A 65,566-nucleotide genomic window follows, 5' to 3' on the forward strand; every position below is an offset into this window, starting at 1 on the left:
ATTATATTATATATTTATATACCTGATTAACAACCTCATCTTAACACCACTAACAAATTAATTCCATTTATCCTTGTCCACTCTAACCATTTCAAACTAATGGAGTAGTTTAACAGTTTTGGAAAAACTTGAAACACCAGTTCATTTAAGAGTTTTGTTCTCAAACAAGTCAGCTGGAGACATTAAAGGTTTAACTGGAAACTGTTTTTCAAGCGCCAGCTAAGCAGCTAGCTGGCTGCAGATGATAATCTGGTTGTAACAGAAAGACTTCCAGCCTGTAATCAGATTTTTATATTTCTGTTTGATACAATATGTTAACCACTGAGTTTTAGAGGTGTTGGTAGGGTCAGTTTCCCCTGCTTGCAGTCTTTATGCTAAGCTAGACTAAGTATGTCCTGACATCGAGCTGACTGGTTGCAGCAACGCCACAGTTTAAAGTCATTAAAGGGCATAAATTACTAAAATGAGGGAACAAATGAATTATATGGAATTTGAGCATGAGGACATTTATTATCAATCTGATGAAACGTTTGACTCCTCATCGTCTACCCTGCCTCTGTAAAGACACCAAAACTTGTCACTGAATGAGTACCTATACACTCACAGCAGTATCACAACACTGAAACACTGAAACCCTGGATCAGCTCTTAACTCTGACAGAAAGTGGAAACTCTGATCCACATTTGGCATCATTGTCTACTGTCAGAAAAACAGAAGTTATGATAATAGATATGTAATTTAGCTTGGATACTAGTGTGCGTGTAAACGTACTCAGATAATTGTTTAAGCTTATCTGATGAGGACAACACATGCTCATCTGTTTGACATGCAGTAACAAACACTGTAATCAGCTGAAAGAAAATAAACAGCATCATGAACAGAGCAAAAACTGCTGAAGGTGAAGAAAGGTGACATGACCACCACAAAAAATGGAAAAAAGAGGCTGTGAAAGTGCTCAGAAAAGATGAGGGAGCAACACTCGCTCGTGACAGACCAAGAGGTACCTTCTCCTCAGGAAGCTGGATCGCTGGGTGGACATCCTGGTTTGGATCACGGTAACACCACCTCTCAGGATTAAGACCTAAGGGAATCTCTTCTTCTCGGTAATGAAATGTGAAAGTTCCTTGGGTTGGATTGAGGTGGACGGGCTCTCCATTTGAAACAGGTGAGGAGTCTTTGTGGTGAAAGACAGACGAGAGATCTTCACTGATGTACGACGGACTAAAACACATCTCGTACGCTGTCTCGTCGTTGCCTACGCCGTCAGGTGGCATCCCCACATGACTCTGAAAAGTCTCACACTCTTCTTCAACTGACGAAGTTGCATCTTGGTCATCAAAACTTTCACTAACACCTCCCTGGCTTGTGTTAAACTCATCACCATATGAGTCTGAATGATGAAAGTCGGGGTCACATACCATCTCCTCCTCGTGGCTTGCAGTGTCGTCCAAAACCTCTGAATTCAGCGTAAAACTCAGGTTTCCTGGTGCTTCAGATGATTCAGACTCCATTTGGATAGTTTGGGGCTAATAACCAAATCAAAAGATTCACTTTTGAATTTATACAGGTGTTCAGAGTATTTAAGAGTTGTACAAGTAAAAGAATAAGTGCCACAAAGTAAGAATTCGGTGTCAGTGAGTGGTCAACACAAAGCTGATGGGTAAAAACATCAAGAGAAGGATGGAAGAAATAGAAAAGACTCGACTGTGGGATGGAAAAAGGAGTTTAGGTGAGATTCACTGTCTTTCAGCCAAAACCTTAAGACCATTTGAACCACAGACTTTTTCCAAAATACATCAGTAATAATTGTAAGTTCGCGAGGACAGGCAGTCTTTCCGGTCTTTAGTCATCCATGGTTGGTCCAATGTTAGGATGCTACTCTGAATGTAAATATAAATATTTTATGGACTAAACTTTGTTTAAAACTCAGTAGAATGTAAAATATTTTGAGATTCTTCCTTAACAAATTTCTTTTGAAAACCATTTTATGCAGTGTTTTATTTAACCATGGTGGATGGTTTATTTCCAGCAACAACTGGATTTGTCTCAAAGATAATATGGGACCTTTTTGTTTCAAATTTTTACTGTATATTCACTAATGTGTTTCTAAGGAGGATACAATACAACTGGGCTGTAACTGGGGTAGAAAATGTTCTGATACATTCAGATACGTACAGTTTAAATTTCTGGGAAACAAAAAGTCAAAGCAGATCTGGGTTGAAAAACAGTGGGATCATGTGATGGACATGTTTGTCATTCTTCCTTCCACCTTCGTTTTCATTATCACCACGACAACATTGGTGATGAGTGTCGGTTGCCATGGAAACTCTACGATCATCATCACCGTGCTGCCCCTGAATGTTGGTTAGTCACATTTAAAACAGTGAGACAATACAGACACCGGAGTTTTCTTCTGTTGAGGTACGAGAGGATTCACACGCAGACAAGACCACCGGAGTGTTGTTTAGAAAAAATACGAAAAACATATAAAACCTGAGCAATAAAATGTTGGATCACTCGAGACATTTTGGAACAGACGCAACCACGAGCAATATGTTCAACAGAAAGAAGGACGGTTTAAAGAATTTCTATTTTCTCACTGTTTCTAAAACTAATTTAAAATTAAATGTAAAATATAAAAATATGTGTGTGTATGTGATTTGACTGAGAAGAGGGGTGGTAATATTTGATGCAAATTACAGACTAAAAACAGCAGCTAAGAAATAAACTTTGAAATACTTTGGGCATTGTAGGAAAACTGAGGGTCTTTAAAAAGTGTGGTCTGACACTGTCCGTCCTCCATGTTTCTCACATTGCTCGATGGACTCGTTGACCACCAGATGACAGTATGGATCCGCTCCTCTCCCAACCCCGAGTGGCCCTCCCTTACCTCTTTGACCCCAGTGACCTGCTGCTCCCAGCGCTGCTCCTGGCCCAGCTGGGTGACGGTGCTTATGCCAGTCACGGTAGTCATGGTGGTGTAGCTGGCCTCAGCCCTGTAGTCTCCCTGCTTCCAGGGCGGCAGGACGTCGGCACCAACGGCAACCTGTTTGCGCGCGGTGATGGGGGACTTGACCGGCCTGATGGGGAGACTGAGAGTCTTGAAGTGGGAGAGGCAGGCCTGGAGACGGGGGAGGGAGGTCAGGTTATAGGCCTGCAGGGGGCCAACCTCCGATAACGCCATCACCCCCGCTCACTCGTCTTAACTTCACTAAACTGACTCTTCAGAATAAAATGCATCCCCTGAAACTTGACTGTCAATTCTCAGATATCAGCTGTTACATATGGTGGTCCTAAGGTACAAAACCCAAAAACAAATTCCTGAAATAACATTGTGTTTCCAGTTTCATTGTTGTGTTTTGCTCCTCAGGAACACCATAGCTATGAGAATATCATTCAATAAATGAAACTCTGCACGACCATTAAAGGCTCCACCCACCTGACAGGTGTGGGCGTGGGTGCTTTCACGTGTCTGACAGGTGACGGCGACTGTTGGCGTCCTCCGGTCACCTTGGCGACCAGCGAGGGCTGTGTTGGGGACTTGGACGTGGGTTTGGGAGGGACTCTGGGTGGAGTCTTGTGAGCCAGCTGCTGAGTCAGCTCAGCACCCTCCACCTGCATTTCCATCATGGCGGTGGCCTGGAAACTGGCCTCCATCCTCTGAGGGACAAAGGAGAGAGAGAAGGTGAGGTGCCAGCTCTCATCTAGAAACTTATTAACTCAATATTCAGCAGCTGAGAGTTTGTGGAGTCTTTCTTACCTTTTCCACTCTGGTCTGACGAGTCTGTGAAATCTGAGAGGTTGAAATCACTGTCTTAGTTTTCTTTGCTGGAACGGCTTCTTCACCTGTACACACACACAGAGGTGTAGTTTAGTGGGTGAAATGGACAATATGCAAGTTAAGGAGCTTTGGAGCAGTTAAATTTTTTCTCTTTCAACAGAACTAGGCCACAAGCTACCTGAAAACTTCCTGTTTCTAATTCTGTTTCCAAAGCCACCAGAATTTTCTTTTAAAATCTAGCAACATTTTTCTGTCTTCCAATTTGACAAAAACACACCTGAGAAAATAAAGCTTTGACACATTTTTTTAAAAACAGTTTTTCTGTTTTGGTAAATGTGGCTTGAAATGTATTGGCAATAAGCTTGGCCCTGTCTCTACCAGAGTCTAGCTAAAACCAGCATTTAAAATGCTCCGTTAAATATTAATTTAATTTACTTGATAACACAGTCACAAATGCCCGATAGTCCTCACCCTGAACCAGCAGTTCAGCAGTGGAAGTGGCCCGTCCGCTGCTGTTGGTGGCAGTCACAGAATATGTCCCAGAATCCTCTGGGAAGGCCTCAGCGATCAGCAGACTGTACAGGTCTCCCTCCTGGAGGATCCTGAAGTCGGCTGAGCTCTGGATCTCGGCTCCCTCTCTGTAAAACTTCACCACGGGTGTGGGGATACCTGTGACTCGGACATCCAGCCTCACCTGGCTGCCCTGTCGCACTGAGGAGCTCTGCAGTCTCTGAAGGAAGCTGGGAGGCGCCGTCTCCGCTGGAAAGGAAAGTGTTGATAGATTTAAACTAAAGCTAAAGAGCCTGTTTTGTTTTATATAGTTAAGTCTCAGATACCAAGTACCAGAATACTATGTTTCTACACTGATGACTCCTCACCTGTAACCAGGAGTTTAAGTTTACCCGCGGTCTCACCTGTAACCAGGAGTTTAAGTCTACCTGCGGTCTCACCTGTAACGAGGAGTTCAGCGGTGCTTGTGGCTTGTCCAGCGCCGTTGGTGGCTCTGACGGAAAATCTTCCGCTGTGTGCGGCGGTCACAGCGGGGATCCTCAGAACAGCGCGGCCGTCGCTGAACGAGATCTGAACGCCGGGCAGAGCGGCGGCGGAAAGAACCTGGCCATCACGGAACCAGCTCACCTCAGGAACTGGAGAACCTGCAGAGGAGAGGGGAACCAGACCGACTGTAGTTTGTTTCTATTCAACTGTCAGACTTGAAATTTTCTTTGGATAAAAGTAAAATTTAATTTTTCAGATTAATTATACTATATATAGATTAATTTAAAACAAAGGAGTTAAAGCTACTTGATTTATGAAATCTCTCATTTCAAAAAAGATTCCATTTCAGAATCACAATTTTCAAGCAAGTCAGAATTTGTTGAAAAATATCTGATTTAAATTTTAATCTCAGGATAAAAAACCTTGACATTTAAATAAAAGAAGACAAAAAAGAAAAATCAAACCTGTATTAAATTTGAATCTCTGATTCAAAAAATGTTGAAATGATGTAATCTAATATGAAAAACTGGATTAAAATGAAAGGTTTAAGAGAAAAGTAAAAAAATATTTTTTAAATAAGAAATTAAAAAATAAGATTGAATTCAAGCATTCAACAAAAAAATAATAATCCAAACCTCAGATTAAAATTTTACTCTCAAGTTAGGAAAAAATGTAATATCTGAAAGAAACCTAAGAAATCACAAATTAAATAAAGAGTTTTTAAAATCCAATGTTAAAAAAACATAAGAAATCTCAACGTAAAGGAAAATCTCGAAATCACAATTCAAGTTTTGATCTTGGAGGAAAAATTTGAGTTTAAATGATAAAATGATGATAAAGTTTTTAATTTTAGGATGTAAAATTATAAATTCAAAGTCAAATGCTTGGTTTGGTTTAAAGTGAAACCGCTGCCTGGAGGAAAACCTGAGGTGAAGTGAGATTTACTAAACTAAAACATGTAAAACCATTTAATCACTTCACAAAATGACAGTTTTATTTTGAAGTCCTGAGACACATCAGATGTTTCTTACCACTAATTTGAGCCTCGAACGTCGCAGCACTACCCTCCAGTGCCACAACGCTCTGTAGCGGCTGTGTGAATGTTGGCGCCTGTGTTGACATGTTGGTCGGCACCCTGCGACAGAAAAACAGAGACAAATAAAGTCACCAAAAGTTTGTTAATGTGGTGTTTCATCTGATTGCAGCAGGGGGAATGTCTTGTTTCCTTTCCTTCCTCCTTCAGTCGAGGAAACACAGGAGCAGCCTTTAGGTAAGGAGACACTGACATCCCATAATTCCTCTCTCCACAAATAGACACCTGCATCTGTCACAGCTCAGATTACTGCATCCCAAAGCTTCATGGGAGCTGTAGATATTGATGCCAACAGAATTATCCTGGCTTTAACTTTAGTTTTTACTGCCTGTGACACACAGTTCATTATTATCATCATTATAATGAAGAATCCTTAACTAGTAAAGTCGACTGATCCGAGCTCAGAGACTCTGAAACTTCTGCTTGTCATATAAAAAAACTTTGAGAGTTGGTTTTCAAATGGACTTCTGAATCACTAAATTACTAAAGACTGGAATATACTTTAATTGACTCCTCCAGTTCTTCAATGAGTCTCTTCCATAATGTTCCCAACTTTTACCCCAACACCACTGGACCCCACACTCCCCATAATGTGTGCTTAAAATAAACAGAATCTAAACAAAGGAGATTAGAGTATGGAAAAATAAAATGTTTTTCGCTGAGCTGAAGTGAAACAAACTGACACAATTAACAGACATGACATCAGACATCTGCTCTTTGACTGGAGCTTTCTTAATGACCTCCCTTTCTTCTGTGGTGGTTTAATAGCAGTGTCTGGAGAATCAGCTCCAGCAGCTGTTTATCTCCAGCCTCCTCAGGTGCAGCACTTGCATCCCCAGCAGACACATGACATATTTCAGGATGTTGGTGGGACAGTTTGAGGTCCTGCTGAGGATGCAGAGGATCCTTTGACCCAGCCTCTGGCAGTCTGTGATTGGTCTTTATTCATGGTGAGAAAGCTCATCACTACATCGTTTTTCACTGCTTGATATTCATGTACTGTGCAAAAGTCACAAAAGCACAACAGCAGCAGTTTGAAAAAACATACTGATGTGCGAATTAAGCGCACAAACAACCCCACCCCCAGTCTGTAAAGATCTTGAGAAGGACAAGTGTCTTGTTTTCCCGTTTTGATTTGTGTCCATAACATATGGAGTACACCCCCTTGTGTTCAATGCAAGGAAATGCATGTCGTTGAAGAATAATAGAATCCCCAATGTAAACATGAATTTTGTCTCTTTTTCACTGTCCAGTGAGGAGGCTGGTCTGCCTCGTATGAATCTCTATGCATGCACAACTAGCATGCTATCAATGTTGACTAAATATGCCATCAAAAAGTTACCCAATTCATTTTTATGCTAATTTCCAATGGCACCCAGTGCCTGACTGAAATCTGCTGTAAAAGTTCCAGTCATCCAACAAACTGGGCAAATTCTAGACAGAAAACCAAAACAGAAAGAGGAGACCATGGAGGTTCCCGTGGGACTTTTGTCTGGCTCACATACAATCACAGAGCTATGTAGAAACGAGGTATAACCAGGACCAGGATCTGGAGCAGTAAACTGACTACATGTAACACCACCAGACCTCAACAACAGACTGATGAGCTCAAAGAGTCATAACCACAGGAAAAATGTCATATTCAAACTGTGTTTTTATAGTGTCAATGCTCCAAAAACTGGAAGACGACTCAAGACTCTACAACCTTTTTACTGTGAATAGTTTCTGTGTCTTCATCTTGACCAAATTCAGACATCTGATCAGAAAACATTTACAGACAACAAAAGACAAGTTTGGTGTAAAATTGAAACAAGTTCTCATCAACCTGTGCAACATGAATATTTGACTCTTTTAATCAGTTTGTTGTAATTTGTGCTGAGTGTCTCCTGCAGCTTCATACAGCACAGAGGTTAGAGTTTCAGAGAAGTGAGACGGGGGTGAGACGGGGGTGAGACAGGTGAGACGGCCCAGGAGCTATAAATGTCAGGGGGGTGGAGCTGGTTGGAGGGCAGATGATGCTGACAGACGGCAGCAGCTGGAGGTCAGCCGCATGTAAAAGTCATCAGAGGAAAAAGAAGAGGAAAAGTAAAAAAGTGCAGCAGGTGAAGCCTGAAGGAGAAACTGCTCCATCAACACAAAGTTTTCAGATGTGAATCCGTTTCCAAAGTGATAAAGCAAAATAAAATCACAAAAAACATGAAACAAGACATAAAAAGATGAGAAACGACAGTCAGAAGAAAAATAGAGAATGAAGCAGAAGGTGAGAAAAAGATGGAAATATCAGAATAAAATGAAACAACAGAAGAAAAAATAAAAACATGAAAATGTGTTAAAGCTGCTGATAACCTGCCGATAATCAATAACCGACCATTTCCTCAGATGTGTAGATGTGACCTCGGTGTGACCTCGACATGAACATGTACTCGGGTCTTTCTCTGACCCCTCTGGGTTCTGGTTCAGATGAGGAGTTAAATTTAAACTCAGTAGGTTTTTTTTTTACTTACCTTTTTCATAAAATAACTTTTTACTCATTAAAAGAAAAGTAAATTATTGTGAATCAAAGTAAATTAAAACAAATATATATAATATTTCCCGTTAATGTAATAATAAACCTACACTCAAAAAAGCACAAACACAAATATTTGTAGTTTTGATTTAAAATGTAGTATTGCAGCTAATAAGAAACTGCTGCTGCAGTCTCATATGTATTTACATTTTATAGATACATTTGAATTTGAATGTCAAATATTTTGGGGTCTGTGGAGGTGGAGGTGTGAGGAGGCAAACAAGAAGACTTTTACAACTTTGTCACAGCTGCTTTTTTTTTTAACATTATAAAGAGAGAAGAAAGTTTTCTGATAAAAAAAATACAAATAAACTTCAGTTCATTTGTTTTTTAAAAACTCCTCATTCTAAATGTTTTAATATAAATGTTTAGAGAGACATATCACATCGTAAAACTGTCTATAAAAAGGTTTCTACTGCAGGTGTGAACGGGGCAGGGGAGGAGGTTTACGGGCTGTAAACTATGTTTACCCCCCAACACTGAAACCCCCCCACTGTCAGTTTAACCAACAGTGTAATTACACTGAACTGATTTCAGGGTAAAGTTCTGCTGATGATAAACTAACATTTTATAAAACAAAATGTTACCTTCTTTAATTATCTGTTAATTAACTAATTAACCTGTTTCTTTAATATTTATTGTGTCATCTTATGATCTTATAACTTTCTTTTGTAGTTTTTTTTAACGTCACTTAATTTAAATCACTGCACATTATTTTTAATTGATACAGAGACTGATCGCAGAGATTTCAGACTTAACATAAAAAATTTTAAAATATAAAAAATAAAGACTTTGTAAATAATGTTATACTAATCACCATAAACCTCAAAAATAAATTGTACATAAGAGCATTTCATTTTTTTGTTTACTTTATTTAAAACATTAAAACATTTATTTTAGTTTAATATTTTCTCGCTCAGTTGATTGATCCGAATTAATTGATCATTCTGACTTGTCATATACTCTTCATATGAAAACTGAACTGATATTTACCGTTTTTCTTTTTCCTCTGTGACGGTCAACTGAACGTTTTTTTGGGGTTTTTGAAACTTAAATAAATGAACTGATCAGGCAAATAATTATTCATCGATTAATCAACAACTGAGCAAAACAGTTATCAGATCAACTGATAATTGATAAAGTTGTGTACAGAGACTGAAGCTGCAGCTCAGTTTATCAGCTGTTAATGTGTCTCTGACAACAGCAGCTGCTTCAGTTACTGAGGCCAATACTACAGTACTTCAGGTACTAAGGCCAGTACTGCAGTAATATTCCACTGCAGTATTAACATTTAACTTTCTACTTTCCTCCTCTGTGTTTATCTGACAGGAGAGAAAAAGTTTCAACTCTTACTTTGAAAAGCTGCCAGGCTTTACCTGAGTAGTGATATAATGAGTGATCTGATTCATGATTAGATAACTGAATAAATGAGAGAATGACAGGATGTTTACATCATGTCATGATTTTAAAAAACTGTAAATGATCCATCAACTGATCTGAGAGCAGGGAAACCCGTGGGACTGGTTCCCTCCCCCAACCCTGACTGTAGCAACAGTACTACTGCAGTATTTGAGTACTTCCTCTACTTCTGATACTACAGCTTAACTATGAACTTAACTACAAAATGACTTAAGTTTGTATTTTCACTGAGTCTGTCTCCTTGTGTTTTAAATGTCCCTGTAAAGCATATTGGTCAATGTTTTCTTTTTACGAGGGGCTCTATAAATAAATTAACTTCAGCATTTGGTAACATGAAACTAAATCAGTTTTTACTGTGCAGTGAAAAAATGGCTCCAATCACAAAGAAGCAAATTTTGAATAATTTAACTTGGTTCAAATCTTAACACACATAGAAAAATTATGACAAAAATATTGAAGAAATTATAAGAACAGGTTGAAAACAGCGACAGAAAAAACAATTCCTACATTTGTGTAAATCTTTAAGATGTTTGAAGACAGAAATTTGAAGAAATATTCATTTATGACGATGTGTTACATCAAAAGCAGTGAACAGCAGTTTTATTTTTACAGCTGAAATCATAAATTATCCACTATATTTACTGTAAACCGTATCATATGACACAGGCTATTCTTAAACTCTACAAAAGCTCTTTCATAGGAAAAACAAACATTTAGAAAAGTGAAGATTTATAAACAAAATCTGCTTCTTCTTCTTAAGATAAATTTTGAATTAATCCAAGATTATTTCTTTTTTTTTTTGTCTCTTTCTTGAGTTTTACAAAAAAAACACATGCTGTTTAAATCTACTTTATTGTGACCTTGATGCTTGATTATCCATATTATTTAAAACATTTACTGAAATATCTGATCAGACGACAAAATTAATACCGGACAATGTTTTAATGATGGTGTCCGAAAGATAAAGTGAAGACAGCTTTTTAAAAACTACAAATTATATGTTTGAAGATTTAAGGATAGAAATGTGAAACTTCAAGAAATCTTCAACTCAAGTCCTGAATTCTTAGTTTCTTAAAATAACTTTTAGAAAATATCTATCCATGTATGAGAAACTTTTAGTTTGTAATAATAATGTATGAGAAACTAAAAGTTTGTAAGAATTTTCACAGGTCAGATGTTGTTTTATGAAGCTGGTGATCAATAGGCCAAAGCAGTTGGTGATTTATCTGATTGTTCCTGGTTTCTGAATGTGACATTAAACGCCTCGTCAGGACAGCTGGTTTCTTTTTTCAGCGCTGTCAGCTGATTTGAGGGGAAGGCATCCAGTTTCTCAGTTTCTCACTGCAGTTGACAAGCTGATCAACACCAATCATATCAACAGTTCTTTCAATCAACGATCAATACATAGCTTTAAATCAGTAAACTGGAAAGTTGGAACAAACCAGTAACACTCAGCTGATATTTACAGACTGGAATCTAAGCGACAGATATGGCAGTAGCCAAAAATACACCGACCCCCCCCTCTCTAACCCCCCGCCCTGACCCCAGGCAGTTTGATTGACAGCCACCATGTGGCACATAGCTGGAGGTGCAAGTGATAGCCCTGCTGCTGATTCCCTTAAAAAGCCATCAGCCGCCCAGCTGACAGTCCACTCTCATGCTATCAGCGGCTATTCTTGGCTTTTCTCAGATCACTGCACAGTTTGCTGCACGCGGCCGCATCCAACTGCACCAAAAAACACACCAAACGCACACTAAAACACCCACAGGCAAAGGCAGCTCAACAAATACACGAATCCTGACCTCTTTCGGTCTCATTCCAGTCCCAATAAACCACATGAGTCAGCACAGACAGGGGGGTGATTGCAGGACAAATGGGGACACAAGGTGGTGGGGTTACTCACTTGTATCCACAAGAGTGCCTCGGATTGATGGGACGGAGCCCCGCTGACTCTGACAAGCACCGGTCTCCTTATCCAGAAAGGTTTTTCCAGAAAAAATCCAAGGTGAGAACGGTCGAGCCTCGAAATATTCCCCCCCCTTGAAAAAAAAACAAAACTACACAGTGAGAGGCCGTGTAGTTTTGCTTTCCCTCCTCGCAATCCCTCCACCCGAGGCGAGGCTGGGAATGCTCCAACTGCTCAGGAGGGCCCAGATGGTGGTTTAGGTTTTTATACCAGGGGGGACCACCTGCATCATCACCCAACCGACGCTCCCCATTGGCCGCTCAGGACCCTCAGGGGGGCATGATGGGACATGGCAGCCATTTATGCAACCTCCACCCTGTGGGTCGCCCCCGTCCGTGTTGATCTGGCTTTGATTGGGATCGATCGGTGACTGTTGGACGGCAGCGGATTAAAATCTCACATCTGAGCATCTGGTTGGTTAAATGAGTTAAAGAGCTGCAGTTTATCTGTGTGGAAGTGACAACAGTCCCTGAGTCATTAAATAGCTGCTGACCAAAAGGAGGCAGAGGCTGTCCCTGTCAGTCAAAACCACAACCCCCCCACCACCTCCACCACTTCACAAAAACCAGCCGGCCGTTACAACACACCAACAAACTGTGTTTACACAACTCATGTCCTGTGTTTCATTTATTAAACTGCTCTCAGTCTGATTCCTGCTGCCTCACTGTGACTTCATTCACTCGTCTGTTTAACCCTCTGAGCTCAGACTGAGCGTCCTGCAGCTCCGTCGTGGTTTGGTAACAGGGTTTGGTAACAGCCATCGCTCAGCTGTCAATCATCCATCACCCATCCCTCCACCAGGAATCTGAGGAAACTCAGGAAGTTGGATAACTCACTGTTTCCAAACCACCGACTGTGAGCAGGTCTGACACTGCCTGAATCCACATGGAGCTGCTGAAATAATAATATATCAGTTTAATTCACACCGTACCTTTAAAGTTACAGAGTACGTGTCAGTAAAACAAGAGATTCAAAAACTAAATAAAATGAGCAAATACATGACAACAAACTCTTTACACACCAGAAAGTAGAAATGCTGTGCACAGCCCTGAGTACAGTCTGCAAGGACTCACTTCACCCTCAAACAAGAGACTCCTGCTGTGATAATATTCCTGTAGTCCAACCTGAAGTTAGCATCAGCCTGGTTCCAGAAAATAAACTGTGAGCAGCTAAAGTTTCTGATCCTTCAGGTTTAGTTGATCAGATCATCTTCACAGATGAACACCACTGTTCTGATGTTTGAAGTAAGAAGCTAATGTTAGGCTATAAACCAACTACACCACGGTCACATGACGTCAACGTCTCCACCACTAAGCTTCCAACTGGTCATTTCATTTAGCTCTGAGCTCTTCTACAAAAGCCTTTCTTCTTAGAAAGTTAGTGAGAGTTTGAAAGAGCGTGAGTAGAAACACAACGAGGCTGTAAAGGTGGACTGGTGAGTAGATGGGTTTTCATGTTAACGTCCCCGACAACCTCTGTAGTCTCATTTAGACACTCGTTAGCAACCGCCTTTTTTAAGACACGGAAAAGCTTCAAACATCAGGAGTGGGGGATTTACTGACCTATTTTATGTCGGAGAATAAAACCTGAAAATGTCTTGAGCTTGTGTTAAAACTGCAGACCTTATTTAAAGGAGCTTAGCAAGGTATCTATCTCAAGTCTAAACTCGTGTCCTCTCTCACCGATATGTCTTTATGAGTTTTAGGAGAAAAGTATGAGAAACAAACAGACAAATCAAAATGAGACTGAAGTGATATTTTCCTGGCTAAAGAAGAGCAAAGTTTGAGCAGTAAATTTTCCTCTGGACGAGCTCTTTATTTGCTCTGTCTGAGCTTGAGAGGCTTGAACTGACTCTAACAGAAGGATGAGAACAGATTCAGTTCATAAAGTTCTCTGATATCTCAACCTGAGATCAAGAGGAGGCACAAAGGTTGTGGAAATCTGGGAATGAAACATTTCTGAGAGCTTTTCCTTAATGATCTCATCCTCTGGGAAGGCAGGGCGTTCTGTACGTCATCTCTGACTTAACTGTAGCTGCTGATGTGATGACAGAATACAAAGATTGTTCTCTCATCAGAAACAGATTTACCTGTGTTCATGTTGTCCAGGTGCTGGACTGTGGACTCTCTCCTGAAACCTGTCACAGTGACTTTAATACTGAAGACGGCTTCATGTGGACATGACTCTGAAAACACACAGGAATAATGGAAATGATCAAAACCACCACAGACTGAAAACCAGCACAAACAGACCCAAGACCAGCACAAGCAGAGTCAAGACCACAACAGAGACTCGAGACCAACACAGACAGACTCAAAACCACCACAAACACTCAGAACCACCACAGAGACTTAAAACCAACACAGACAGACTCAAGACCACCACAGAGACTCAAGACCAGCACAGACCGACTCAAAACCACCAGAGACTCAAGACCAACACAAACAGACTCAAAACCACCACAGAGACTCAAGACCAAGACAAACAGACTCAAGACCACCACAGAGACTCAAGACCAGCACAGACAGACTCAAAACCACCAGAGACTCAAGACCAACACAGACAGAAAAAATAAATAAGTGGACCTCGCTTTAACATGAAATTAAACAAACTGAACTGAAAGAAAATCATTACAGAAAGTCTGCCACTGGGTGGATAAATGTTAGCTAGCTCTGTAATTCACTCAGCTATCTTTCATTATCGTGGACAACCACAGTCTGATAAAGTGGCTTGAACACACAGCGACCGTGGGTCACATGACACGGGACTATAGGTAGTCCGTTTGTAATCTTGTATTTACCTGTGTCGCTCGTCAGAGGATTCAGCTTCCTGTTCCGGTTTGTTGACAGAATCAAAGAACCATCGCGTTAGGAAAAGATGTTGCGGTGACGACAAGATGTTTCACTCCACCCACCGACACACACACACACACACACACACACACACAGAGAGAGAGAGAGAGAGAGAGAGAGAGAGAGAGAGAGAGAGAGAGAGAGAGAGAAAGATGTCTGTGATTAGCTGACAGTCTATTATCTTGGTGATGTACAGTATCTTTGTAGCTCCACAGGACCGTTATTTGGGCGGTTTTATTTCAAACCAACACAAACAGACGTCACGATCTTAACGTCATGGAGTCAGACTGAGATCACAGACAGACAGTGAGACAGAAACTTCTGTTTTACCTCTGTATGTTCATTATATGTGACAACAGAAATAAACAAATAATAGCAGCAACTGCTAGTTGTGTAATGTCTAAAAGTTAGCAGCTAACTTTAGCTGTGTAATGACCAAACCAAAGTTACTGATGTTAGTTTACATATTAAAAACGTACTTTAAAAACACAATGATTGTATATTACATGTGTCTGTAAAGATTTGTGTGCTGTTCTTTTACAGACTGGACAAGAGGTAATTGTCAAATAATCAGTTTACTCGTTTTGTCAAAACAGCATCTTTAAGGAAATGTTTTACTCTATCTGTCAGTTAGGTTTGTAATGGCCCAAGTTAGAAGCTAACTTTAAAGAATATTTTATAATATCAGATTTGAGAAGGCCAAAGTTAGCAGCTAATGCTACTTTCAATCATTTTATTTTACAATTTAGTTCAGTACCTTAGTTCACATTGTTCAGCTGGGAGAGTCACATCAATTTTGCTCAGTAACTTTCATCTTTAATATGAGAAATATACTGTTAATGCAGCTAATGCTAGCCATGTAATATCCCAAATTCAGCAGTTAATGTTAGCCCTGTAATGTTTGAAAATTAATGTTACTGTCATGTTTTCATTACATCTTATCATTAGATATGTGAAGACCAAGGTTAATAATTTAGTTTTCTGTAATGTCTGAAAGTTAGTAGCTAACAATAGCTATGTAATGTCTAAAAGTTAGTATCAAATGTTAGCCTCGTAATGTCTTTAGGTTAGCAGCTAATGTTAGCTTTGTAATGTCTGGAAGTTAGCAGCTAATGTTAGCTTTGTAATGTCTGGAAGTTAGCAGCTAATGTTAACCGTTGAATATCTGAAAGTTAGCAGCTAATGTTAGCCTTGTAATGTCTGGAAGTTAGCAGCTAATGTTAACCGTTGAATATCTGAAAGTTAGCAGCTAATGTTAGCCTTGTAATGTCTGGAAGTTAGCAGCTAATCTTAGCCTTGTAATGTCTGGAAGTTAGCAGCTAATGTTAACCGTTAAAATCTGAACTAATTCTTCCGTCACATGTATGAGTGTGAGCACAGAGGAGGTGTTACTGGTGCTGGCTGATCTGTTTCTGTTTTGGGGGTTTTGCAACACACTCAGCCGGTCGGCTCAGGTGTCAACAGAGAGAACAGCTGCAGGAAACTAAATCCTGCTCAGAGACTCACATGAACCAGAGACACACTGTCCTCCACACTGAGGAGACCTGCTCAGTCCACCAGCGCCCTCTACTGGCTCTTACCAGGACAACAACAAACACACACTTTACTTTTATTGCTCCAGCTACCTGCTAACAAAAGCAGCTTCTCATTTCTACCTGATGATCGTTGACTTTACATAAATTACAGATTTAATCAGCTGTAGCCAGTCAGCTAATTAAGCTAGCTCCATGATTTGGCTAAAATCTGTCTCTAGTTGACTTTTTAGAAATGTTTCAGCTCACGCCTTTTAAAAAGACAATCATGTAAATGGCTCTTTAATATTGGCTCCATACATAAAACTGAAAAAGGAATTAAAACGATGCTCTTGCTGGTTTGAATGAAAGACTAGCAGGTTGTTTTGTGAAGGCTTAGGAGCTCAGTAAGTCAGTATTGTATCAGTTATGAATAGATGATGAGTATTATTAAACACACTGATATAAACAGATCCAAACTTAATTTTGTCATAATTTTTCATAGAATACATAAGGACATAAGATTAGTACTTGAAATTTTCTTTTTTGTGTGTGTGTGCTGGGTTTTTATTCCAGTGTCTTTAAAGTTCAATGACTACAAAAAAAGAAAAATATTGATTGGTAATTGTCACATATTAATTCAGTTAACTTCTCTGTCTATTGTCCATTGGCCTTTTTACTGAGGCATTTATTTGAGTCAAATTTGTGATGTTTGGGCTGTAGTAATGAAATTTACCCGTCTCTCCACATCAGTAGTGAGAATGTCAACAGCTGCCTTCACAGTTAAAATAGTGACACCTGCTGGTCAAACCTTGATATTGTGTTGGTTTGAAAGAACTCACTGTAAAAGCTACTGTAAAAACAATAATATAATTGCTTCCGGCATTTTTGATATAAAGTTATATTATTAATATTTTCATTATTAAAAACTGATCACTTTAGAACTGAGAAACGGGTTTATTGTTATTGCCATAAAGATGAAAGAACAAACAAGAGACGTCATCATCCACCATGTTTATTTACCCTAAAGTCACGTTTGACTGCATGAGATTTGGAGTTGTGAGAGTCCAGACTCTGGTTGTCTGTGGACAGAATCTGTTATTGTGGCTGTGTTGGTCTTCTCGTTGCACTAAACACACTGTCAGAACAAAACTGTTAAATCTGACATTATTTATTGTCATGTGTGTGGTTTCTTACATTTTCTAAATTGGGTAAGATTTTAAAAATCTTTTAGTGTGTACCCTACTTAAGGCAAGAGATAGCTTCCTCTCTTTGATTAAATGAGCTGTCAGTAAAATATGACTCAGTGGAGACATCCAGTGGCAGCTAAAGGAAACTGCAACATCAGTAAAAAGTCTTCATGTTCTCTCAGGGAACAGCTGAAACTCTGATGTGTTACTGACAAACTGCAGCTCTGTTACCCGACTCATACATAGAGAATATCACACAGGTGAAATCACTAAAGTCTGATGGAAAACCAGCTGAGGGGATGTGAAATCTAATGGCACATTTTCAATTTTATGACTAACATTACTGCCTACAGCAGCCAACTTTGGCACACACTTTTGCCATGTTCAAATTTTCATGCAGAATTTGGTGAACTGTCTCTTTATCAGTGGAGAACAGTTCTTCTATCATTCTTAAACTGAGTCGTTGATCATTACCAAAGATTTGTTCAGTTTGTTGAATGTTTTCAGAAATTTTTGATGTGCATGGGCACCCAGAATGTTTATCGTCTTGGACATCCTCTCTGCCTTCACAAAATCTTTTTGGCCATTCAAATACACGTGCATGTGACATGCAGTGTTCCCCCTATTATGTATGAAAGGATTCAGCTGCTGTTTTGTTTAATTTCACCAAAGAATTCAAGTTAATGCGTTGCTCAGCTTTGAAGCTAATCATTTTCCAACACCTTAGCGAAAACACCTGCACTTCAATCAGTAGCTAGCAGTGAACTAAAACATCACTTATTGGAAACTTACAGCAGTTGTGTGTGAATACCCAACCTTTAATATATAACACTTGGTGTGACTGTGACTGTGAACCACATGGTCTTATCCTCATAAGCTCAGTCTCATTATTTAACAGCCATACCTCGTATTACTCAGGACATCTATTGTTGGTTTCCTTCAATGAATGCACAACCTGAGACAGATGCACTAATCTAACCTTCAAATCATCACCATCAAAAACTGCTTGTAACTTAAAATTCAGAGGTAAGTAGAACATATTCTTTCACTTTCTACTGGCCTATCAGGACAATTACCAGGATGTGTTGTGATCATTTATTTACAGTAAACCTACTCCCTTCACATTACATCCTCATTCTTACCTGACATGTCACGTACTTTCCAGAAAACAACCTGTTCTAGAAAAACAGAGGGAGTAGTTTTGGAAAGCAGCCGAACTTTGAAGACATAACAACGTGAGCCACATTCCACTGGTACCACAAGACTGATGTGACTGATATGTAGCATTCTGTCCGGACTTTATCTATTTTTCCACGGTGTCACAAAACATTTTCAGCCGTGTGATTATCATCTGAATTGTCTCCTGTTCTTTGTTCTTCTTTCCTCTGTATGTGCTGTCAAACACCATGTTTCTTGTGGTCTGTTGTGTATAAAGCTGTTGTAGAAGAGCAGAGAAGAGGAAAACTTTTTGATTAACGTGTGTGAATGATGGCACGAAGAGCAACCACTGAAGTAAATCAGTCTGATGTAATTTCCAGTGGTGAAATCAGCTTTATGGCTGACCTGTGCTTTGTTCACCTGTACTTGGACAAAGTTTTTTGTAGTTGGAGCAACATTACCAAATATCAGTTTGTTGTATGTGGCTTTCTTGCGAAGAGGCTGCACTAAGGGCTGTTTCCTGTTCCTGTCACATTTCAGACGTTACTAAATGTAAAGAACTGAACTCAGTAAATGAATTCATGTAACAGCTAACTCTCATTCTAAAACTACAACAGACAGGAGTATGAAGACTGATGAGTGGACACCAAGTGTGGATTTTGAAACTGCCAAGATCTGAACTTTTATTGGACTCATCTAAAGTGGTCCTGACTGCAGCTCTGTTGTGGTGTAATAATCATCATATAATAAATAGAAACTATACCTATTCCCAGTGCATTAGAGCTTTCATAGACACATAGATCATATGTTTTCACTTACTAATCCCTCAGATGAAAGAAAAGACACAGCACATGCTAAATGCGGTACAGAAACTGCTGCTGATCTGTTTCGCTGGTTAAACCCGTTGGTTCAGTTCTTGGTACAGTAAAGCTTAAAGATGAAACACAGTCTCATGTTTGAAAGCGTGATTTTCAGTGTTTCTACCCACATGCACAGAGGTCAGTAATTATTACTGAGGACATCAACTATCAGTTTCCTCCACTGAATGATGCACAGGGAGAGGGCGTCGTGGCAAAAGGGCATTAAATTATGCTGCTCTCTCCACTGTCTACACCAAACCAGGCTCTTTGTCAGCTACAAACCCAAACACAGATATTGTCTTTGCTCCCCAGACAAAAATCTGCACTGAAATGGAGAAAAGGCTTCTTAAGTGTGCTGCAATGCAGACCACAACAGCTATGATTGCTCTGCTTGGCTGGCTTATGCCTGCTTGTACATGTCTCTCAGTAGCCAGACAAGCACAGAATACTCATCCTCCAATCTGCATCACTCAGTTCAGTGGTACTAAACACCATCAAATCCACTATCTCTCTTTTCAGTCACAGCCAGGCCGCCAATCCCTTCTTTTTCAGATCCAGGTGATTGGTGATCGTATCTGACTTACAGGGGCTACTTGGTCAGGTGCAGCTCTGGTGGTATCAGGGTAGGCATCCGGAGGAAGGCAGTTAAAAGCTAGGTGAGTCTCCTCGACACCAGCTTAAACAGCTTCTGAAAATATAGGTCAGGGATTTTTCTCCCTATAGCTGAAGGCTATAGAGAAAGGGAACTGGCATAGACCATGTGTACAGGGACACTCCTGGTGATCTAACAACACAAAGACCACCAAAAGATCTGGGCATTGGTGGAAAAGTGGAAATTAACAGTAATACTATTCTGTAGCACCATTCTCTGTACCTCTAAATGAATTTTATTGAATGTGATTATAAAAACAGAAATTTGAATCAATTTTACAAATACTCTTACCAATAACTAATTTCAAGCTCATTCAAGCTGAACTGCCATCTCTAAGCTGCTGGGATAAAAATAAAAATACTTCAAATTTCAGTTGAACATTGTGATTCTTGTTAACAAAGCTGAAAAGTGTTTTGGGGTAAAATGTGTAAAATGTTAAAATTACTCAGACATTATTCAGAAATCAAACAAAGTCAGGTTGCAGGTTTTGGTTTGTGTTCCATGACAAAAGCAAAGAGCTTCTAACTTCAGATAACTAGCTTTGCCTTCTCTACACAGCAGAAACAGCTCTGATCTTTTTTGGGAAAATGTCCCACTCATCCATCCCAGGAACATGATTCTCCCAGTCCGGCTGAAGAGGAGGATTGTTTAAAGCCATCAAGCAACCCAACCAGGAGCATTCAAGTCTGAACTTCTCCATGATTTTCTGGAGGTAGTGACCTCCATGTTGAGGAACAGGAGTCTGTTTGGGAGAAATGGTTCAACTTTACATGTTCAGTTCACTGATCCTCAGATTTTCTGTTTAAGTTCCTGTAATGAATAAATGTTATCAGATAGTATGGACTCCTGATAATATAGTGTTGGTCCATTTGCTTCCTGAATGTACAGTGTATCTGTGTGTGATGTTTAGCAAACAAACCTTATCATCTGTCCTGCTGTGGTACACTTCTAGCTGAAGACTCTGTATCGCTGATCGTCTCAACTCTTCAACCTGGAACAAAAATGTTTCTTAGAGAAAAGCTGCAGAAGCTTTAATGATGACGTTTTAGACAACAGTTTTCAGTATAATACCTTCTGAGGAGTTAGTCCACTGTTGTTTTCAATCAGTCTGAACACCTCATCTATCTGCTGCTTCTTTGTCTCCATTTGATCTGCTGCTTCTTTAAACTGGCTCTATTGTCATCAGATTTGAGTCAAATAAACAAGAGAAACACAGTAACTTTAGTTCAACATCAGATACTTTGAATAAGAACTGAGTTGGTTCACTGCTGAGTAAACTAATTTCATCAGACAGTACTGTACCTGAATCCGAGGTTTGACCTGCTCTACATCTGTTTGTTCAGATTTCAGCTGATCTTTGATTTTAGGCCACTGGCACAGTCTCAGATCATCATACATCTCTGTCAGTTTGGTTTTACTGACTGGGCTGTTCATGCTCTCAGTGTTTCCTGTCTTTATTGAAGGAGTGACTTCGTCTGCAACTCTGTGTAAAACACACATAACATTTAATTAACCAAAATCTGATATGAAACAAATTCCTCCTACTTTTAATATATGTTTGATGTCTCTGGAGCAACCTGCACATCAAATTAGAATTTGATGTTTCACCTATGTACATTACCTGTTTTTAAAAGACTTGAATTCTTCCTCTATTTCTTTCACAGCAGATCTGTGAGATAAAATATACTGCATGTGAAAAAATGTTTATGATATTGTTGCAGAGTGATTAAGCATCAGTGAACTCACTGAATTGCCAGAATGAGTTTTATTATGTTTTACAGTAATCTGTAGAGGAGCTCAATATTTAGAAAATATCAGCACTGTAAGAATGTCTCCACATTATTGGTTTGGTGGTAATATTAGGAACATCTTACAGTATCATTTAGATCCAGTATACCATCAGGAACTACAACCTCAAACACACGGACACAGCTTTAATAAAACATGAATGTTCTGAGTTTCATGGAGATAATAATTACTGAAAAGGTGTTAAACTGTGTTGTTTTGTCCAGGTGTGGAACTACAATGGATTTAAAGCCTCTATTATGTATCTTTAAAAGTATTTTTAGTATGATATTTACCTTGCTTTGTTAAGTTTCTCTTTGTAAAATGCTTCCATCTCAGCCAAACTGTGTAAAAACACAATGAAAAGGTTATGACTGAAGGATTTCAGAGCAGATCTTGTGGAGTAAAATGTAGCATGTGAAAAGGAAAAAGGAACAAGTATCATGAAATATCAACTTAAGTAAAATTCATATCAGTAATATAAGGCACTGAATCATCATTTTTTTAAAACAACAAGCATTCCATAACATTCCAAATAATTATTGTAGGAGGGATGTACAGAAACAAAGATATGTACTGAGGTGTTAGGAGGCAATCCATTAAGTTATCTAAGTTTTGAAATCAAAATTGGTTAAGAGACCAGACAACCTTTTTCTTAGGCCATCAGATAAAAACCCACAACAATAAAGGCTATATTAATTTTTAAACATCCAATGTGGCCATGACTGTTATACATTATACGGGGCGGCTGTGGCTCAGGAGGCTCAGGAGGTAGAGCAGTCGCCCACCAATCAGAGGGTCGGTGGTTCGATTCATGCTGAAGTATCCATGGGCAAGATACTGAACCTCAAATTGCCTCCGATGTGTGTGATGTCACATCGGTGTGTGAATGTGTGTGAATGTGTTTAGAAAGCACATTAGATATATAGAACATGTGCTGTATGAATGTGTGTGAATGGAGTGAATGTGATCTGTAGTGTAAAGCGCTTTGAGTGGTCGAAAAGACTAGAAAAGCGCTATATAAGTACAGTCCATTTACCATTTATACATACAAAATCCATTTTGACCATAACTTTGTAAATCTGTTCATTTGTAGGAAAAGTGAAACTATTTTTTCCATTATATGCACTTTATCAGCTATGTCTATCCATTCCTCTATTGTGAGGGAGTCAGACATAGGCACAGCCAGTGCCTATGGTTTTCTTACCAGTAGATATCATATCAGAACACTATATACATATTAATTGAAGTGTGCTAAATGAAAGTTAACTATTCCTAAAATAAAAGTGTTAACTGGAAAGGTACAGTGCCTTGCAAAAGTATTCACCCCCCTTGGCATTTTACATATTTTGTTACATTACAACCTGTAAATATGTATGTTTTGTAATCTGAATTTTATGTGATTGATCTGTGCCAAATAGTTTAAGTTGGTGAAGTGAACTGTATGTTATCTATTTTCTTTAATGAAAAACTGAAAATTGGTGTGTGCATAGGTATTCACCCCCTTTGCTATGAAGCCCCTACAAAGTTCTGGTGTAACCATTTACTTTCAGAGGTCACATAATTAGTGAAATCAAGTCCACCTGTGTGCAATCTAAGTGTCACATGATCTGTCAGTGTATATATACACCTTTTCTGAAAGGACCCAGATGCTACAACACCACTAAGCAAGAGGCAACACTAAAAAAAAAAACAAACATGAAGACCAAGGAGCTCTCAAAACAAGTCAGGGAAAAAGTTGTAGAAAAGTACAAGTCAGGATGGGGTTACAAAAAAATATCCAAATCTTTGATGATCCCCTGGAGCACCATCAAATCCATCATCATCAAATGGAAAGAACATGGGACCACAACAAACCTGCCAAGAGAGGGCCGGCCACCAAAGCTCACAGACTGAGCAAGGAGGGCATTAATCAGAGAGGCAACACCGAGACCAAAGGTAACCCTAAAGGTGCTGCAGAGTTCCACAGCAGATGCTGCAGTATCTGTCCATAACACCACAATAAGCCATACACTCCACAGAGCTGGGCTTTATGGAAGAATGGTGAGAAAAAAGCCATTACTTAAAGATAAAAATAAGAGAGGGTTTTGAGTTTGACAAAAGGCACGTGGGAGACTCCCCAAATGTATGGAGGAAGGTGCTCTGGTCAGATGAGACTAAAATTGAACTTTTTGGTCACCAAGGAAAACGCTATGTCTGGCGAAAACCCAACACATCTTATCACCCCAAGAACACCATCCCCACAGTGAAACATGGTGGTGGCAGCATCATGCTGTGGGGATGTTTTGCAGCAGCAGGGACTGGGAGACTGGTCAGAATTGAAGGAAAGATGGATGGTGCTAAATACAGGGACATTCTTGAGCAAAACCTGTTTCAGTCTGCCAGTGATTTGAGACTGGGACGGAGGTTCACCTTCCAGCAGGACAATGACCCTAGGCATACTGCAAAAGCAATACTCGAGTGGTTTAAGGGGAAACATTTGAAGGTGTTGGAATGGCCTAATCAAAGTTCAGACCTTAATCCAATAGAGAATCTGTGGTCAGACTTGAAGATTGCTGTTCACAAGAGGAAACCACCCATCTTAAAGGAACTGGAGCAGTTTTGCCTTGAGGAATGGGCAAAAACTTTGTGGCTAGATGTGGCAAGCTCATAGACACTTATCCAAAGCAACTGTAATTGCTGCAAAAGGTGGCTCTACAAAGTACTGACTTTAGGGGGGTGAATAGTTATGCACATTGAAGTTTTCTGTTATTTTGAGATATTTGTTGTTTGCTTCTCAATAAAAAAGAAATCACATCTTCAAAGTTGTAAGCATGTTCTGTAAATTAAATGATGCAAACCCTCAAACAATTAATTCCAAATGCCAAGGGGGGTGAATACTTTTGCAAGGCACTGTATATCAGTGAGCCGTGGCCTCCCATGACCCTGTTGCTGGTTTGCTGGTTTTCCTTCCTTGGACCACTTTTGGTTGGTCCTGGCCACTGCAGACTGAGAAGCCATCACAATTTGACTCCTGTCAAAATCGCTCAATTCCTTAATCTTGGCCATTTTTTCTGCTTCCAACACATCAACTTTAAGAACTGACTGTAATATTGCCCACCTATCAGTGTTCTTAGTGTTATTCTCTTCACAGGTCAGTGGTTATAATGTTATGGCTGATTAATGAATACAGTATGCTAGTGATTGATTCCCACACAGTCTACGGCAGTTGAAATCTTATACTTCCATCAAATTTTGCTCCATTTATGTGAGTTGGTACACTTCCACTGAAAGACAATCTGTAACATTCCTCAGATGAAATCTCAAAATTACTTTAATTTCCCCATTTATTTTGACATACTCTGAAGCCTTATACAGCCTTCTTTTAACTCTCACAAATGGGCTGCATGTGACTAATTTTTAACAACTTGGTCAAAGTAATGATAGTCTTGCTTTTCTAAAGCATTTATTTAAAGTTTGAAAATCTTTTAATTGTCATATCTATCCAAATTACATCTGTTATTCCTTTAGCTATCCACTTAGGGATCTAGGGATCCCAGTCGGATCATGTGATGGGGGGCAATAGCAGCTGACATTGGGCAAGAGGATGGTACACACTGGACAGGTCACCAGTCCATCACAGGACTGACATATAGAGACAAACAACTATTCACACCTACAGACAATTTAGAGTCACCAGTTAACCTGCATGTCTCTAGAGTGTAGGAGGAAGCTGGAGCAGAAGAAATTCTGAACAACATGTGCATGTGACTGGGTGAGTGTGACTTGAGTGAAGTTGAAGCACTCTGAGTGGTTGTTGAGCAGTCACCCCACCTCAACCCTCCAACATCCCATAGAGAGTGTGTCTGCCCCCAACCCCCATCAGATTATCAGGTCATTTTATTTTATCTTAGTGAAACCTGGCTGTGTCCTGATGAGTCAGCCTTAATGGATCCACTCACAACCCCCGAGACACTGGCCATGGAGGTGGAGTTGCAGCCACTTCCGATTCCAGTTTATTAATTAACACTAAACCTAAACTCAATTATAATTCATTTGAAAGCCTTGTTCTTAGTTTGTCACACCCAAAGTGGACAACACTAAAGCCAGTTCTATGTGTTATAGTGTACCACGCTCCTGGACCATACTCTGACTTTTTATAGTTCACATCGAGTTTAGTCCCTAGAACAGATAAACTTATTATAGTAGGTGATTTTAATATTCGCGTGGACGTCAACAATGACAGCCTTAGCTTGGCATTTATCTCAATATGCCATTAACTAAAAATGTTCTTACTAGATATGCTGTAATTAAATTTAAAGAAGTGATTCCATTAGCTCTTAATTCAATGCCATGTTTCAATATAACAGAGGACTCCTATGGTAACTCTTAATTGTCTTGTAGACAGTGGTGCAGATTGAATGCAAATAACGCTTGATGCAAAAACAGCTAAAAAAGAAAATAATAAAACAAAAGAAATTTGCTCCCAAATCCACATATTAAAGCAAGCAATGTGAAAACTTTAAAGAATAAAGCATTCAACCATACCAGAATAATCCCGCTTAGCCTGGCAAGACAGTCTTAAAATGTATAAGAAGTAATCCCTCTGTAATGCCTATTACTCATCATTAATAGAGGATAATAAGAACAACCCCAGGTTTCTTTTCAGCACTATAGCCAGGACAGAGAATCACAGCTCTATAGATCCATGTATTTCAATGACACTCAGTAGTGATGATTTCATGAGCTTCTTTAATAATAAAATTTTAACTATTAGAGACAAAATCCACCTCCTTCTGCCCTCAACCAGCTTTGAGTTATGTCATGACACAGGATCCCTAGAAACAGCTGTAAAACTGAATCTAGACTGTTTTTCTCCCATTGACCTCCACCAAATAACTTCAACAATTTCTTCTTCTATCCCATCAACCTGTCTCTTAATTCCCATTCCAAGAAGATTGCTAAAGGAAGTTTTACCCTTAATTAGCAACTCTCTTCTGGATATGATCAATCTGTTTTTACTAACAGGCTATGCACCACAGTCCTATAAAGTAGGACTAAGTAGGTAAAGAATCTTGGAGTTATCTTTGACCAGGATATGATCCACATAAAACAAACTTCTAGGACTGCCTTCTTTCACCTGAGTAATATTATCACAACTAGACATCTTCTCTCTCAAAAGGATGCTTTAACAAAGTCTTAAGGACATTAAGATTTGGATGACTTGTGATTATTCACTATTAAACTGAAATAAAACTTAGTAAACTTAGCCCCGAACACCTCAGAAATACGTTTTCCAATGATATAGTTCCTGTAGATGACATTGTCCTGGCCTCCAACTCCGCCATTTGGAATCTCAGAGTTATCTTGGTTGTGATTCAGTGTTATTAAAATTGACTTGGGTAGAAAAGCACTTTCTAAATGCAGTCTGTTTACCATTTTACTAATACTTCCTTAATTTGAGGGCCCTTAATTAGTGATAAATCAATGTCTTTTACCTCACATTGTAATCTTCACAGATTTATCAATTGCCTAATTTGAGACAAGTTCAAGAAATCCTTCAAATGTAGTACAGCCATACTTCCCTCCTCTTTTGGGAGTTTCAGACCTAACTCTGAGTTTTTTCCACTCCCAGAAAGAAGAGTCTTGGGAGAATGCTAATTTTTATAGATTCAATTCTTTGAGTGAGTCAGTTCATAGTTTTGATGTCATAAGTATTAATCTACAATGTAGATTTTCAGATACAACTCAATATGTACAACAAACATCTAATGTTATAATGGGTTTGTATCAGAGAGATAAACCTTGTCTGGTCAGTGTGGGTAAGTTGGGGAAGGAGCTCCTCCTTTATATGTATAGTAAATTGTAATCAGTGTTAAGAACCAAACTGGCCTTAATGATCCACAGTCCAGTCTGTCTTTTCCCTTATAGGTAGAGGTAGTACAAAAACAACAGTTCAAAAGAATAAACTGAAGTGTGATTTAATTGCACAAAATAAAAACACCCTCAGTGTGAAAAGTCTTTAAGATTAGAAAAATACTTACTTTGCCTCACGGAGGTACAGTTGGTAAAATTTTTCCATCTCAGTCATACTGTGATAAAAAAAAAAAAAAGCATAATAAAAAATTGGTCCAGATAAAAAACAGAGTTTATTAAATCATTATTAAAATGACTGATTCTGTCAACATTCATTTCTTCTCAGATGGTTGATTTTTTAAATGTCTGTCAGGTCCATTAATCTAATATTTTTACAAACAATTCAACATGTTCACTGCACTGGCAGCTGATTTCACACAATTTCTTAACAAACAAAAGAAAAACATTTTGTGATACTGTTTCATTTTTGTTTTCCTCAGAGAGCAAACTTAATTTCAGCTCTTTGCATTTACAGTACCTGTCTTTGACTGATTTCAGTTCTTCCTCATATTGTTTCAGAGCAGATCTGTGGAGGAAAAATGCAGAGTGTGAAAAAGCTTCATTTTATTACTGAACAACTTCGAGTATCAACTAAATTAAAATTCATATCATCAAGACACTGAACAACCTGGATTAAACATGATGGATTTACTGCAGAGCTGTTAGATTACATTGCATTGTCCAGCAGTTATTGTGTCCACACTGTGTATGTGGAGCTGTAGTGGATTTAGAACCTGTTTTATTTGTGTTAAAAATAAGATTAGAAAAATGCTTACCCTGCGTCATGGAGGTTCTTTTTGTAAAATTCCTCCATCTCAGTGAAACTGTGTAAAAACATTATAAAATTGTTAGTCTAGGTAAAACACTAAGACCAGATTCATTATCAAAATCACTGATTCTGTTAACATTCAAGACTTCTCAGATCCATCAATCTAATATTTTTACAAATAAATCTGACATTTTGTCCACTGTACTGGCAGCTGATATTCTTCATCTGTCTATCTTAACAAACAAAAGAATGTTTATTATCTGTAATTTAGTTTTGTTTAACTCAGAAAGCAAACTGGACTTTGTAGTTTCAGCTCTTTGCATGTACAGTACCTGTCTATAACTGATTTCAGTTCTTCCATTTGATGGTTCAGAGCAGATCTGTGGGGTAAAAATGCATGAGAAAAAGCTTCATGGTATCAATCCAGCCTTAACCACTAACCCTTCTAACAAATTCAATAAGTACCAACTAAATTAAAAAGTGTCCACACTGTGTATGTGGAGCTGTAGGGAATTTAAAATCTGTTATTTACATCTCATACATCTAAGTGTTTTTAGAAAGATGTTTACCTTGCCTTTCCAAGTGTCTGTCCAAATTCTTTCATGTTGTTCAAACTGTATTAAAAATATCAGTGGTTAGTCACTTAAAACAATTCAGAACATATTCACTAATAAAATCACTGATTCTGTCAATGTTCGTTGCTTATCAGATGATTGATTTCTAAATCGTCTGTCAGGTCCATTAATTCATCAACATCAAACAAACCTGTGTCTGGGTTGACGTTCGTTTTGTTCATGTGATGGGTGACTGCTGTTTAGATCCTTCGGTTTCTGACCTTTTCTTCTGTAGAATAGAAATACATGTTATTATTTTCTTGTTGTTAATTTGTGGGTGAACTGATGATCCTTCAGAGAAACAGACTGGAGCAGTTTCTGCATTCATTCTTTCAAGATTATAGGATTCACAGGATCACAGTCATGATCATGTCTTAACATCAGCATCTGCCTGATGTATCAATAGGCTGTGTTTTAAAATCACAAGGCAACAATCTGCACCTTTTTAATATTCAATTTAAAGGTATAGTACAGTAACAAGTAGAGTGTAGCTAAAGTACAAGTGTAACGAAATACAGTTGATCACTCTGTCTGACAGACATGCTGATCTGAAGGAAGTTAAAGAAATCAATTGCTAATCATTGGTTTTTATAATCTGATCAAAAACACAACAGGTATCGGGTTTATTTATCAAACCAGTTATGAGTATCAGTCTATGAAGTGCAACATTTGTTTTTAAAGAATTTGAACAAAGTTTCTTGAACTTGAACAAACATAATGTGCTGCAGGTTTGTAACAATGAAAACTGTGAGCTCTTATCTTAGGACATAATACTGAGTGAAGTTACCCTGTGTGTAGAGACATTACTTCAAACTATGATGTCTAAATCTCAAATTTTGATAAATCAAACCTTTGCCCATGATGAGGTTTCCCTGACTTGTCCATTTGACTTGACGATACATTAAATCTCATTAAGGAAACACAGGTAAAGAAAGTTGACAAAGATTTAACAAACGGCTTTAATTCATTCTTGTTTTATGTTAAATATCTTGTACACTACAAAGATTTTAATCTGCAGACAGGTTAAAGTTGGAGATGGAATTAAATTTATATATTTGATATATTTACCTGTGGCTGCGTCTAGATTTACTCATTTTGCTTTGCTGTCTCTCCTGCTGTCAGGGAGGAATGAGGTGAATGTGTTCACTCAGTCTGACACCAGTATTAATGTGACACAGACTGAGGAGGTGGAGGTGGAGGTGTCCTCACTGAGCTCCGCCTCCTGCAGAGATAATAAAAACACTGCAGCTGCTGCGTCTCAGCACTTTGATTCTTTTCCTCACCTCGACTAGTTTCACCTGTTTCTATGATGGGTGGCTCATTCATCATAGCGATAGACTTTGGCACTGCTTACAGTGGATATGCCTTCAGTTTGACATCCACAGAGAAAGAAATTGATCCATATGTAAAGCCCTGGGGTGAAGAGCTTGCAAGAGAGACACCAAAGGCTCCAACCTGCATCCTTTTTGATGAACATGGAGAATTTATGAAGTTTGGTTATGAGGCTCAAATGGCTTATGTTGAAATGCGTGGTGAGAACGCAAGGAAACACTTATACTTTGAATGCTTCAAGATGTCCCTCTATGGCACAGTGAGTAAAAATCATCTGATGATATCAATATTCTTCATATATAATTATTAATTGCTAATATTTTGTACTTTTTGATAAGACCATTAACCAGATTAATAATAAACCTACCGTTCCATTTCGTTAAATTAGCTGCAGACCAAAGTAACTTCAGATGGTCTGACACATCACCACACAGAGACGACTGGAAAATAAACTGACTAACATGAGAACTCAGATCTGTCTCCATGTTAACTGTTGCTTTAGTTTCAACATGTATGTTTTGTAAAACAAGCTCCAAACATGTATGAACTAACATCTTGTCAATCACCAACAGAAACTCAACAGAGATGTAACAATTAAAACTGCAAATGGAAAGTCAATGAAGGCCTTGAAGGTTTTCACTGAAGCTTTACGATACCTTAAGGAAGACGCCTTGGAAACCATTGCAGCAAACACAGAGGGGAGGAAGTTTATTGCCTCTGACTTCACCTGGGTGCTGACTGTACCTGCGATCTGGGATCCTTCAGCCAAACAGTTCATGAGAGAAGCTGCAACTCAGGTAACCACACTGGATATGGAGAGTTGGGAGATCTGCAGTTCATGTTTTATTTTTTGTGGTTGAGTAAAAGTTTTGAAGGTTAAAGATCTTTTATTAATACAAAAAACCCAAGATTGTGTTTTGCAGAACCCAAACTGATTGCATTTCTTAACATTCAAAATGAGAGATGAGAGCCTTATTGGCTCTTGACCATCTCTGTACACCAATCAACAATCAGTTCACTACTGGCATCGCTGTCAGTTAACTTTGGCTCAATATGTTATGGTATGTTAGAGCCAGACTGTGTGGTTTTTTTGGCACAACACTCTTAAAGTCAAGAAGAGTTGCACAACCAATCTAACTGATAACACATAGATATTTTGGCACTTTACAAAAATTTTGGGAATGAATTCAGAACATCATCTGTCAGGTCAGAATGACCTTACCAACAGATACCTCCCTTGGGACCTTAGGCCACTGCATACTCTACAGAGGACTAGACAAATGTCTTTACACTCGCAAGTTTATAAGATAATTACGATACTATATGAATAAACATAATACAAAGACGGAAAATATCACAATATGATAAGATGATTTTCCACTGCAATTTCTCAGGAAAAGGACTGATCAGTTTTTCCATTTACTTCTAGGCTGGTATTGTGACCAAAGGAAAGGAAGACAAGTTGGTCATTGCACTGGAACCAGAGGCAGCTTCAGTCTGGTGTAAGAAGCTCCCAGCTGAAGGTTTTATAACACAGAACCATGGAGGAGACTCACTGGAGCACTCTCCAGGAACACAATACATTGTCGTCGACTGTGGAGGTACTGTATGTGGTTTTCTGAAAATGATTCATATATAAGCTTTAAAAACCAGTAGCATTTATGAACACAGGAAGATTTGCCATTGCAGATGTCTTGATATTTCATATTCTACTTAAATCCTAAATGTTTTAATCATAGCTTAATATGTCTTTACTGTGGATCACATGTTGCTTTTATTGGACAACACACCTTTATCCACTGACAAGAAGTTAGACAAGGAAAGGATTTCTGGACTAATAAGGACATACTGATCAAAACCACAACTTTTGCCAGGACAGACAACATTGCTGGCTGTCAGAAAACTGAACAGGAGAGTTCCTGGGGGTTGAATGATTTGTCCTAAGAGTCCAGATACTAAAATGAGGCGAGCAAAACAAATACAACACTGTGCCATTACATTCATTTGTAACTAAGCTGTGAAACCTTTGAGAAGCATTCACCAAACTGTTGTTATAATAGTAGTATGTAGCGACATCATCAGTCTGATGTGATCAGGTTATCACAGGGTTCATAGCTGGGGAGAGGTAAAAACAAACCTCTCCCAGGAACTGTACTAAGGTAAAAGTCAGGTCACAAAGAATTATGACCTGAACCTCATCTGCTCTCCAGACTTTAGGAATGAAGTCTCCCCACTTCTGTCAAGGAAAGTATGAACTATGCAGATTGGACAGATCTATAAACCTAACCAGGGTCTTCTCCTCCATGTTTAGTTCATACCTCCTTATTTCTCCTAATGTTTGAAACGATATGAAATAATTGTCTAACAATTCTGTAAAGCAAACCATTTTATTAAGCAAATGTTTTCAAGCAATTCAGTGAAAATCTGAGAATTCTATGATACTGTTTAACTGAGATAATAATTTAAGGGATTAATTCCAATATCTGCCATGGAACCATACTGCCATCTATTGACTACATTAAAGTTTCACAATGCTGCTCACGATTACTTGAATCAAATGATTATCCTCCTGTTCTACACCACTACTTCTTCATTAATAATGTTAGGAAGCATTTATTCTTTTGCTAGATCAGTTAATCAGCTTTAGTGTATTAAGACTTGTGAGTAATATACTGTGATTCATGTTTGTATTAATGCAGTGCCACCAAGTTACTTCTTATCTTGTGTGATGTCTTAAGTGATTATGTTCCTGCCCCAACATCTCAGATTACGAAGACAAGTAGGCTAAAACCCTCATAACCTGTTTGTGACATGGGTTAATAGTGAAATAAGTAAAATTGACTAAAAACTAACTTCAGTCTCATTTATAAGCAAATCAAAATTCGGTACTGATATGATTGTACAGTTATAGGTTAAACCTATTTGCTTCCAACATATCACTCTGCTCATGTATCTGGGGGGGGAGCTATTGAAGGGGGAGCTGGGAGCTCAGAGCCCAGAGTTCAGAGGGGGGAGAGGGGGCAAAGCAGGGAGTGAGTTAAGCTTCCTGACAGTCTGGTGGATGAAGCTGTCTTTGAGTCTGCTGGTCCTGACCCAGAGACTCTGTAGCCTCCTCCCTGATGGCAGCAGACTGAAGAAGCAGTGTGACGGGAGGGTGAGATCACCTGCAATACAGAGGGCTTTGCAGGTGAGGCAGGTGTTGTAGACGACCTGAAGGGAGGGGAGAGAGGCACAGATGATCTTCTCAGCTGCTCTCACTATGCGCTGGAGGGTCTTTCGGCAGGACGCAGTGCAAGCACCGAACCACACAGTGATGCAGCTGGTCAGGATGCTCTCGATGGTTCCTCTGCAGAAGGTGCACATGACGGAGGATGGGGCTCTGGCTCTTCTCAGTTTGCAGAGGAAGTAGAGATGCTGCTGAGCTTTCTTGGCCAGTGATGCTGTGTTGATCGTCCAGGAGAGGTCCTCTGTGACGTGCACACCCAGGAACTTGGTGTTGCTCACATTCTCCACAGTAGCACTGTTGATGGTCAGAGGGGCATGGCTGGGTGTGCACTCTCCTGAAGTCCACAACAATCTCCTTTGTCTTGTTCAGAGAGATTGTTGTCTTTGCAGCACTCGGCCAGGCAGCTCACCTCGCTCCTGTAGTTTGTCTCATCCCCGTTGCTGATGAGACCCACCACGGTCGTGTCATCCCCAAACTTGATGAAAAGGTTGGAGCTGAGAGTCGGTGTGCAGTCATGGGTCAGCAGAGTGAAGAGGAGGGGGCTCAGCTCATCCTTGAGAGGCCCCTGTGTTCAGAGTGATGGTGCTGGATGTGTTACTATCTGTGGTCTCCCCCGTCAGGAAGTCCAGCAGCCAGTTGCACAGCGAGGTGTTGAGCCCTAGGTGGTACAGTTTGTGAATGAGCTGTTGGGGGGATGGTTGTGTTGAATGCTGAACTGAAGTCTATGAACAGCATTCTAACATATGAGTCCTTTGTGTCCAGATGTGTGAGGGCTGAGTGGAGGGCAGTGGAGATAGCATGATCGGTCGAGCGGTTGCAAACTGGAAGGGGTCCATTGAGGGGGGGTTGGGCAAACACAATGATGGTGGTGGCTTTGAAGCACGTGGGGACAACAGCCTGACTCAGTGAGATGTTGAAGATGACAGTAAAGACATCTGTGAATTCCTCTGCACAGTCTCTCAGTACATGACCAGGTATGTTGTCAGGACCCGGATCTTTGCATGCATTGATCCTGCCAAGGGTTCTTCTCACACTGTCCAGGGACAGTGTCAGCACCTGGTCATCAGGAGGGGGTGCAGGGGTACTGTTGTGTGCCTCAAAGTGAGTGAAGAAGTCGTTCAGCTCGTCGTCGTAGTTATTAATTATATATACACATTTAGACCCAGTGACTGTGTGTGCTTCTTTGCAATGGAGAGTCTAGGATCCCTTTAAGCTAAGAAATTACAAACTTAGATATCAGACTGATCAAACTTCCTGTGTAAATATTAATATTAATGCATTGATCATAAAATGTCAAGGCACAATATTAGAAACAAGTCAAACAACATAACAGATGCCATCTCATGTGTGATTACAACAATGAGAAGTAACATCTCTGTCCCCCCAACTCCCTAACAATACTTATGTACGTGTTACAGAAGTTTCAGCAACTGGTGTTAGAAAGTAAATGAACAAACAGTATAAATCATGTTATCATTAAAAAACAGGAACATGTATGACATTTTAATAGTTTAGTTTTAGCTTTGAATATCTGACTTAAAGGATAAGTGTTTTGTTTTTTTTGTTTTTTTTTTTTGGTTTGTTTTTGTTTTGAGTCTTATTTCCCATGTTTTTGGGTGTAAATGATTTATGGGACAAAAAATCTTTGGAATCGGTGCAGTATTGATCAAGAATAGCTGATACATGTTATCCAACAGACAATTGTCCATGTCTAAGTACATCCACTAAAGTGTTTTTTTGTTTTTTTTGCTACTTCCTTTGTGTTGCAGGTGGAACTATTGACATAACTGTCCATGAGGTTCTGGATGGAGGAGCCCTGAAGGAGCTGCACAAGGCCTCTGGAAATGATCTGGGTGGACAAAGTGTGGACAAGAAATTCAAGGAGTTCCTCAGAGAAATCTTCTGTGATGGTGTCTGGGATGAGTATGAAAGAGAGTATCCCAGTGAGGTTCAGAAAATGATGTATGAGTTCGCAGTTCTTAAAAGAAAGGATGAAGATCTTCAGATCACTTGTTCATTTAATCTGGGATCATTAGCTCAGGGAAGGCACAGAAATATGGAAAAGATCTTTGAAACAGTGGAAGGTGCATCCTGGAACGACGGGTCAATCAAAATCTCAAAAGACAAAATGAGGTCTTTCTTCATTGAGTCTCTGAACAGCATCACTGAGAGTCTCAGAGAAATCTTGGACAAAGATTTCAACATCCAGTTCATCCTGTTAGTGGGGGGGTACGCTGAAAGCAAGATTCTGCGTGGACACATTAATGATCAGTTTGGTGATCAGTGTAAAGTTCTGTGTCCTTTTAGAGCCCAAGAAGCAATTGTGAAGGGAGCTGTGAAGTTTGGAAGAAACCCAGAGGTGGTGGCATCTCGCAAAAGTGCCTTTACCTATGGGATCGCTGTCTTTCCAAGGTTTGATGAATCCAAGCACAAGGCAGAAAAGAAATACACAAGCACAACTGGAGAGAGGTGCAAGGATGTTTTCAAGAAACTAGTGGAGATTGATGAAGATGTTGGTTGGGATAAACCCAGAGAGTACACATTAGGTCCAACAGAAGTGGATCAGAAAAGTATGAGCTTTAGATTTTTTCACACAGAAAGAAAAGATCCATTCTATGTGGATGAGTGGGGAATGGAGGAATTTGGCTCATTTATCATTGACATGCCCGACACTAAACGTGGTATGGATCGTCAAGTCAATCTGGAAATCAAGTTTGGCTTCACTGAAATGACAGCAACTGCCACTGACATGGATTCAATGTCAACAGCATCAGTCAAACTCGACTTTATGACTAAATCATAAAAATGTTTCAGAAAATATCAAAACTGCAGCTGTTCCTCAAAGTGAATCCATCAGGAATCATGAACAGCTGTGGATAACAACTTGAATCAAGTTGAATCATATGTGGTTAAAATGGAAGAATCATGACCATCTCTTGCCGTCAGGTTTAATAATATATTGTTCTTTCATATTTAGTTTGTTTTAGTGAGGAAAGTTCTGCTCTGTTTTGTTTTTATCAAGCAGCTTAATTAAAGCAAATGTTTTCAGAGAGTTGTTAAGCTTTGGGTAACAATGTAGAAGTGTTGACTTCTGTAATGTTCATACATTGAATGTGTGTAATACTGTAACACAAAGGCCTTTTGGAGCTGAACTTTCTATTCATAGTGTAGAAGATCTTTCCTTTGACAGCAGGTTTGCAGGGCTGCAGATATATACTCAATTTACATAATACATGTGAAAGATATGTGATGCAGAAATGTAATGTGATTTCAGAAGTATTTACCAGAGTCAAAGACCAGATGATGTTGACAGAGTTTGGGAGCAGAGTGTATGTATAGCAGGGAGATGAACTACTGTCAGAAGGATCTGTAGACCTGCTGACATGAATCCATTTTATAGACTGTGGCAAACCAACCCCTTTCCAGTTTTTTCATTGCTATTATTTCTATTAATTGTAATGTTACAATTTTTATCTTTGAGCAGAAGATATTAGTGTGGTCATTTGAAATAATCTACCATCAGGAATATGACTGTATTTGCATTATTGTGTTCACCATTATGAAGGCCTTTATCGTTTTCATTGTGGTTAATTAGATCAATCTCTATCACATTATAATTACACTGCAATTTCACTAGGGCTCAACTGTTCATTTGGCAGACCAGGCACTTTCCCAGAGTGGACCTTTGTGTGTGTGTGTGTGTGTGTGTGTGTGTGTGTGTGTGTGTGTGTAACTTTAACTTTTTGTTGTCATTCTAAGTGTGAATTAAAGATGTATCATATTTAAACTTCTAAACATAAAATACATTTTAAGTTTTATAGTAATCAATCGCCACAGCCTGTTTCTTCCTGATAATAAACACTGTTTATGAAGAGAACCTGGCACTGGCACTACATTTTCACAGTGCCAGTTACCTCTGACCAGGACTGAGGTGGAGGCTGAGTGCATGTCACCAGAGTCAAGAGTTTAATTTATACATATTAAAACGAACTAATTCATGTTCATAGTTTATAATCTTGAATTTACATTTATTTTTTCAAATCCATTTTTTTTAATGAGCTGCTCTGAGCTGTTCTTTTTCAGTTAAACCCATCCATCTGCAGGCCAATCACTGCTACTTCCACAATGAATTTTTGTGTATTACTATAAAAACACAGACAGAGGTTACTTTGAAAAGCCAAGAAAAAAACAATGTGTTAACAATGTGTGATAAAGCAGATCAGTTTACAAATGTAATTCAGTCATTCTGAACACCAGAGTCCAGGAGATGCCAGGTACCAACACAGGTAAAATTATCAGAAAACAGAGGCTGTGGAAATGTAAGCTAACATTGTAAACTAAGGCAGGTATATGGTCTGTTGTTCTGTATCTGTGCTGTATTATCTGCTGTTTATTCATTTCCTGATGAAGAACATTGGAACCTCATAAAGATAAAGATAAATAAAGTTAAACATTATATTAATTTATATTGTTATTTTATGAGTAGCATGAAGCAACTAGCATTTCATTACACAACCCTGTATTGTAAAATGATCAATCAACCTTGTCCACTGTACCTTGAAAATCAATGATTAGAAGATAGTAGCACTTGTTTGCAGATGTATTTTAAACCAAAGTGGGCTTTTAGTTGGAAGTGGAATAACGTTAAACATATGTATTCTGTAGGAGAAAACAGATTTAACTGGGTGTGACAGTTAAGGTGACGGTGCATTTAACATGTCCAAATGAGCAGATTTCTGTGCCTAATGAAATAACATTAGGTTTTACCCCTGCTGAATCATGGAATAGGGAATAGTAACAGGAACAAAGTTTGGACTGTGTTCTTTAGGTGCATGTTTCACAAAGACTGAATAAAACAGAAAAGTAAATGCAACTGAGTCTGTAGATATTCTGAGTCAGCTCTGATCAAAAAGATTCTGTCCCAGAATGGACATCATTCAGTGTAACACTGTCTGGGGGGACTGACTTTCTCTCATTATTACATGTAATTATGTGATGTTACAGTGAGAAAGCTGGCAAATAACCACAGAACCCAGTGTTGTGCTAAGTGTTTAAGTGTTTGTGACACAACATCAGGGTTGCTCAGTGGTTTTGTTTGTCACCTCATTTGATCCATAGGATCTGAACATGAAGATAATAATTACTTCTTGTATTTTTTAACTAATATCTCAGTTTGTGTTTGTCTTTTTAACACTCTTGTTTCTCAGACCTATGGTTCTTCACCTGTCCTGTGTCCAATACACTAGTGCTATATTCAGTGTCTAGTGGCACAGTGTCACACACTTTTATACAGTATATGAACCACTCTTGTACTCTGGTCAGTGAAAACATGGTTCTGTGGTGACACCTAGTGGCCACCTAGAGCTGGTGATCTGGTTTTATCCAACATTAGTAATTACCTTTGGCATTTTAATGTAACAAGCATCACTAAGACGGCGGGAAGGTATACCGAGGTGCAACAAAGATTTATTTAAAAAATGACAAGATATAACTCTTCTTGTAACCCTGCAATGTCTCTCTGAGATTTTTTCTGTACTCCCCAAGGGGCTTAAATAACACAATATTGTGTTAGACCATATGAGATCAATTTGTGTGACAGAATCTTTTTGATCAGAGCTGACTCAGTACATCATATCTACATCTTATCAAAGATCAGAACGACAGACATCTGTGTTATCATTATTTATTTGTGTTTGACTTTCTGAACCATAGAGGGGTCACTCACCTGGACCTGAGTCAGACTGGGTCTGAAGTATCCTCAGTGTAAATGGGGATCAGGTAGAGTCCTCTGCTGGTCCCTGATGAAACTGGACCTGAACCTGGATCTGTACAGACCATCTCACCTCAGATGAGTCCAGATGTTTATTTCTGAGAAGAAAACAGAAAAATCAGAACAGTGCTGCTCGTTCTACTGAAGACTTTCTCAGTCTTTACTTTACTATGAAACATTAGAAAACAGTAGAAACAAGTTTCTCCAAGGTTCAAGGCAACAAATCCCAACAGGTTCTTTACAGAGTAAACATGAGAGGAGGACAGAGTAGAACAAAAAGGAATTTTGCAGAAGTTGGAAAAAAACCAATAAAGCAGAAAAAGAAAACTTTCTAAAAGCTTTTAAAGCAGTTTTAGGTTTGATTCCCTCAACACTGTCTGATCACTACAGCTGCTGATGAACATACTGAACATGATCAATGGATCCTGGATTAAAATCTGTGATTAAGAAGAAAAGTCTGTGAACAAACAAGTCTTTAGGTGGCACTCTACGACGAGATGACCTCCTCTTCCTCTTTGGTTAAATGAGCGGTCAGTGAAATATGACTCAGTGGAGACATCCAGTGGCAGCTGCAGGAAACTACAACAACATCAGTAAAAAGGTTTTTGCAGTTAGAGCAACATTAATAAAAGACAGTTTGTCATATGAGGCTTTTTTGTGAAAAAGCCTGAATTAAATGAATCAATAACAATGAACAGTAGAATGAAGACTGATGAAGGGGCACTAAGTGTTGATCTTGAATGTTTAAGACTTGAACTTTTATTGGACTTGTCTAAAGTGGTCCTGACTACAGCTCTGTTTGGTGTAATGATTGTCATATAATAAAAAGAAACTCCACCTTCTCCTAGTACTTTAATTACTGTTAAAGCCTTCAGAGACAAGTCAATCAGATGTTTTCACTCCTTAAACTTTCAGGTGAGGGAGAAGACACAGCAGCTGCTGACTGCACAGATTGCTGCTGATTTGTTTGGCAGGTTAAACCTGTTGGTTCAGTTGTCTGTGCAGTACCTTTTAGAGATGGAACCATCAGATGTGACATTTCAGCCTGTGATAAAGAAGCTAGAAAAGAACAGAACAACTAACAACAACATTAACTATGTTTTCAACATGGAGGGAAAAAATACAAACCTTAGTCAAACTTGCTAATATCACAATCAAAAACTGTTTGAAACTTGTACGTACATGTTGTGATCATTTATTTTGGCCACAACAACAGTTTGGATTGAAGGGAGGCGTTCATACAGTAAACATACAACCCTCACATCCTCATTTGTATCATGAGAATAACCTGCTCTGTCAAACCAGAGGGAGTAGTTTTGGAAAGCAGCCAAAGTCTCTAACAGATTCAGAGCTTCACTGATGACTCTGCCTCCTCTACATGACAGAAAGAGCTCAGATCCATAAGAGGACTGTTTAAAGCCATCAAACAACCCAACCAGAAACATTCAAGCATGAACTACTCCATCATATAGTGGAGGTCCTGAGCTTCATGTTGAGGGACAGGAGTATGTATGAGAGAAACTGTTCAGTTCACTGATCCTCAGCAAAGGTTTTCTGTTTAAGTCCCTGCAATAAACACAGGTTAAATGTGCCCACAGCTGGTACTGTTAAACTGCATGATGTGGCTGGACCTCACAGTATAGTGCTGGTCCATTTGCTTCCTGAATTTACAGTGTATCTGTGTGTGATGTTTAACAAACAAACCTTAACATCTGTCCTGCTGTGGTAAACAGCCAGCTGAAGACTCTGTATCACTGATCGTCTCAACTCTTCAACCTGGAACAAAATGTTTCTTAGAGAAAAGCTGCAGAAGCTTTAATGATCCAGTTTTCAGTCTAATACCTAATAATACGCAGTAGCTCTAGTTTAACAGCAGAGTAGGTTCACTGCTGAGTAAATTCATTTAATCAGACAGTACTGTTCCTGAATATGAGCCTTGACCTCCTCTACATTTACTTGTTTTGATTTCAGATGATCTTTGATTTTACTTTGTTTTACTGACTGCACTGTTCAACCTTAAATTAAACAAAAATGCCAGAATTAGACATTTTTAAAAGTAAAATTCCTGTCTCTAATATAAAGTGCTGAATCCCCTGGATTAAACCTGTTGAAAATAATCTTTTTACAAACCAGCCTGTGCCTCTGTTGATGTTCCTGTTGTCGACATGACAGGCACCACCAGTTTATATGTCTGTGTTTATGAAATTTAGAACAGAAAAGGTGAACTGATGTTTATACTGTGAATTTTCTATATGTATTACTTCTTAGCTTATATTGCATATTCTATTTTATACTGCATATTCTATTTTATACTGCATATTCTATTTTATACTTAGTTAGTTATTTATTCTGTAATTGGCTTGCACCGGGACCAGAGTATCCTATTTCCTTTCACCTCATGTTCACATGTGTTGGAATGACAATAAAGCTCCTTGAATCCTTGAATGTTTCAGTAGAGAAACAGACTGGAACAGTTTCTATATTCAGTATTTCAGGATCATGGTAGAAATCCCTTGTATAGTAGGTATTTTCTGGTTTATCTGAACATCAACATCTGCCTCCTGTGTCAGTGACAAGGTAACAAACCTTTTTAACTTTACAGTTACAGACACATTACATTACCATAGAGGACAAACACAAAGGTTGTATCTCATGTTCAGTTAAGTCTTATTAAACCACATGAGTATGAATCATGTGTCTATCAGTTCTTTAAGAATTTGACCAAACTTTCTTAAACTCTGTCTTCAAACACAAAATGCTGCAGGTTTGACTCAACAATAAAAAATTGACCTTTTGTTTCAGAACAAAGTCGGTCTGTTTGTGGAAACACTTCAAACTGTAATGTATGAATCCAAAATGTTAATAAATTAAACCATGTTTTCCTCGACTCGTCCTTTTCACTTGATGATTCATCAGATCTCACTGAGGGAATGCAGATAAAGAAACTTCACAAACATTTAACAGCTTTAATTTCATTCTTGTTCCTTTTTAATAAAGTGTGTGTATTAAATACTGAAGATTTAAATCTGGTTAAATTTGATGGCATTAATTTATATATTTGATATATTTACCTGTGGCTGCCTTTATATTGACTCATGTTGTTTTGCTTTCACTCAGTCTGACACCAGTATTAATGTGACACAGACTGAGGAGGTGGAGGTGGAGGTGTCCTCACTGAGCTCCGCCTCCTGCAGAGAATAAAAACACTGCAGCTGCTGCGTCTCAGCACTTTGATTCTTTTCCTCACCTCGACTAGTTTCACCTGTTTTTATGATGGGTGACTCATTCATCATAGCGATAGACTTTGGCACTGCTTACAGTGGATATGCCTTTAGTTTGACACCCAAAGAGGAACAAATTGATCCTTTTTTGAAGCGCTGGGGAAAAGAGCTCGGACTGGACACCCCAAAAACTCCAACCTGCATTCTGTTCAGTGAAGAAGAAGAATTTCTCAAGTTTGGTTATGAAGCCAAAACCACATACACCAACATGTGTGGAGGAGAAGCAAGAAAACTCTTCTTTGAAGCCTTCAAGATGGCCCTTTATGGCACAGTAAGTGAAAATGTGGGGTGGGCAGTTTGGCTCCTCAGTGGCTCAGAGTTTGATGGTCACTGTGATACATTCACCAGTTTACCTGCAATAAACATAAGCTGTTAAAATATCTAGGTTACATGTAAAAATTAAAACTAACGTCAATTGGCAGACACTCAACAGAGATGTGATGATTAAAGCTGCAAATGGAAAGTCAATGAAGGCCTTGAAGGTTTTCACTGAAGCTTTACGATACCTGAAGGAAGACGCACTAGAAACCATCGCAGCAAACACAGAGGGGAGGAGGTTTATTGCATCTGACTTCACCTGGGTGCTGACTGTACCTGCGATCTGGGATCCTTCAGCTAAACAGTTCATGAGAGAAGCTGCAACTCAGGTAACCACAATTTCTGTAGAGAGCACTGACGTTATGACACGTTCAAAGAACTGATTAATTTTCCTTTTACTTCCAGGCTGGTATTGTGACCAAAGGAACAGAGGACAAGTTGGTCATTGCACTGGAACCAGAGGCAGCTTCAGTCTGGTATAAGAAGCTCCCAGCTGAAGGTTTTATAACACAGAACCATGGAGGAGACTCACTGGAGCACTCTCCAGGAACACAATACATTGTTGTCGACTGTGGAGGTACTGTATGTGGTATTGTTGAAAATTATTCACATGTAATCTTCAAAACCAAGTTGTAGTGGTTTATCTATAGTCTACTTAGACTTTATTCATTTATTCATTACTTAAAACATTGTTTATCCATCAAACCATGAATCAAGACCGATTGACAACATTCTTAGCTGGGCCTCAGACATCCACTGACTCCAAACATTTAATAAGAATATTAATTAGTTGCCATCAGTGACAGATTCTAGGTCTGTCACACTATTGTTTGTACAGATTCTGTCATGACTCAGATTTAATCACTTCCTTTGTTTTGCAGATGAAACTATTGACATAACTGTCCATGAGGTTCTGGATGGAGGAGCCCTGAAGGAGCTGCACAAGGCCTCTGGAAATGATCTGGGTGGACAAACTGTGGACAAGAAATTCAAAGAGTTCCTCAGAGAAATCTTCTGTCATGGTGTCTGGGATGAGTATGAAAGTAACTATCCCAGTGAGGTTCAGAAAATGATGTATGATTTTGCAGTTCTCAAACAAGAAGATGAAGATGTTCAGATCATCTGCCCATTTAACCTGGGAACAATAGCTCAGAGAAGACAGGAAATAGAAAAGTTCTTTGAAACTGTGGAAGGTGCATCCTGGAATGACATATCAATCAAAATCTCCAAAGAGAAAATGAAGTCTTTCTTCATTGAGTCTCTGAACGGCATCACCAAGAGTCTCAGAGAAATCTTGAACAAAGACTTGAGTGTTGAGTTCATCCTGTTAGTGGGGGGGTACGCTGAAAGCAAAATTCTGCGTCAACATATCATCAGTCAGTTTGGTCGTCAGTGTAAAGTTCTGTGTCCATTTAGGCCTCAAGAAGCAGTATTGAAAGGAGCTGTGATGATTGGAAGAAACCCAGAGGTGGTGGCATCTTGGAGAAGTGCCTTTACTAATAGGACTGATATCTGTCCAAGGTCCAAACATAAGGCAGACAAGAAACCCATGACTAAAAATGGAGAGGGGGGTGATGAAACTGCCTGCTTCAGTAACTGGAAGAAAACAGAGGTGGCGGCATCTCAGAAAAGTGCCTTTACCTACGGGGTTAATACCACTGAGAGGTTTGATGAGTCCAGGCATAAGGCAGACAAGAAATACACAAGCACAGATGAAGAGAGGTGTAAGGATGTTTTTATGAAACTAGTGGAGATTGATGAGGCTGTGTGTTGGGACAAATCCAGAGAGTACATCTTTTTTCCAGCAGAAGAAGATCAGAGGTGTATGGAGTTTAGATTTTTTAAAACAGACAAAAAAAATCCCATCTATGTGGATGAGCATGGAGTGGATGAAATTGGCTCATTCGTCATTGGCATGCCCGACACTACACGTGGCATGAGTCGTCAGATCAAACTGGAAATCAGGTTTAGTTCCACAGAAATGACAGTGACTGCTATCACCATGGATTCCAGGTCAACTACATCAATAAAGCTTGATTTCAAAACAAGTAGATCCATCAGGAATCGTAGACAGTGGTGAGTAACAGGCAGAAGTTGAATCATACAGTGTTAGATTCACTGGAACTGACTAAAATGGAAGAATCGTGATGATCACCTGTTTTAAACACATTTAATGATCTGGACTCCCTTAATTGAAATAAGAGAGGAGTTTCATTGTCAGTACAATTTCAGTTTTTACTTTTAATGCTGATCATTTACATTTCTGAGGCCTGACAAACTGTTAGTGTTATTTTTTACGTTGTGCAGCTGAGGTGACTTCCTCTGAGTTAAATCTGGTTTTGTGGTGACACCTAGTGGCAGCTGCAGGACACTACACCTTCAGTAAATACAGATCCACATAGAGTGAAATTCCATCCATACATTATCTATACCACTTTTCGGTCGGGGGGGCTGGAGTCTATCCCAGCTGACACAAGAGGCAGGGTAAAAATATCAGGCTTGAAAATATTGAGCTCTGTTCTACTGACTCTTAGATTTAAAAAAATATATATATATAAATATATTTGGTCTTTTAGAGTTTGAACTGAAATATGAAATTATTCACCAGTTTGTTGTATTAGTGCCTAAAACTTCCTGTATATAAAATGAAAATAGGATAATTCACTTCATCATGATTCTTTATCTTGAGATCTTTTTCTATCGTTTCTTTGTACAGATTCATCACATTTGATCATTTTAAGTAAAACATATCCTCAGTCTCTCAGTATATTTTAGATTCATTCTGACGTTTGTTTTAAATCTAAGAAAATGACTCTTTCTGATACAGATTTTTCATGTGCTCCACTGAGGTTTTTATGATTTATCATTAACAATGTTTAGAAGAACCTGAATGAGAAACAGTGAAAATGTCTGACACAGGTTCACAAACTCAGGAGGATTTTTTCCTGTTTTTCCAAAGACCACTGAAAAAAACTCCACAAATATTCTCATTTCATCAATTTCATTGATGAAAAATCTCTTCTGAACAAATGATGTGATAAACTCAAACACAGAAAAAGTTTTTATTCAGTTGTCTCAGGATTTAAACTGAAGGTTTTTGTGCCAATGTTTTTCTTTATTTCTCTTTTTTTTGTAGTTTGTTGGTCGTCTGTGTTTTTCTAATGGACCTTTAGTCTCACAATAATGACGAACTGAACTGTTTGTTTTAAATAATAAAAATGAATATTTGTTGTTTTTATTTCTAAAACCTTCATTCATGTTTCTCCATGTGCTCATTAACTGTAATTGTACAGACGTTTGATCAGCAGCAGGTCTGATGTTTAATTTACAGAGAAGCAATGTGATAGATCTCCATCCTGATCAGTGATCAGGTGATCAGTGTGTTTCCAGGTGTGTGGTGTTTGTACCTGTAGTGTTGCAGAGTGTCCAGCAGGGGGCAGAGCAGCACCGTGGAAACACCAGCCGCTTGTTTTAAACCACAGAGACAGAAAAGTGAAAACAGAGTGAACGACCTTCATCAGTCACATTCACAGTTCTGTCTTTATGTTTCAGCTGTTTGACTCTGTAAGGTTGACTCTGTTTACACTGTAAAAAATTACCTGATCTCCTGATTGATCCAAACCGACATCAGCTGGTGACAAGGTGACTTCAACATCTGGAAACCAAACAGATGTGCAGTCAGTTTCTGAACAGCAGGTTGACGTTACAACACAGTAACACAAAACAGACAGAACCAGTGGATGGTTCAGAGTCATCACTGAGACTGACCACAGTTATTTTAACCATGAGGCTTCACAGCTTGTTGCTCCTCAACAAGTAAAACACGACTGTGGATTCTGGTTTGAATCGTCTCAAACTGTACGGATCGATCGAACTGGTCTCTCTGAACCACACCACTGACAGCTCAGTAAAGTCTCCATCTATCTCTTCTTTACTGCTCATCTATTGCTGCTTTATCTCTGAATGATCTGTTTCATGTGGTTTAAGTCAAACACAGTCCTGAGCACAGAGGCCACCTCAGACAACACATGTACCACTAACACAAACCCACAGTGAGTAACAGCAGCAGAGAGTGAAACCATTCAACGAACTGACTGAAAATAAAACTCAACGATTCACATGGATTCAGAACCGTGTTAGTTTTGTTTGTGTTTAGATCAGCTGGTGAACACAGCTGAGGTTATCCAGGCCTGTAGGGGGAGCTGTGGAGCAGTTTCAGCTGTCAGACCGGGGTCCTGCCAGTGTTCATCCAGAAACCTTCCTGTCCATTAAAACACTGGTTCAGGCTGTAGATCAACAAGACATGTGACATGTTTGTTTCACAGTGACAGAGAAACTAAACGATCTTTGTTAATGTGCAGACCTGAATCAGCAGGAAGCTTCAATGGGCTGCAGTCGAATAGTGAAATAAATCTCCTTTTCTAAACACTTCTCCTCGACCTCGATGGAAAACACTGAGGTGAAGGAGAACTGGACTCAGGAAAAAGACTTTTTATTTTAAACCAACTCTACAAGATGAAGACCTGTACAGAGACAAACTGCTGTAGCTCCAGTTCAGTCAGGTTTAACCATCAGTTACTGACAGGAAACAACAACACTAACAAACAGGACTAACATGAGGGATAATATAGAGAAACATGAGCCATTAAATTCATGATTTAGTGAAACCACATCTCTTCGTATAATATTCAGTTGTGATTAAATGAACCGTTTATCGTGACGACTCCTGACTGGATCTGACAGAAGAAATCTGGAGCTCAGCCAATCAGGAAAACAGGAGCTCTGTTGTTTCTACATGTTTGTGGATCTGCTGCTGCTGCAAGGAATCATGGGACGTCATTCTCTCCTTTGGTAAAGGAAGCTCCAGTGTCTCCTCTGCTGAAGGAGACAAGAGAGGAGGCAGTGAAGCTCCTGCACATGTAGAGACCTGGACCATTTGTTCTTCCTGTGAGGAGCTGGTAGAGACAGGAAGTCAGGACCTCCAGGATCTGACCTTATCAGCCACCGTAGATGATTTAACGCTCTGCTACTGGTGGAGAATCTGAATCTAAAGATGTTTCGGTCTGAAAAATACCTGACGGATGTTCACGCGCTCATTAATCTTTTACCTTATTTATTTATTCTCAGTTCTCTAAGATAATTATATATTTATCATTATATAATTCTAATATACTTTCAGATCAGCTGTGGTGTGTTCTTTGAAATGTAGTTTACAGTTTTTCTATGGCGTTAAATGTGAGCAAGCAAACAAACAAATAAAGGGGCGGTCTGTAAATACAGTTTGTGTGGGGGGGTCAGTGATGTCAGTGATGATGTCACAGCTGTCGGTGATGATGTCACCAGGCGCTGTCCGTCAGCATTAACACAAACTCCTCTCTGAGCTCTTTTTTAATTTCATCCAGAAATGAAAAAAAAAAAACCCTTTTTCCTCTTTTTCATTTTCTGATTTCTCAAAGTGGCAAATTAACTTTGGCTTTGATCCCGAGGACTGAAAATCACCCCCCACCCCTTCTCCTCACCCTCCTCCCCCGTCATCAGAGAGAGACGAGGGGGAGACAGTTTATTAACCAGGAGCTGGGTGAGTGATGTTTTCACAGGGAGCTGCAGTCAGACTGTTTCTGTCCTGACGACCTGATTCACACCTGGATGGAAGTATGTGGACAGTCCAGTCCTGGTCTGGGTCTCTTAGTTCCACTGCAGAAAAATCTCCAGCAAGACCACTTCAGTGGTATTCGACGAGTCTGAGCTAAAACGTCCAGAAGACAAGTCCAGGTCAAAAAGGTCAGACAAGTCAAAACTCCCACGAGACCAGGACGAGTTACGAGAACGAACGAGTCCAACGAGCACAAAACATCCACGAGACCGAGTCCAGTCAGGGTCAAGACAACCTGAGGGTTCAGTCAGATCTCAACTGAAACCACCTGTCTGACTCTGATGGATTCAGGTCTTTGTGTCGTTGTTCACAGCTGGTTTGAAAAGATCAGGGTCTTTCTGAGAAACCCACAGCTGGCCTGATGTGTTCGCACAAACAGAGAAAAGAGACAGAAAGTGATGAGTGGTTTGGTGGGGGAGAGATGGGGAGGAGGGAGAGAGGAGGGGAGGAGGGGGGGTCTGTCTCTAAAATGAGCTTTCATGGTTTTTAATGAAGCTCGGAGGACTTAATCAAAGCCCTCTCTGAGCCCCCTGAGTGTCAGACTCTCTGTCCAACACTTCATTATTGCAGAGCGACAGTTTGAGGCTGGGTCACACATCCACTCCTTTTTTCTTTTTGATGGAAATCATCGACTCGTTCTGGTTTATTCTGGGGGAAGAAGAGGAGCTGCTGCTGCTGTTAACACTCGACCCTCTGATAGTGAACAGACGACTGTAGGAAGCAGAGCTCACGGTTTCAGGTGTCTGATCACACCTGTTGTTAAACCAGAGATGAAAGCAGCTGAAACACGTGAAAACAAATGAAGCGTCATGTAAAGTGAAATTCAAGTTGAAATGTGAGCTCTGAAAAGTCCATCTTTGCATTCTGGAACGTTCTTCCATCATTTGATCGCAGAAGATTTAACATCGACATTCTGAATAATTTATATTCATTTCACTTCTCACCAACGACTTATTGGTTGAAAACTGTGACTGTGTCACCAATCAGATTCTTATAAACGGCTCCCAGTATAATTACTCGTGTACGGTAATGTGGTCTCAAATCAAACATGGCGTCAAAATCTCCTCCTGCTGCTCCACTCACTTCACTTAACAATGAACTTTTACTTTCCTGTGTTTCCTCCTGCTTCATGTGTCGTGTAAACTCAGACACCATCAGCTCCGTCCTCCTCCATCGGCCATCATCACCCTCACCAGCTGCTGATTCAAACTGAAGACACAGAAATAAAGAAACAGTGTTTGTCTTATGAGTCCTGATATTTGAATATGACATGTACAGTTAGCAAAGTGATATTTTTACACAAAGGTCAGATTTAAACTTGACCGGTCACAGTGAGTCCATCAGAGGAGGCGAATGTACGACTGAGAGAAGAAACTGACTTTAAATTTTTTAATGAACAACCTGTAAACCTTTCTGTTAATAATGTGATTTAAACACTGGATCTTAATTTCATTTACTTTTATATTTTTATCCTCAAAACGTGTCAAACTTGTGACACCAGAGGAGCTCTGCACAAACAGAATAATCCCTGAGTCAGGTCTAGTGTCAGCTGTCCGGCAGATTGACGGAGGGTCAGACTCGTCGTTGGAGGATGGAGAGGTCGAACTCTCTGCTGACCTGAGATCAGCAGTCTGCGGGTCCCACATGAGGCCGCAGGAAGTGACCTCAGCGACTGGCCCCTGTCCACTCTGCTGTCCAGGCTGGGCTGAAGGGCCATATGGCTAAACCTCCGTCCCCAGAGTCCTGTTCCATCATCCATCCATCCATCCATCAGCTCTCCTCCATATTCACCAGCCTGCACAGGAGGCCAGCAGACTCATCTCAGATTTATGAGCCCCCCCCCAGCCCCTCCTCCTGAACTGGAACATCCCCCCCGGCTGCGACATGGACGGCATGTTTGTCTGTTTGGTTTATTGTGCCAGGTTCCTCAATTAGTCCAAAGATCCCTGATGGTCTCGAGGCCTAGGAGGAAGGCTGCCGGGATAGTCGGTCCTGCTGCTTTGCTTCTCACTCTGCCGCCTCATTATCATCTCATCCTGATTCCAAGTCCACGTCCTAACACCGTCACCCTGTCCAACACGTCCGATAACACGCGACCCACACAGATACTCTGCCCTGTAGACGGGTCTCAGTTTGGTTTTTATCGTCTCTGCTCGTCTGTTTTGTCTCTAAAAGTCTTCAGTCCTGAGTTTGACCTTTGAACCGACCGTAAACGAAGCTCTGTGTTAATGACCATGAGGTGTTCTCTCTGATGAAGGTTTTTTTTTATTCCTTGACGGCCAGATAATCAACCTGCGGCTCGGATCAGTCTGATAATCCCACGGAGGAAAATCTTTAATTTGTCCTCGCAGGCGCCCAAATTTTCCACTAAGTGTTTTTTAATCTGAGACGTGAACAGATGTTGGTCTGCTGTAAATCACTGCTGCTGTTCAGGAGCACTTTAGATCAGACAGAAAACAGTCAGCTCACGGTGACACACAGACCCACTTCAAGGCAAATGAACTCGTTTATACAACACGTCGTCCACCGGGAATCAACCAGAGCCTCAGCCTACCTCAAATACAAATCAACTTATTCCACTTATTCTATAAAAAAGACACAATGGAAAGTGAAATATTCTTCCTGCACCGGCTGATTACTTCCACCTGTTTTCAGACAAAGACCAAAGTGACTCGACAAGATGAAGCAGCAGCTGAATCAGGACAAAACCTAAAGAGAATTTTTATTTTAATTTCACTTCCATATGTTTATGTTTTACAACCAACATGTTAGGATGAGTCCTGATTATAGAAATATTCCTCTCAGTTTTAGGTAAACTGGAAATTTAAGAATAGTGGCACCTCACTCACAGGTTACTTTTAAAGCTGCTATTTGTATGTTTTTGCTATCGCTACATAGCTAATGTTAGCATTAACAGTTCAAACTTTATTTGTTCACTCACCAATAGCTGTCTCCAGCTGTGGGGAGCAGCGCAGATGTTAACACTTTTCCTTTTCCTCTACTGAAGTTAGCATGCTAACCAGCTAGCCCTAGCTAGCGTCTAGGCTGTCGTCAGAGAGGATGAGGAAGTAGTTATGATCAGAGGAGACGTGTTCTAACACAATGATGGCTGAAGCTTTTGGTGAGGAAACCGCTGCTAATGCTAATGTTAGCTAGGTAGCAATAGCAAAAACTTACTTACAGCTTCTTTAAAACAATACAGAGCCCTCAAACTGGGACGTTACATTTCAGGTTTGCTGCGGCTGATGTTTCATTTTCCTTAACTCAGACCTGTTGTCCTCATTAGCTAAAACTTTTTGTGCAATCTAGTTTCAACAAAATGACAATGAACTCAACAGTGTAAAAACAAGATGGTGTCAATCTCCTACAGCTGAGATCAAAGTCTCAGAGAAACAAAACCTGATCAGAGTTTCTGGTTGAAACACGTTGTTTTCTGCTCAGTAATATTAGTTGTTTGATATGACAATAAACCTGACAATACAACAAAGTATTTTGTTAGGCAGTAAAATAAACCCATTGTCTTAATTTGCAGACTTAATTTTTCTCCAAAACTTCTTCCTGTTCAAAGACATGGTTTAGTTTTTATACTGATCCCAAACAACAGGAGAAAATAAACCTACAGACAAAATCAGATTTGGAGGTGTGAATAAAATGTCCAGACAGATGTTTTGACAGTTTTACATTAACTGTATGTCAGAGAGGTGAAGGAGTAAATCTAAACTCAAGAGAAGTGAGGCCTGATTTTCAGAAATTCAGTTTGAACCAGATCATTAGAAGCAACAGTGGAGGATTCCTTCACTGCTGATAGTGACTGAGCTGTGGACTGACTGAGATTAGATGAGGCCTCCTCCTCTTCCTCTCTAAAGCCACGTTAGAGAGGTGGAGGACTCCCCAGTTTACCTCCTATCCCCACATTCCTCCGAGCCTCACCTCCAGCAGCAGAAGGTCAGGGGCCCGGCGCTCCCTCCCCGAACGTGACGCTCCATCTGTGCCCAACTGCCGGCGTTTGGCACCGGGCTCGGGCATCTGCCACCTGTGCCGGCTGCCAGCTCGCCGTACACGCAGACATCTGCTGCATTCGTGCTCGAGGGGCGCGCTCAGTCAGCGCAACAACAGACAGACGGCCAAACAATGTCCTGAACGCCTCTCTGACAACCTGCCGCCCCAGTTAGACTCCAGGCCGTCAGGGGTGGAGGCTGCTTCACCTGCAGAGGAGACGCTGGTTAAACAGGATTCAACAGATGAACTCAGCTCCAGGTTTGGGTCTGGTCCTGGTCCTGGTCCTGGGTGGGGTTTTTTCTCTGTTGTAGGTGTGAAAAGCCAAATTTAGCCTAAATGACTGGAAATAAGGCAGTTTGACCAAATGCTGTCCTCTGTGTTTCTGCTGAGGATTTAGATTAAACCCATGTTTACACTGGGCCCCCACTGGAACCAGTTTGTTTTACAGCCCCCACACTCTGCAACTACACTGTAATTATAGCAACAAGATTACAGCCACAAACCCTGGACTGACACTACACTACAACAGCTTTCTAACACGTCTTCTGTTGAGGTTTCAGCCTCAGCTGGACCTTTTCAATCAAAGCTTGAAATAAAATGGACGTCGAGTTTGTTGAATTAAAACCTCGCCACAGTGAATGTTGTAAACATGAGGACAGGACAGGATGTAAAAGATCAACTGGGTTCTAACATCAGCAAATTCAGCTGCTGTTCTCCAGAATTCAGACAAACACTACATCTCCCAACACCACAGACTCTGAACTGTAACATTCAGTATTTTTGAATATTAAAAAAATAAAATACTGATAAATATTGATCTCTTAAATTTAAATATTACATGCTCAAAGTTCAGTAATACACTTGATTTGTTTTAGTGCTGGGTGGAGCTTCTTGAGTTATTTTGTGAGGTCACAGTGACCTTAACCTTTGACCTTTGACCACAAATTCTGAAGAGTTCATCTTTGACAGAAATTCCCTCAAAGTGTTACTGACACAAACAGAAAACAAGTCATTTTCTTACACTTTTTTATCATATGGATTTGCTTTTGTTTGTTATTTTTCTGTTTAACAGTTTCATGTTTATTAATTTTATTTTTAAGATTTTTATTTTTAACATTATGGGATCATCAGTGCCTAGAAATTTAAAAATCAAAGTGGTGATATTAGTAACCACTGAGCCCGAAATCTCCTAAAAACAAAATATGAACATGATCAGATGCTGAAAACAGATCTACAAAGAAAATCTACATCTTTGGTTTCAGAGGGTTTGAAACTGTGGAAAAAAGGAGGTTGATGGAGGGAGGGCGGGGTGACGCCTCGTTCTTCAGACGATTAAATCCACTCCTGAGAGCAGCCAGAGGAAAACAACAGGGTAAAGTCAGAATGAGTGGAAACAGAGAATCAGAACCTTAAAGCTGCTTCTGTGGAGAAGAAAAAGGCGGGAAAGTGTGGCCGGTATGTAACACAGGGAGGACCAAGTCTGGATCCAAAGAGTTCGATCGGTGCTAAATCTCAGGAGTGAAATATTTAATCTGCTCTGTATCTCTGGCACAAAGGACATGATTCATTCATCAGTTTTGCCGTTGGTGGTGGACATATTGTCGATGCCCCTCAGCCCCTCACTGTGGACAGATGGTGAGGACACTGTCATTAATTTAAAACAGGCAGAAATGTTAAAGACTCTGAATGTGCTGAATCACTGCTGCTGCAACAACCACCTCTTCAAATCTGCTTTAAAAACACTGATACAGAGACAGAACTGACTGAGAATGATGGTCTGCTATGTGCAGTTTAACTGAACATAGACTCGACAAGACTTACTCGAGCAGCTGAAGTGGTAACAGTAAGATGAAAGCAGTTGATGTGGAGTGAGTGAAGGTGCCATGTTATATTGTAATCAATCAATCAATCAACTTTTAAAAATCCTGTTTTCAAAGTGTCACCTGACGTGTGAAAGATGAAAAGAAGAAAAGCAGCTAAAATTACAGAAATAAAAGAGCTTAAACCATGAGGTGAAGAGTTGTAGTGAAAGCAGTTTAACGATAAAATGAAATGTTTAACGATAAAACTTTTTATTTGATGTGTGAGCAGTTAAAGCAGTAAAAACTACAGCGCCTGCAAAGGGACATGAAGAGGAAGAAATCTGAAGGTTGAATAAAAAAGATCTCAGAGAAATGTTCATAAAACTTTAGATTTTTCTGTCCGTTTGGGAATTGGCTAAAAAGAGGAATCATGGAGGAGGATGTGCTTCATTTCCTGTGGTCCAGAGAAATCCCAGAACACTTCATGCACATGTGAAGAGACAAGGTGGACCGAAAATTATGGAAAAAAATCTCATCTGGTTGAAAAAAAATGTACTTTTTGAGATATCGAGAAAGTTTCACACAAACTAGCAAAACTATGTCTACTCTGTCAGGTGTAACCGTAGAGACAGTGACGAGTTTAAAACTAAAACTATAACATATCAGTGTGGACGAAGCCTTAGATAAACTGCAGTTTGAACAGCGTGTTCAGCTGAACCTCAGACTTCAGACTGAAACTTTCCAGCCTCTGTAAACCTTTTAAAAACCAACAGACCGGTCCCGAAGTGCTGTGAAACCAGCGTCATTAAGGCTCCATCAGAGACCGGGGCAGCCGAGCTCTGGGACAGTTTTTAGGGAACTGGACTCTGATCCTCAGAGGACCAAGCCGACATTAGTCAGCATTAGTGACAGCGGTGATTTATGGTCTGCGACGACAACAGGCCATTAAAACTCCCTGCTGAGCCGCCATCACAACAAACACAAACAAACACACCGACACTCGACACCCAGGAACACAAAGAGCTCCAGCACCCCCACCCACCACTCTGAAAACACCAGGGTGATTACAAGTTTCACAGTGAAGTGACAACTCCGTCAACTCCACACTGAAAACAACGTTTACATGAACCAAGCTACGAATTATTGGTTCGTTCTAATTCATGATGATACTTTGATTAACATAAAGAAACACAGAACTAAACCTTCAGACTGAACATATATCACCTTACTTGACAAGAGTGCTGTACTTTACAAAAATATTTTCACCGCTGTTCATCATACATAAATGAAAACAGAGTGAATGATACTTTTCACCGAAAAATACAGAGGAAATATTTTTTTCAGCCCCGAGTTCAAACAAAAAATCTCACTAAACTACAATGAGTCCGAGAACTTTTTCATCGTTCTAACAACAGTGGAGAACACAACCTTTTTTTACTGTAGTGCAAACGATCATAGACGTTAGAACAATGTTTTTATTTTATGTTTCTACTGCTGGTTCCCTCTCAACACACGTCAGTGATTAGTCGAACACACGAGTCAATGCAGCATCGGTAACCACCATTTTTAAAACCCCGTGTAAAACATGTAAACAACAGCTTATAACCAAACATGGACAAACTGACCAACAGTCCATGTCAACCCACAAAACCAAGTCAGGCTCCAGGATCTTTTTGTTTGGCTGCTCATTTCCTAAACATGGCCGATACCAGATTCCAGAGTGAACTGGTCCTGAACGGACCCAAACAGTCATAAACATGGAGGCCACTGAGGTTGAAGTTGATGTGACGACAAACTCGTGAGCTACATATTAAATCTGGCTTTTTGTGGAGCGATGGCTTCTCCCTCTGGACGGAGTTGAGTGTAGATGTGGAGTCAGAGCAAGGAGAGGTCAGATCAGATCATGGCTGTTTTTGACTACATTTGTCAGAGCCTCTACAGGACTCTGGCGACCCATTTGTCTTTCAGTGTGATACATGGATCATTCCCATTTACTCGTCTTCCACGGATCCTTCAACTCTGCACCGTACGTCTTCACCAACAACATACAATATTGTTTATTCGTTCACTGAAAACTTGTTGTGTTTATTATTCCCGGTCCCGCCCACTTCCGCTGACTTTTATTTCCATCCCAGTCACATGATGAGTAGTGAAACTGATTTCCATCCTGTGGGAATTCCACAGGAATCACATGACCCACAGGATTCCTGAGGAAATGTCAGCCTCCGACGGGCACTGACTGCCATCAGGGCCGTGTTACCACTCGTCATCTACAGCGACAAACAAGTCGCATGAATTCTGATACGACTGTTCAACCTGTGCAACACATTTCTGTCCACAAACTGTCAAAGACCTGAATTATTTGACTGTTTGTGGTGAATCAGCTGCAGTTTGTTTCTGTGTGAGATCTGAAACTGTTTCACTGACACACTGCTGAACATCTAATCCCATTACAAACACACTGAGACACTGCAGGCTGCTACAACCACCCCCTCCACCCCTCCACCCCTCCTCGTCAAGGCAAATATTAGCAGAAAGCAAATAATCCTGCAGGTTGTGATTAAGATTTTAAATGGATCCCAATTGTGTGCTTTTTGGTTAATGAATAACAAAGTCTTGGAGGACGGCGCCTGTAATTTATTAAACATGAAAAGCTCCTTGATGAAATATAGAAACTGGATGTGTTTTTGCATTTCAAACGATTTGCATGGCCAGCTCGCTCACATGCTAATGAGGACGGAGTTTCAAAGAGTTATAAAAAGAAACGAGTCAGTGAGCGAATTCCCCAGTTTGACAGAAAAAAAGGTGTCAGAGAGTCAGATAATAACCTACAAACAGCAGGAGGACAATACACAGCAGTTATTTATCTGCGAGTCTGATTATCTGAGAAATTTAAACTCATCGTCTGCAGCACAAACAGGAGAACGAGCTGTTAGTTATTGATCCATGGTGAGTGTTGGGTCATCAGGACCACTCTCTGAAGGTGGTGTCGTATTTTCATCAAGAACGTAAATGTTACAGTGAAAAAGAATCGTCTTTTTTTTTTTTTTTTTTTTTGAAGGAGATCGATTTTTCCAACCTTTCACACCGTGAATAAAGACATCAAGACTCAGTCTGGTTCCTCCACAAAAACCCAGTGGGATTTTGTTCATAGTGTTTTGGATTATTCCAGAAAATAAACAGTGAGCAGCTAAAGTTTCTGATCCTTCAGGTTTAGTTGATCAGATCATCTTCACAGATGAACACCACTGTTCTGATGTTTGAAGTAAGAAGCTAATGTTAGGCTATAAACCAACTACACCACGGTCACATGACGTCAACGTCTCCACCTCTGAGCTGTTGTTCCTCTTCTGCAACTAAACAAACAAACTGAAATCAACTGATTTTGTCTTTTAAAAGCTGATGCACTGGAATCAAACACAATTTAACTCCTTAAAGCTCTTCAAACATTCATTTTTGTCTCATTAATTTGCTGATTTAAATGTTCTTACCTACAGACCAGCTGTGCATCCGAGGCCTCAGTCGTCCTGGTTAGACTTTAAATCTGTGTTTGAGAAAAGATGTGAGGACAGAAACAACAGGACAGATCAGACAGACAGTGAAACATTCATCTGTTCTCCATCAGAAACATTGACTGTGTCGTTGAAGGTTAAAAGTTCAGAGTTTGTGAACGTACAGTCGTAACATCACAGCGTCACATGACCTGCAGAAATAAAAACTGGAGCTGGTGGATCTCCCTCTCGCCTCGTGGCCCAGTTTCAGGCTCACATGACTCCGTCGCCGTGGTTACAGAGGACACCAAACAACCAGGGAAAATACGTCTCATTAGCATTTTTGAATTAAGAGAAAAACAGTTTTCAGTTTGTGGGAGAAAAACCAGAGGAGTCGGAAAGAGAAGCTCAGATTATTTCAACTAAACATGGACAGAATGGAAACAGCTTATTATTACGCTTCATTAACACACGACTGGATTTATTCTTAGAACTCAATAAAGGGAAGAGTCCTGTGTCCGCTGTCTTTATAGTCAAACGAATTTTAAGAGCTGGTCGTTAAATATTCAGATTACTGAGCATTTTATTATAAAAACTGACTGATTTTCATTTATTTTAGAGTTAGAGACACAAAATAGTGAAAAATGAGTAGAATGCAGGACTGAGTCAATGTGACTGACCTGTGACGTCTGGTAAACTACTAGATTTTGTCGTCATGTTTATTTCTCCTGTTGTTTGGGATCAGTTGGACCTGATCAATATAAAAACTGAACCAGGTCTTTGAACAGAAAGTAGTTTTATGGAGACAATGGGTTTATTTTACTGTTTAACAAAATTAAGCCATCGGCGTATAAAACTGTTTATACCAACAACTCATCTAAACTCCCTCTGATTGCTGAACGTTTTCCTTCGTCCAGACTTCAAACTGTGAACGTCCAACTTATGTTACTGAGCAGAAAAAAACATGTTTCAACCAGAAACTCAGATTGACGCCATCTTGTTTTTACACTGTTTAGAGCAAAAAGTTTTAGCTAACGAGGACAACAGGTCTGAGTTTAGTAAAATGAAGAATAAGGTGCAGCAAACCTGAAACGTAACGTCCCTGTATGAGGACTCAGAGTCTCAGGAGGTTAATTAAAAAAGGAAGCTATCGCTACCTAGCTAACATTAGCATGAACAACCATCATTGAGTTAGAACATGTCTCCTCTGATCAGAACTACTTCCTCATCCTCTCATGATGGACTGAGGACAGACTGGACGCTACAGAGAGTCACTATCAGAGAGTGATGAGACAGGGCTAGCTGGTTAGCATGCTAACTTCAGTAGAGGAAAAGAAGTGATAGAAATAGAAGCAAAAACGGAGTTAACATTATTTCCTGTGCCTTCATTCTGTCAAACTGCTTTATATCTCCTACAGAAAATATATGAACCTCTTTGCACCCACCTGGTCCTGAGCTGGATCAGGGTCTGGACTTTGGGTTGGACGGTGATCCAGAGATCAGACCAGTCAGCATCAGTCTGCCACTACAATCACACCAATACATGTCCAACTCAAGTCCAACACACAGCTTTACTGAAATATTCAGAATCATTTATACGTTCAGCAGAATATCAGACCTTTACCTCAGACCTGAACCTGTGGAGGACCAGTATCAGTCTGGTTCATCAGAGTCTGGATTTGAACCCAGAGACAGTCCTGTTTGAACCTGATCACTGAGCTCTGACTGAGCGTTCAGAGATCAAACTGAGAGACAGGTGGCCGAGGATCCAGATCCCTCTGATACTCAGGACACATGAATAATAGATGTGAGGGCTCTCAGAGCCGGGATCAGGGCCTGCAAACACAGCTGCTGCTCACTGCAGTCCAACAACACACACAGTCCACCTGAGGCCTCAACCACCACACAGACACACACCAACAACACACACAGTAAACAGATAAACAGTAAATAAATCAAACTCGGTCAGGACTTCGGAAGGTTCCTGGTCTCCTGGGAGAGTTCCTGTCGACTGGTAACAAAGATCTCCGTCAGTGTATTTTATTTGAAGAATATTAAACATAAATGTTGTTGATGTTGTACAACAGTCTCAGGGTCATTGTCGTCTACAGACTAACCCTAATCCTTCTACTTCTTTATACACTTTTAAATTAACCATGAGCAGCAGCCAAATAGAAACTGTCCTGGACCACTGTTAGATTAGAAACCTGCCTCCAGTGTAGAAAGTAACTGAACATTTCAAACTCTGCAGTGATGAACCGAGAGATTCTCCTGTTTCCTGTCAGATATACAGAACTAATGTTAACACATATTATACAGGTCAGTGCAGTTCAAAGTCAAAACCATGAAAGCAACAATAATAAGGCAGAGTCAGTCTCAGTGCTGTGATTGGCTCAGAAACCAGACTGATACAACAACTTACAATTTGTTTGAGTTGGTTGATTGAATGTTCTCTTTTTTTTCTACCATTTAGTTTATAAATGAAAGGTTGGGGATCGGTCTGTGGCTGCTGGGTGCTGAGGGATCAAGGCTTTTTACTGAGGAGAACCAGGGTGAAAGTTACACTCTTCAAATGAACATCAATTTCAAACAGAATCTAATGTTTGTGGTGACCAACAGCTCACCTGTGCTCCAGGTGATACTCAGTAAAAATGTGGAATGGCTTTGTAATAATTTGACTTTCAGTTGGAGTTGTGCGTCGTTACTGTCAACCCTGTCAGCTGAGACTAAACTAACAACAATATAAACGTTAATTTTATATGTAATTCTTGTTTTGTCTGTCTCCTTATTAATTGCAACTGCAAACAAATAATTAATTTTAAAAAATAGAATTAAACTTCATTTTTAAAACACAGCTCTTAACGATCAGTGAGCAGTTTGTTTTTCATCCCTCAGTAAATCAGCTCATTAACACTTAACGTTTCCTTAAATTAAAAAAATACTCTGACTGGATGTTTTAGCCTCAGTATTTCTTCCACATCCTGTAGTTTTATTTCCCATTCTACTTTTTTTTATTTTCTTTCTAAATGCTTTTTTAACATCTTTTACATTTTGTCCTGAAGTCTCTTGTATTCGATAGGAAGCTCTTTAAAAGACCTTGATGTGGATTCTGATCTGGACTCTGCTCCTGGTCCTGATGAATCAGGAACTCTCTGATCCTGAAGAAACGAACTCTGACAGGAAACACGTCTCAGCTGTTTCCACAGATTTCACTGAATGAATCAAAGTGTAAAAGACGAGTCCCAGAGGAAATTAAAGCTTTAATCTGAAGTTTCCTCCATCTAACCTGCTCCATTAACGTTAGTTAGAAGTAAAAGCTCTGCTCCTCCTCCTCCTCCTCCTGCAGGTCGCTCTAATTATCCTCCTGCAGCGAGCCGGTCGTCTGGTAATTATCTCAGCTCTGATCTGATGAACTGGATGTGATCACCTGCAGAGCCGCTGGGTTTTCTGACCCACATCTCCTGTGTGTAAATATTTATCATCAAATTAAAGACTTCACCTGGGGAGCGATCATTGGAGAGGAGGAGGAGGAGGAGGAGGAGGAGGAGGAGGACATCACTCGTCCGTTAAACTGAGTCTGACTCAGGTTTTTATAAAACATGAAACATAAAAACACACTGCAGGTTTTGTCCTCTGGTTTTCAACACGAGATATTTAACATCAAACATACGACAGAAATACGTACTCACAGTTCATCCTGTGACAGAGAAGTTTCAGTTTCTGTCTCTAACTTCCACTTTAGATCTGAGGACCAAGGAGTCTCTGATCCTGGGGGGGTGAACAGAGGCCTGAGTGTAAACAGGATTAAGGCGGATTCACCTCTGGGTCTGGTGGAGAACCGGTTCTTCAGATCCACTTCTGACACGTTAACGTGGAGGAGAGAACAGACCTCAGGCTGATCCAGAGCTGAACCATCAGCTGTATGAACCAGATCCACATGGACCCCCCTCCTCCTCCTCCTCCCTCCTCTGGCTCTGGTCCAGGATCAGCTCCTCCTCTGACACAGGAAACAACAGCACAGCTTTAATTGGCTGAATTAACTGAGGCTAATTACTATGCTAATGTTTACCTGGTGGAGGCAGCAGGGCCCGGACCCCCCGACCCCCCGGGCCCCCTTGGCCCCCCCTCAGCGGCTCAGATTGATCTGGATTAATAGATCTGAGACCAGAGAGAAACCTCCACCCGACAGAAACAAAACATCTGCTGGAGCGGAGCCACCTCCACCTGCTGTGGGAGCAGAGCATCATGGGAAACAGGATCAGAGTTAAAGGAGCAGTTTGCTGTTTCTGAAGGTTTCAGCTCAGTTTAACACTAAATGTGACCTACTCCAGTCACTTTGTCCCAGAAACACATTCTGAATTTTCAATATGTCTGTAAAGAGGAACGTCTCAGCTTCATGTCGATATGAACATTATATTTCTACACCAAATATTCTATGAGATATGCTCTTCCAAAGAAAAAGTGTTAGATGATATCTCATATTCAGGCAGTGAAATTATCAGAAATTTAAATTGGTTCAGTTAAATTTATAAGTGAAGCCAAGTGAATTTATTGTATGTTAATATCTCTGTCAACAACAATCTGTCTCATCCTTCAATAAACTTTATTCAACCTTGCCAGTTAACAGTGTGAGGAAAGTCTTTCCAACCTGACTTTAAGACCTTCGAAGCTAAACTCATCATTTGAATTTAACATTAGTTTTGACACTGTATGAAAGCTGAGACTTTACTTATTCAGAAAAAAGTAAAAAACCAAAACAACCAAAAATCCATCTTTCATGTAAAAACATGTTACGAGAACACGTCACAAATGTGTTTTACAGCTGTAAAATACCTGCATTTTTACTTTAGTGTGAACTTAGTGAAATTAAAGAAGAGGAAAAACAGATAAAACCAGTTCTGTAAAATCACATTTACTGTGAAAGTTAGATTTAGAACCATGAAATAAAACCATGAACATTTGTGTCTTTGTCATCTCTAACATTTTGTCTCTCTGACAGTGGGTCTTCCACAGCCTCCAGCTGGTGTCCTGAAGAATGTGTGTTGGCTTTAATCCCACGTCCGTCACATCACAGATCTGGAGCGTGTGGAGGCCCACGGTATGTTAATGAACCGGCCGTCGTAAAACCAGATCCCTCAGCCGGACAATGACGCTCCTGTTGTGAGAGAAAAGCTGCAGAGAACAAGGAGCTGTAATGATGAGGAGGTGGTGGGACAGACTGAGATCACCGACACAAAATGATCAGCATCCTGAAAATGTCCCAGTGTCACGGTTTCCTGAGGATTGGACAGTATCATGGAAGATCAGGAGCAACACTGTCAGTCAGGGGAGTTCAACCTGCTTTACATTCACTGTACAGCAGGGCCAGATAATAACAACATTAACAATAATCATCTGTATTTTTCAGTACTCAACTAAACTCACACTAAAATCAGAAATTATAGTGACCTTTGAACTTTGACCAACAAAATGTATTTCCCTCAGAGTGTTACTGAGATGAAGGATGGGACGGACGACCTAAACAGACAGAAAAACATGTTTTCACATTAAATATAAAGACACAACTCAAGTAAACTGTGAACAAACTCAGAAACATTAGTCAGTCAGAGTCCAGTGGCCAGGAAACAGTTGGTGAACTCTGATTTTACATCATATCCTGATGTTGTAGATGGTGCCCCTGAGGTTGGACACCACCTTTCTGTTACCATGTTTTGGTTCAGGAGATTATGATGGAAAATACATCATCACGTATATGGCAGAAAGCCAAGATTGGTCCGCATATGGGATGGGCAAGTGAAAGAAATGTCCTTGATCAATAATCCAGGGAAAATAAGAAATAAGTCTGCCTAAAGTAACGTGTGTTTTTTCTCAGTGAAGATAATGATCCAACAACAATCCTCTGAAACAAAGACTTTAAAGTTGAACTAACAGAAAGTAAAACAAAGAAAATATGACTTCTATGAATCCAAAAGACTCCATCCTGAGTTTTATTGAGAGCTGAAGTTTCAGACTGACTGACTTGACTCGATCGACAAAATTCTTAGTGATCAATAACTGATTGTCGATTAATTATGCTCATCCTTAATGGTCGCCATGAGGAGCTTTTGTGGCAGCTCCAAGAACCAAGTTTCATGCTTTTATAAAAATGTACCAGTGCAACATCTGTTTACAAAAATATATAAATATGTCTAAACTCAAAACATTCACACACATGCAAAACATTTCACATTTCACAAAATGAAGCAGTATTTAGTTCAGTTCTAACTCTCTCTCTCTCTCTCTCTCTATATATATATATATATGTATATATATATATTATATATATATATATATGTGTGTGTGTATATACAATTTCTGAACAAATGTAAAATTAAAATTTTTTTCCGTCATTAATGACAAATTCAGAATGTTTTCCTGATTTAAATGAGGAAATATCAGCAGCTGCTTTAACACTGACTCTGTAGAATGATATAAATAAATCAAAAGAAAAATTAGAAATTAGAAAATTAGAAAAATTAGACAGTTAACTGATGTTAGTTTTGTGAAGCAGGATGTTTTTATTAAACTGTTTTTTTCAGTTTTCAGTTGTTTCTTTTCACACTGATTTCACAGATATTTAGAATAAACTGAACTCTGTCTTTATTTGACCTTAAATACTGAACGGATTCGTTTTGTCTTTGCTGTTGTTGGTTTTTACATATTTTTGTTTCCTCAGTTAAAACAGTTCAACATGTCAAAGACTCTAAGAGGTTTGATGTGGAAACGGAGGATCAGAAACTGGTCCTGGTTCAGGGAAAGAAAAACATTCTGGATCATTAACAGTTAAAACCATGAAGGCGTGGGAAACATCACGGATCAATAAACATAACGAGCCTCTAAATCTTCATCACTGGATCTTAATCAGAGTTATTTTCTCACCACAATCACACTCTGACATAAACATGCCGCCAAAAACCTCCAGCGCGACCCTTCACACCGACACGGCGTAAACAGACTGGATCAGATCTGGACCGGGACCAGGACCAGAGCAGGGACAGGGATCCCGACACGTGGGAACAAGGAGAGGAGGAAACACCCAAGACTCAAACATTCCCACACATATCACCTCCTCTCATCTGTTCCCACGTCTGAAGGGTTTAGTTTTCCTCACAGGGTAGTGAACGCACCACTCAGAGTCCAACACTGGACCTGAGATCAGTGACATTAGAGACCTGAACAGAGACACATTCAGAAACAACAACACATTCATGCAGTTTATACTTGTTCTCAGAGCTGAAGAGTCTGAACAGACACCAAAGAGACTGAGGAGCTGAAGTCAGGACCAGATCTACAGTACCACATTGGTCCAACTGTAGGACGACCCTGACTGAGACAGACAGGACTGTGTGGTTTGTGGTTGGTTCAGGTTTGTACCAACCTGAACCAACCACAAACCTGAACCAGTCTGAACCAACGTGAACCAACCAGTCCACAAACCTGAACCAGTCTGAACCAACCTGAACAACCAGTCCTCTAACCTGAACCAGTCTGACCCCTGAACAACCAGTCCTCTAACCTGAACCAACGTGAACCAACCAGTCCACAAA

General features: G+C 39.8%; 4 protein-coding genes across 4 annotated transcripts; 2 read left to right on the plus strand and 2 right to left on the minus strand.

Moving 5' to 3' along the window:
• Window positions 1-689: 689 nt before the first annotated feature.
• Window positions 690-5,846, minus strand: LOC127139342 (uncharacterized). Its single transcript, XM_051067272.1, has 7 exons — window positions 5,809-5,846; window positions 4,732-4,935; window positions 4,253-4,540; window positions 3,761-3,846; window positions 3,440-3,660; window positions 2,891-3,080; window positions 690-1,526 (listed from the first exon to the last, which is right to left on the minus strand). Exons 5-7 carry the CDS (start codon window positions 3,655-3,657, stop codon window positions 690-692), a joined length of 1,245 nt encoding a protein of 414 aa, XP_050923229.1. The 5' UTR covers window positions 3,658-3,660; window positions 3,761-3,846; window positions 4,253-4,540; window positions 4,732-4,935; window positions 5,809-5,846.
• Window positions 5,847-20,238: 14,392 nt separating this feature from the next.
• LOC108888437 (uncharacterized) lies at window positions 20,239-30,267 on the minus strand. Its single transcript, XM_051067273.1, has 13 exons — window positions 30,177-30,267; window positions 29,260-29,337; window positions 29,064-29,108; window positions 28,827-28,874; window positions 28,502-28,549; window positions 28,204-28,251; window positions 27,854-27,901; window positions 22,127-22,174; window positions 21,667-21,714; window positions 21,348-21,528; window positions 21,117-21,218; window positions 20,965-21,036; window positions 20,239-20,787 (listed from the first exon to the last, which is right to left on the minus strand). The coding sequence occupies exons 1-13, from the start codon at window positions 30,200-30,202 to the stop codon at window positions 20,596-20,598; spliced, it is 984 nt and encodes a 327-aa protein (XP_050923230.1). The 5' UTR covers window positions 30,203-30,267; the 3' UTR covers window positions 20,239-20,595.
• A 130-nt stretch (window positions 30,268-30,397) lies between these two features.
• On the plus strand, window positions 30,398-38,084 carry LOC108888436 (heat shock 70 kDa protein 12A-like). Its single transcript, XM_018684426.2, has 4 exons — window positions 30,398-30,699; window positions 31,013-31,237; window positions 31,870-32,041; window positions 35,436-38,084. The coding sequence occupies exons 1-4, from the start codon at window positions 30,415-30,417 to the stop codon at window positions 36,467-36,469; spliced, it is 1,716 nt and encodes a 571-aa protein (XP_018539942.1). The 5' UTR covers window positions 30,398-30,414; the 3' UTR covers window positions 36,470-38,084.
• A 4,600-nt stretch (window positions 38,085-42,684) lies between these two features.
• On the plus strand, window positions 42,685-45,210 carry LOC108888435 (heat shock 70 kDa protein 12A-like). The gene is made up of 4 exons (XM_018684425.2): window positions 42,685-42,988; window positions 43,140-43,364; window positions 43,441-43,612; window positions 43,917-45,210. Exons 1-4 carry the CDS (start codon window positions 42,707-42,709, stop codon window positions 45,113-45,115), a joined length of 1,878 nt encoding a protein of 625 aa, XP_018539941.1. The 5' UTR covers window positions 42,685-42,706; the 3' UTR covers window positions 45,116-45,210.
• Window positions 45,211-65,566: the final 20,356 nt, after the last annotated feature.

The sequence above is a fragment of the Lates calcarifer genome, unplaced genomic scaffold (assembly GCF_001640805.2).
Source record: "Lates calcarifer isolate ASB-BC8 unplaced genomic scaffold, TLL_Latcal_v3 _unitig_1364_quiver_856, whole genome shotgun sequence".
Classification (NCBI taxonomy): domain Eukaryota; kingdom Metazoa; phylum Chordata; class Actinopteri; family Centropomidae; genus Lates; species Lates calcarifer.

Bases quoted from the DNA above. Each gene is read 5' to 3' on its own strand.
- LOC127139342 (XM_051067272.1), bottom strand. From the start codon at position 3,657: ATGGAGGCCAGTTTCCAGGCCACCGCCATGATGGAAATGCAGGTGGAG. The intron at 3,081-3,439 runs GTGGGTGGAGCC...TCTCCCCATCAG, and splicing joins CCCACGCCCACACCTGTCAG to GCCGGTCAAGTCCCCCATCA. The intron at 1,527-2,890 runs GTAAGGGAGGGC...TTTGGTTATTAG, and splicing joins AGGTCACTGGGGTCAAAGAG to CCCCAAACTATCCAAATGGA.
- LOC108888437 (XM_051067273.1), bottom strand. From the start codon at position 30,202: ATGAGTAAATCTAGACGCAGCCACAG. The intron at 29,109-29,259 runs GTTTGTTTGATG...TTTTTAATACAG, and splicing joins GAACGTCAACCCAGACACAG to TTTGAACAACATGAAAGAAT. The intron at 28,875-29,063 runs GTAAACATCTTT...TTTACCCCACAG, and splicing joins CAGACACTTGGAAAGGCAAG to ATCTGCTCTGAACCATCAAA.
- LOC108888436 (XM_018684426.2), top strand. From the start codon at position 30,415: ATGATGGGTGGCTCATTCATCATAGCGATAGACTTTGGCACTGCTTAC. The intron at 31,238-31,869 runs GTAACCACACTG...ATTTACTTCTAG, and splicing joins TGAGAGAAGCTGCAACTCAG to GCTGGTATTGTGACCAAAGG. The intron at 32,042-35,435 runs GTACTGTATGTG...TTTGTGTTGCAG, and splicing joins CATTGTCGTCGACTGTGGAG to GTGGAACTATTGACATAACT.
- LOC108888435 (XM_018684425.2), top strand. From the start codon at position 42,707: ATGATGGGTGACTCATTCATCATAGCGATAGACTTTGGCACTGCTTAC. The intron at 43,365-43,440 runs GTAACCACAATT...TTTTACTTCCAG, and splicing joins TGAGAGAAGCTGCAACTCAG to GCTGGTATTGTGACCAAAGG. The intron at 43,613-43,916 runs GTACTGTATGTG...TTTGTTTTGCAG, and splicing joins CATTGTTGTCGACTGTGGAG to ATGAAACTATTGACATAACT.